Below are 72,089 nucleotides of genomic sequence, written 5' to 3'. Positions count from 1 at the left end.
GATGAAACCTCACTTTTTTTTTAATAATTTTCAAAATTATCAAAATGGAAGATACGATATTGTATGATAATGTTGTTGACACGATTGTAAGAGTCCAGTAGTCAAGCAGGGATTATGATGAAATAGAAGTAGCTATACAACATTATGTTTACTTTCCAAATGTTTTTATTGCGTGCCATTAGTTGTGATTTGAATCGAAAGACTAAGCAGTTTCTGCTACATCAGTCGAAGCTGTCGATTTGTTCATGACGAACCAAGTCAGGTAATAAGTTGCATTTGAAATATTCCAGGAATTTATAATTTTCTAAGCAACTAAAGTGTACCTTGGCTGTATTTGTCAAACCCTTTCGGAATTTTGGGTCCTCGATGCTCTTCAAGTATTTTATTTAGCCTTTTTAACACTTTTGAATCGAGCGTCACTGATGAGTCTTTTGTAGACGAAAAGCTCATCTAGCTAACAAAATATTAATTCTGGACTCTTTGTTGAATTTATTAGTAATGAGTGAAAGGCAGTACATCAATGGACAAGATCAAGATAAAAATAAATGTTAATATCATGAACTTCAAGCGAGACTGGTTCCAATGATAGGATCAGCGTCTTCTACTAGATATACTCTTCATAATAAATTCATTGGAATGCAAATTCAGTCATAGTGTGTAATATTCCAGAAAGGAATTATAGCACCATCGATGAATATACAGACCAAACTAATTTTTTTTTAGTTGCTTTAAAAAAATATATTTGTGTATTTGTCTAATTTACATGCTTCTGCATTTTTATTGCATTGATATCTTTCCCTTATCCATCCAATTTTGATATTCTCTATTATGTAAATTCAAAACTCACCGTTAAAGTTTCTTGTAACAATATGGTACTTGTCATGGTTAGTGATAATCAACCAGATGCATGCTAGAGTCGCTTAACAGACTCAAACACTCAAACATACTTAACCATGATTTCAGCCAATTATATAACTTATTTATGATTTATGATTGTGATCAGGTTTGTTCCGGATTCACCTGGTTTTTTTTTTTATCAAATGTCAAATTCACTTTAACACGATTATTCCTAAACATGCTAATTGATGTCTTTTGATGATTTACGTCACTTAATATTTGTGAAGATGTTGTTTTGTCGATCTGTGGTTTGATTCATATAATTGTAAAGACCTTTGCAAGGGTTTTTTTTCTTTCAAACATCTTTCTACATCAAACGAGTTTAATCTTCTTTTTCATATCTTTTTTTTTCTTTTTTTTTTATAAACATTCCCTTCATTAAAATCTAATAAGGAATTACAGATACTACCATAGTTATGAAATATACCACACAATAAGAAAGGATCACAGGAACGTCAATGTTCAAGAAGTGTAAATGTAATAAAAGGGATTGCAAAGATATATTTTTCTATAATTTTTTTTGGTAGGAGTAAATAACAAAAAATACTGAAATCCAAGAAAAAATAATTATCAACTGGTAAAATATGTTAAATGAATAAAAAATATCTGTAGTTAAGGTATGCAATATATAGTGGACACCATCAAATATTCAGAGGCAACATTTAGTTAAGATGGGTAGAAAAACTGTTATTTATTAAGTGTTTCCCTTTGGCAGTCACGGCCTTAAATGTGAAATAATTCACAAGTTTATTTTAAAGAACCTACGTATAAAGATTACAGCACATCCCAACGACATTTACGGCTGCTTTGCCGTCCGGTACAAATATCAACCTCTTTAAATTTTGTTTTTAAAATATAATTACTTAATATGCGGATTTCTCAGATTAAACAAATATCAATATGTGTATTGCGGGCGTCCGAAGCACTTTTTTTACACAAATCTTAACCAGAAAGTGACGATTTTGATAATACGTATTTCTACCAAGCTTCTACCAAGTATGATGCATAAGAACACACTTCCAGAAAATTTGAAGAAAGAACGTTTGTCTTAAAAAAATGAATAAGATATGCTCCGTAGTATTTTCCTTATTGAAATATTGCTTCGCTCATTCGGTACGTTCTGCTCACAAAAAGTTACGGTCCATGGCACGTTGTTCTTGAATATGTCAAATAGCTACAATAATAGCAAAATGAAAATTATAATCCTGCTGTATCTGTGTACAATCTGGTAACCACACTTTTCATGCTTTATATTTTACAAATCTGTGAACTTTCAATCGGAAAACTGTGCAAAATAAAATTTTGGTAGAAGAAATAGAAAGCGGAATAAAAGAACAAATAATACAAATAAATAAACATCTATTAACTTACCCTATCAACTCCGCTCAATATTTTATGATAACTGTTCATTTTTCCAGTGATATTTTTAATGTATCTCTGTCCTCATATGCATGTTCAAATACTTATGAGGTAACGTATTTTCGTTTAATACCGCTAAACCACGCACAACCTATTGATGTAAGAACAAATTAACACAATGGAAGAGCCCTCCTGTGTAAACAGTAAGAATTTTAGCATACTCTTCATGGGGTTTTATTTACTGAGATTTGACATTTCTAACCAAACCTTCAACGACAAAACACATTTACACAACAAGATTTCAAAACAAGCTTGCGACTTACAAAACAGTTAATTCTGCGAAGTACACATTCATCAGAGAAAGATAATTTAAAATGAGAGAAAAAACGACATAAAGTTAACCGAAAAACAAACATGTAAAGATTTAGTTACAAAATAACATTAAACTCAGATGACAATCAGAGAGAACATTATATATAATTATGTGATATGAAATTAGGAATATTGAAGAAAGTCAAACATTTGTAAAATACTAGTAATACAATTTTTAAACTTTAAAGAAAAAGTAGTTTTATAAAAGTTTCCTACTTATGTTAACAAGAGATGTCAATTGTATAGCAGAAGCCAACTCAATGCCATTTTGTGAAATATATGTATATACTTAGCATTCAACAATGGTTTCTCGCCAAACACTGTTTAAATCGAAACATTTTTGTTCCAAAGACCTTTCTTTACAATTTAGAAAATAAAATGTCAACTTGAATCCACCGAATCAGAAAAAAATGGTGGGTAACTGTTAGATTTGAGTTTTCGTTAATTGATTATTTTTTTCATTGATTTTTTTTTTGTGATAATGTCTTATATCATGCTACTCATAAAATACTTTTGCAAGAAACTAACAGGTCACGTGCCCATGTTTGATAGGGTTTGTATTTATTACAATTTTTGTAAATTTCGTTTATCAAATATCTATAATACATTTTGTACTTTTTTTTTCAAATCTGTATACATAAATAATATTTATACGTTTTATCTTTCGTGTTTGCTTTTAGAAGATATGAAGATTTGTTCACTTACTCACTATTCAAACCCCAAAATTCTTTGAACAGAAAGTTATAATTATTGAATGAAAAAGCACAAAAAAACAACACTAAAAACGACACCAAACGCAACATGTACTGATTGGTACTTTCGTGCGGGAAACATTGTTTATTACCTACACAGCTACTTTTGCATAGGTACTATTTCTGTACTAAAAAATATGTAGTACTGGAAATTTACTGTTAATATTTAGTACTATTTCTTTACTTTAAAATTATTGTAATATTTTGGTACTTGTATTTTACAGTACTTGATTTGTATTAATTATTTTGGTACAGAAACAAAACAATATTCCATGTCTGAAATTCATAATTTTAAGAGATTTGAAATAGAAGTACTTAAATTTCAAGTACAAATTAAGTACTGTAAAATACAGGTACCTAAATATTACAATAACTTTAAAGTAACAAAATAGTACTGAATATTAAAAGTAAATTTCCAGTACTACAGATTTTTAGTACATAAATTGTACCTATGCAAAAGTAGCTGTGTAGAACTAGCTATTAAATTTGAACTAGCTTTTGGTAACTGCGAGTACTCTTAAATTATCAGTTTTGGAGGTGGTTGTGTTGCATTGTCTTAAGTTTTCTATGTTGTGTCTTGTGTACTACTATTTGTCTATTTGTCTTTTTTTCTTTTTTAACCATGGCGGTTTCAGTTAATTTTTGATCTATGAGTTGAAGGTCCCTCTTGTATTTTTTTACCCTCTTATAAAACGGTACTTGTTTTTGCATAATATATGAATATTACAAAAAAGTAGGATAAACAGGAAAAGTAATATGTTACAAAGATAAATAAAAGAACGCTATAACACGTTATCAAGATGATTAGCAACTTTGGTACCTAGAATTTAAACTTCTAGACTATCGCATATTATTTTCCGGTTTATACGGAATATTTATCAACGAGGTCTTTGTATTAAGAACTGAATCGCTTTATGTTACACAAACACACATGAAACTGTATTATTCTGTCAACTTTTCAACCATTTAAGATAAAAGACGACGTATTTAACTAGAATCTATTCCATCGTATGGTGGCCGGTTAAGGCCATTTCGCGTTTTCGCCCAATAGAATATTAAAGGCGAAAACGCGAAAATCGTGATTTATTTGTGAGGTTTATTTGGAATATTTATCAACAAGGTCATGTTATCTTCCGATATTTTGTCATCATTATTCACAATCAAACAGTAACCGATAGATGCTAATATCCACTTTTTCTTTTTAAAAACAACCAATTATTTTCTCAAAATAACCCGATTTACTTATGTATCAGATTTTAACGTTACAGCTTTTTAGTCATTTTGTTCTCTGGTGAAAAAGTAGTTCCATTAGCATTCCTGACACATCTTCTTATTTTCATGTTAAAAAATGTTTGACGGAAATATTTATTCGATCCATTAAACTTACCAATACTGTAATAACTCATGCTGAAAGGTTACTAATTTTACACTTTAGTCCGTTGATTTTGGATGTGAACTGTTTGATATAGAAGTCTAACATACATGATTTTTATATAACTTGTTTAACGCGTTGATACTGTTGTCAGTAATTGCGAGTATTCTCCGTTTTGTACTTAGTATCTTTTTGTTGTAAGGGATATATGAATATCCTGCCTTTCTATGTCTATTGATATATTTTGTTAGTTTTTTATCTGATTTTTATCTTTTTATTTTTGAGTAAAGTTCTTTTCAACTTATTTTTTTTTAATTATGTTGTCCTGTTACACCACTGTACAGGGTTAGTTGGATGATTTGTGCCTTTAAACATTGTACACCCTTAAATGACTGCATGTGTCCATATTCAGGAGCGGCTTATTCGATTCAATTCTCAGTTCAAATGTTTTTTTCTTAATTATTACAAGAACAGCCGACTTTACGGTATGTGTTCTTCTGATTGTGGAAATCCGTACGGTTAGCTAAATCAACTTACATCCACTTCATTTGAACTTTGATAGATAATTGTCTCATTGGCCATCCTATCAGTTACCTTTATTTCTATATTTCAGCGGCTGGTAGTAAGCTCAATATACGTATTATTTTACGACATTAAATTGTGGATAACCATTTAGTTAGTTTTTCTAGCTTTATTTTGTTAAAACATTTACAAAAATTTTCCAATACTAGTACATACTATTAACGTTGACAAACTTAATGTAGCAAAGTTCATTTATATAAAAACTCATATTAACTAAAATCTAAGTTTGGAAAGTTAAAAATGTTTTGATCATGAAGCAGATAATAAAGAGTACCATGATAATAACAGAAATTTTTCCACACATTCCAAATTTTGGAAATAATTTGAACAACCGCGCTGAGTGGATTGATGAAAAAGTGCCAGATCTACTCCTGGTTTCAATATCCATGAAGAAGTCGATGGAGTCTAAAACTGGGCCTGAATGGTTTCCTTCTTCGGCAGAATGTAACGATGCTTGGACCTTTTCTAATTTGTTACTTTGCGAGGGCACGGATCTTTTACTAAATGCAGTTTTCAATGCATTGATATTATGATTGTTAATAGCGGGTAAACTGTTTGATTTACCCCTCTGGTATGTCACGTGACAGCTACATTCAAACATCCGACACGGCTGGTTAGGTTGGTGGTCTTTCTCGTTGTCGTCTGTAAAAAGATGTAAAATGACAACTCCTTGTTAAAAATTGAAAGTAATCACATCAATAAGACAATCATCAAACATACAAAATAATACAAACAATAGGAAGCATTTCTTGTATTGACTTATGTTTTGAGTGTCTTTGGAATGTAGGTTTGATGGTTATATTATACTTTAGAACTGGACACTGTTTAAATTAAACTATTGAAATTAAATTCTAATAATAGTTATTACAATACTCATAATAAATATAAAAAAAAATCGACGAGATATTATTGCTATCAATCAAAATTGCTTTTAAGAAATGTTAAATTCATTGTTGTCGATGACTGTTAATTTGTGTGATCTATTTTTTTGTTTTGCGTCATAAGCTGAAAGACCTTTTTTAAATTGTGCGCATTTGTCAATTATGAATTCTTTTGAGTTTTTGCATAAATGCAGATGTTAACCCTTTTCTTTATTTGCTCTTCCACGTTCGAACCGAATAAGGATAAGACAGAAAATATCGCGATAACCATACGGTTATAAACCGTTTCTATGGATATCAAATAAAACGTAATGACATTTACTAGTCAGTATTGCCCTCACGTATAGCTTATAGAAATTTCACACTTTCATTTTAAAATAAGTCATAAAACAAATTATTACATGAGATTTGAACAAGGGTATATATACTACTGCTGACTATAATTAACGCATTCACATATTATTATAACATTTTGTGCATTATATAGCAATGGAAATAGAAAAAGAAAACTAGTACATACGAAAATTTATTTTATATCAATTGCCTTTAAAATATTTTTCTGTCATAGAATAAAATTGAGAATGGAAATGGGGAATTTGTTTAAGAGACAACAACCGACCATAGAACAAACAACATATTTGCTTATGAAGTCATAACTATTTTCCAAAAAATATATTTATGAAAAAGTGTGTGCTGTATCATGCAGTGGGACAAACGTGTACTCAACATTTCTATATTGTCTCAACTGTGAAATATTAGGCATTCATTTTCTGCCCTTTTTCCTGCAACATTTATATTACAAATTTGTTGTTTTCATTTTATATTTAGTTCGTTTTCGCGTGGCCAATCCTTTGCTTTTTGTTTTTATTTCATTCAACCACTTCGACACATTGCATCTTTGATATAAAAATGACATGAAATTATATAAGTTTCAAGTTGAAGAAATATTCTGTAGTGATGTCTAATATATTCGGTTGGCAATTTTACAGACGCCATCACAGGCATGACGAGTTCAATGACAGTTATGGGATATATATTTCACAGACGATGACGAATATGTTTGAATTGTCTTAGTCACAATCTCCTCAACCTTGTTTTAAACATGACTTACTTAATTAGACTTATCACCTAGTTTGTACTTAAATGGGTATCACAAGTTAAGCATGATCTGTTTATCCTTTCATGCATAGGACATAAAAAGTAAAATTACAAAAATACTGAACTCCGAGGAAATTTTAAAAAGGAAAGTCCCAAATCAAATGGCAAAATCAAAAGTTCAAACACATCAAACGAATGGATAACAATTGCCGTATTCCTGACTTGGTACAGGCATTTTCTTAAGTAGAAAATGGTGGATTGAACCTGATTTTATAGCTAGCTTAACCTCTCACTTATATGACAGTCGCATCAAATTTTAAATCCCATCTACATTTGATGGGAATCGTGTTGATTAGTCTTTTTTATGTTGTTTGTCTTTTTGGTGTTTTTTTTTTTTGTCATGGCATTGTCGGATCGTTTTCCACTTATTAGTTTGACCAGTCATTTGGTATCTTCCGTCTCACAAACCTTAAAACATATTCTAAGATTACCTTGATAAATAAAAATACACCTTTGTCAATGTTATTTAAAAAGTTATTATTCTCAAACTTATATAAGATAATTAACTACTGGTTTTAATTATTAAAAACATTTACAATTAGTTTACCTGAATGTATCTTGCATTCTTTCGTCGAATCTTCATTGCAGTTTCTGGAGTTTTGTCTAGACACCGTTATCTTGCATTTATCGAAAGTACCCTACAAAGCAAAGGAAAATTAAGTAGAAATGGATTCTACAAAAGTTAGATAAATGTACGTATTGCTGTGTGTTTGTTTTTTCTACATAGGCTAGAGGTATAGGTGAAGGAATGAGATCTCGAAAAAACATGTTCAACCCCACCGTATTATTACGCCTGTCCCGAGTCAGGAGCCTCTGGCCTTTGACACAGAACCCATGTGTGTTAAATTAAGACCTTCGGGTGCGGGAATTTCTCGCTGTGTTGAAAACTCATTGGTGGCCTGTGATTGTTTTTGCTCTTTGGTCGGGTTGTTCTCACTTCAACACATTCACCAATTTCCATTCTCAATTTACAATCTTTATACTTTGTTTTTGTACTTATGTGAAAAAGAAATCAAACACAACCTTCTCAAAGACAATTTGATTAATGAATCACTTCATACAGAACACATCTGCCACTTATATAATTCGAACTCACAACCTCTATGTTAATAATTGTTATCAAAGGTACCAGGATTATAATTTTATACCGCAGATGCGCGTTTCGCCTCATAAGACTCATTAGTGACGCTTAGATCAAAATATTTATTAAGCCAAACAAGTACAAAGTTGAATAAACTAGAGATACTGTACAAACATTTCTTATATTTTTTTGTCGCCAAGTCCCTAAAGCAAAAATACCATACTTATTAAAGTTCTTAATTATGTAGGGGTTCTTCTGTCATACAGTTATGTATTTTCATTGAGTGCTTGCATCATCTCATTTATTCTAGTGAACTTGGGATTATAGATTTACCGAAACAAAAATAATGTATGCCTTAGATATAGATCATTTCCTAGTAAAACTTTGGTAACTTCAAACTAGAATGGTTAACAAACTTAATGACAACTTTCCAACAGTCAACTTTTTATTGTCTGCAGCAGCATGTACATATTGAATCGTTATGCCATTGCAGATTCACTCTATACAGGCCTAGTAATTGGATTCCTTAAAATAAGACGAGGAAGACCGATTGAAATTAACCCTACATAAGTTATATAGTCACCAACACAAAGTAGTTGATTAATTTGTCTGTGTCTGAACTCATTGGTGACATATTTTCTATTAATCAGGTACTATATGTTTAATATTATGTCAGTTTAACTTATAGCCGTTCGTTTGCCGGGTACTGCATGCGTAGCATACTATTGTGAACCTGTAAACGTACCCTTGCTTGCTCCGTTTGAAAAATAAGTATGTCTTTGTCAGATTCAATTTCATTCTTAATCGATTAATGTGATTTGGAAATTGGTTAACAAGTGTTTTGTTAATTCCAAAGCGTCTTGCTTCCTGACATCCTAGATGCAACCTCGAAAGCGTCTATGCCTATCTATGTTTTCTACTGAATTATTTATATTTCCCAAGCATCTTAAACAAATATCTTTTTTGACATGTGTAACCACCAGATTCAAATTCACATGATAATGATGATTATGATATGACAAGGAATTTTCTGTTTTATCATTGGCTTAAAGCAAAGGAAATCCTCATTGATGAAATGTTATATTCATCTCACTAAAAATCAAAGAGTTTAATATAAGGGATTAAACAACGTCCATGTTTCTGAATATAGATATTTCAAGGCAACGTCAATGACGAAGTGGTCAGGAATTCAGGTTAATTTCCATTGTTTTTCCTTTTTCTTCATGTCTTCAGAAACAAGGAGCATTTATAGAAAAGTATCTTGAGCAAATAATACAAAAATTAGAGAAAAGTCATATAATAAAACAATAGTTAACTTTTGATACAGTTGATACAATCAGTTATCAACCCCAGAGATATTATATTCACACTCGGCCGTTTGTCTGTGTGAATATCATATCTCTGGGGTTGATAATCATTGTATCAACCTCATCAAGGTCAGTAATTGTATAATAACAACCTTTTGCTTATCAGAGTATCTAACAGGCAAAAACAGATATCCATAGCACAGAAAGTATACCGTGTCGATGCACCTCTATTTGTTTCTTCATGGTATTTTTTTAGATTAAACAACTGACAACTACTGTCGCATCAATTCATTAGACTCAAGAATTCCTTTGCACCAATAAAGATGAATATATATATATACTCATATATCACAACCAAACGTGGCATGGTATTGTGAAAACCATGTTTTACTGAGAGGGGAATCCGTTTGACTATACGGAATGTATAGCACGAGAAAACGATTCTGTTCATATCTATCCCTTAAATTATCATTTCACGAAGCAGTCAACATATTTGTCATCTATCACTTAATGTTAAGCCAAACGCAGTCAATGAAACCTGATCAATCCACTGCAGTAATAAATAAAGGCAACAGTAATATACCGCTGTTCAAAACTCATAAATTCATGGACAAAAAACAAAATCGGAGTAACAATTTAAAACCGAGGGAAACGCATTAAATATAAGAGGAGAACAACGACATAACACTAAAATGTAACACACACAGAAACGGACCGAGCATCAGACAAAATCCCACGAGAATTACAAATATAACATCAAAATTAAATACATGAATTTGGGATAGACAAGAACCATGACATGTCTTATCGCAATAAGAATTTACACTAAAAAATAAGAGAAAACAAACGACGCAACGTTAAAATGTTACACACACAAAAACGAATTATAATATAACAATGGCCATATTCAGAACTTGCCTCTGTTATTTATTACTAATTTGTTCTCGTCTGCAATATACGTGATATATTTTGTACAGAATGCATAAAAACAACAATCAACCAATTTAAAAAAAACATGCTTCTTTTTATGTGAATCATATTATTCACTTTAGTATTGAATTTCCTAAAAATAAGTATAAGTTGACTTTTGGGAACATTTTTTTTTTGTCATACAAACTTTTCCAGATTTATTTTTTTTTACCAGAAAACATCAAACAAATTTCCCGACCGTAAACTTTTTGTAATTTTGCAGGATATTGTATCTCTGGAATAATCATCTTATTTTAAACCACTCACCTAAAATTGTACACGATTTATTTACACACAGACTCAGTTACTTTAGTCATTTTATATAATACCCGTCAGGTTTAGACATTTAATAAATTGGCTGATAAAAATTGAGTCTTTTTACAAAATGCCAGCAACATTTACTTTGGTGAAATATATAAATATGAAGAAAAATTGTACTTTACTTTACTTTTTCTGTAATTAAATGAGCTCTTTTAAAGGTTGTTTTGGGAGGTAATTATTTCGTACTGACAATGGGTTCCATATGATGCAAATAGACTTTTCAAAAAATTCAGATATGAATTCAAATTCTTTTCACAATAGATGTCATTCAAAGTAATATATAATTGTATATATAAAATGTATAATATTTGAATAGATTTGTTTTCTCCTGAATAAACGAAAAAGAAGGCAATTGTTACAGTGTACAAAGATGATACACTCCAAAAACGAAACTACGCAGACAAGTTACAAGACTTTTAACCATTTAAAAAATAAATAAACAAATGATTTGTCGTAATGCAAATAATGTTTACTCACCTTGTCAACCACGCCCAAACGTCGATATTCGTTTTTCATTTCTTTTCAGCTGAAATACTTATTTTAGCTTTGACACATATACATCATTTCTAGTTTATCAACTCTCTGTTGTACGTTTGAATTGGTTATAATGCCTTATAGATATAGAGCGGAACACAATGACAGAATTCCAATGACGCATTCACTTACCCTTTTAGCCTATAATGTAAACGAATCACACGAAGTTAATTTACAAAATCCTGACATTAACATGTGTGACCAAAAGACTTATAAATTTCACACGTGTATTCTTTGTTTTAGGAGAACGTGATAAGGTTTGTATTCAAAGATTGTTTGATATAATAAAAGAATATGTAGTATGATTGCCAATGAGACAACTGTCCACAAGAGACCAAAATGTTATTAAGTTGAGTATGGTTTTCCTTTGTGTTTCAATATCAAAGTGTCTTTTTATGTTTACCCAACACCAATTTGCTCTTTAGTGTCAGTCTATGTATAACTCAGGCAATTCAGAAGAATTACAAGACATGCCCGCAAAGATGACTGTGTTCTAATTTTGTTTCTTGTCATTTTAACAGTCACCAGTTTTCTTCCTTTACGATTAACAAATCGCAATAAAGGAGTGCGTGTTGTAAGAAGCACGTGCATATGTAAAGGTTCTTCTAACAACTAAATGACATTAAACTATTTAACATATTTGGATGCAATTATAAATTCATTAGAGATAAAAGGCTATTAATTATGTACGTTAGTCTCATATTTTCTCTAGAAAAAACTTGGCTGTGACGCTCGAAAAAAATAGGTGCCATAGAAGAGGAAAGGACATTTAGGAACAAACATTCCGAGAGTGTTTTCCAAATACTATGTTGTCAATCTAGGCCTAGGGTGTTGAAGACTTAGTATTTTCGAATACTGTGGATTCATTATTATTCGTTGGATACCAATTTTCGTGGATTTCGTGGGAACAGTTGAACCACGAAATTAAAAGTTCAACGAATGACAAATTTTCAATAGGCTTGCATGCAGACTTTGGCAAAACCACGAAATCAAATATCCACGAACATGCAAGTTTTCCTCAAATTTCTAAACATAAAAAATGGACTGAAACTGAACAGATCGATTGTATTTCATGTAAACATAGAGGCGTTTAGTAATAGTCCACTAGCTGTAGCAACAACCAGGTGTTGTAAATAGTTATCAAAGGTACAAGGCTTATAAATTGACACGAGAAATGTGTGTTTCGTCTACATACAACTCATAAGTGACGCTCCGATCAAAATTTTTCGTAGGCCAAAACTAGTACAAAGTGGTGAATAGCATTATATATTTGAAATAACACGTTGCAGGATGTGATGAATTTCTGTATATTGTGTGAATCATATATCTTAAAACAAGTTAACCCTTTTTGAGAGTTATTGCAGAACAAATTTAAAACGGGAAGACTTTTATTAAATAATAAAGGCAAAAGCTCGAACAATTGAAAACAAGTGAAAAAAACGACCATTCCTGACTTGGAACAGACATATCTATTTGAAGAAAATGACGGATCAACCCTATTATGTAACTTGCTCAACCTCTCACTTGAATGACATTAACATAAAATTGCATTACATTTAGAATAATGTGTTAGCTAAGCACACATATATGAAAAGTAAAAACGTCAAAAAAATGGGGACGAGGACGGGTTTTTTTCTTAGACGGGTAGCGTAAAATTGTGTACAAAAGTCAACATTGTAATATATACTTCATCACTATGAAATCAAAACATTGTATTAACAAAGAAACACAAAATGGAATGAAGACAAAGTATATACGCAAAATGCAAGACAGGAATTCAAAATTTACAACAACACTACTACAAAATGGGATAACGTGTACGTACCGATCCACGTAATAAGAATATTATCGAAAATGGATAAACTTTTTAAAGGTTAAAAATATACAAGGACAATAGAAGAATTGTAATTAGGAAGATTACAACGTCATTACCTATACTCTATATTTGTTTAATGTTTGATTTGTACATTTCATACAGAATGTGTATTGAGAAGGTCTTGGTATCTTTCAATGAACATTTTAGGAACAGTACGCGACGTTGTTTTATATAATATTGGCTCTTTAACCTTCTCCTAAGACGTTAGTGACAATTTATAAAGCTTGAGTAGCAGTAAAAAGCTCGTGAATACACTATGAGTTAACAACAAATATGTATCCGATATGCAGGTGAAGTTGATATATTGCTGCTAAGGCGGGGAAAATTAATATTTTCAATTTCAAAATCGTCTTGCTTATTAAAGATTCTGGTATTGGTATGACCCTTTAGGGAAAACGGTTCTATTTTTTCTGCCATAGGCGACAATACTAACATTTTCTAAATTTACCAGTTTTTATAATCAAAACCTGGATAAAACAGTTATGTGTGGTGTTAGATCTTTATTACTGTATTCTAAAAATAGCAGCCAAATAGTATCATGACCAATATCCAACGGAGCTGGTTTATGTTATCCATGCCCACCGTCATTTTGCACCAAATTTATGAAATTTTGGAAGCCTTTTCGAATAATTCTCTAGAAAATATTTCAATAGGTTTTTAAATTTAAATTATAAATTTACACACTGCAGTTATTCATCGATAAATGAAAAAAATATTTGGTACCCTTACATCCAATCACAGCGCTCCTAGTTTGACTTCCTTCACCTGTCTTGGGTACACAAAAGACCAAACTAATGCTGGGAAAATTAAATACTACCGCTTTCCCTTTATTTCAAATTATAGGTATAAGTAAAAAATTGAGGCAAAGGAATTCGTTTATATTTTTTCTTTAATTTCTAGTTCTGGGAAATATATCAGAGAAGATTGAATGATAAATGAAAAGAACATCAATCATTAAAACATCTTGATGAGAAACTAAAAGATCAAATAAGTTGCATTTGAAGATCAATAAGTAGTCAAAATTCCGATAGTTTTTGTCGAATACAGCTAAGGTTGTCTAATCCTGGTGTAGAAAAAAATACTGCATTTTTAGGAAAGTTAAAACGAAAAGTCCTTTTTCAATGGGAAAATTAAAATTTCAAACACATGAAACGAACGAAAAACAACTGTCATATTTCTGAGTTGGTACTGGCATTTTCTTATGTTATGAATGAAGGATTATGTAAAAATGACATTGAGGCACATATTCAACAAAGGTCAAATGAAGTCGATGTAAACAAATACAGGCAACCGCATATTCTTCAATAAGAAAATCCATACCGTTTGGTCGGCCATAAAAACACCGACATGAAAGGCCAATAAATAGTATAGCTAGCATAACCTCTCAATTGTATGGCATTTGAACTGGATCCAATTAAATATTAACAATGTGGGAACCTAGCTAAGAGACGCCTCCGGGTGCGGGAATTTCTTGCTACATTGAAGACCTGTAGGTGACCTTTAGTGGGAGATATTATGGACATAATTGTGCAAATTGTGATACAAGCATTAAATTTGGTATAAAGGTGGGCTAAATGATAATTAAAAGAAACCAGATGCTGGCCATAAAAAAATTCCATTTTTTTAAGATGGCCACCGATCATTTTGCAAATGGCGTCATATCCAGTTTGCTACATTTCGGAAATCCTTGAAAGCTGTGTTATAGGTATAATCCAATGTAAGTTTTATTAAACGTAAATTATAGTTCCTAAATTACGAAAAAACAACACATAATTGACAAAAAAGAGTGACTTCCGGTTCCAAAATGGCGGCAAACTTTTTGAAAATGTATTTTTTTTTTTAATTTTCATCAAGTGATATCACATTCTTTGTTAAGATTAAATGCCTAGTTTTGTTAGAAAGACAGGTTTGTAATCTTATAATTATCTGATAGTAGCCAATAAAAAAAAAACGTTTAAGGAATGACAGAACGGTAGTATTTACAGTCACTAACACAGCTGGATTTTTCGCCTCCTCATTTCAAAAGTTCCAGACAGGAGGATGCAACTTTAACGGCAGCCGAAGAAGTCCTTTTTTGTTTCCAACTGTCATCGATTTTTTTTCTTTCATCCAACCCCAGTGTTCATGAATTGGTACATAAATGAGGTTGAGCCCAACCTTGTCCTCCTTGATACGCTGCTCTTTGGATGTGCTCCGGAAAAAACTCTTGTAGGCGGAACTACATCACAATGCCGCTGCTTCTTGGGTAAAAATTACATCTTGCCTCGTTTACAGAAAATGGTGATGTTGTTCTGTCATATATGATGCAAACAAATGCTTCTATTATGTCCATATATGTGTCTTTATACTTCAGCAAAGACAAAAATACGTCCCTTACTTGTTGAAATACTTCCCATGTCATCCAAACTGACCTATTCCCTTACCCACGAAAATCCGACAAAGAGTCACATCCACTGAATATATGAATGAAAGAAACAGTAGCTACACGAGGACCAAATACATTTGATATATCACGTACAGGAAGCCATCAAAAGTCTTCATTCTTGCCAAAACCTATTCACAGTTTGTTCTACCAAATTTTTGGAGTGCTGCAATTCTTAACACTACTACATCTGTGTCGGTGCTACCTAAAATAACGGTCTTCAACAATTTTCATAATCATGCCGAAAATGGACAAACATTCGTATATCTGCTTTTCCATGCTTATAAAGGGGTAGCTGGAAAGTATCCTTATTAGTCTCTAAAAAAGCATTTCTGAGACACTTGAAAAATTTCGTTTCGTTGTCATCTTCATAGAGAAAACTACTCCAGAACCAACTTTTGTCTTGTCACATCTAGCCTTTAAATTATTCATTTAGTAAACTTCTAACACAATGTCTACTCTTGAACACTTATCGATGCAAGATTTTATTTAAGGCAGTATGACACATTTGCAAAATCATCCAATATTGTTGCCCAACAAGGTGGCCTGGAATTAATCATTGCTGCCCCATCAACGATAAATGCATCAGAATTTGGATCTGCAAAATGTTTCAAGTTTATCCATGTGCACCGATTTAATACCACTGTTGAAAATGACATCCTAAGACAAAAACACTGGAGCAGTTTGTCTTTATGGATTTAGAAATATTCCAATTCAATTTGTCCACTGCGACAAGAAATAAAAGTCTAGAAAAGATATCGCAATCACTTGTAAGGTTCTCTAGCTTTGTTTTTTTTTGGCAAAAACGTTTACAGTTTTATTTTACTAACATACAAGGTTCGATCTTCCGATGAACATTTTAGAAAAAAAAACTCTTTAAGTAGATAATTTTCGATCTATAAGTTTGACTGTCCCTCTGGTATCTTTCGCCCCTCTTTTTAATGCCTTTTTCTCCTCAATAATATGTTTTGAAGAGAAATGTACATTTGTACCTTAGGTTCTTAATTCAAGTAAACAAAAGAAAATGTTTCTATTTGTAATCTTTAACTTCCTTCTTCCCCTCTAAACTTTGTTTCTACTGTTTAAGACTCCTGCATTCTCACTGTCGATCACTTTCACTTGCTCACAGTTCATCACGCTCACACTCCATTCTCCCTTCCACTCCTTCTCTTCAAACTAACTATCTCAATCTCGCTAATACTCTCAAATCTCTCGCTCGTTGGCACTTTTTCACATTCTCTCCCTCACTAACAGGGTCGCCACTTTGCCTGCACTCTCTCAATCTCTCTCTCGTTCACACTCACTCCTCTCATTCACACACACTCTCGGTCTCACACTATATCTCTCCCTCACTCTCACTCTCTAACACACTCTCTCTCAAATAGACTCAGCCTCTCACACTTTTTTCTCTCTCACACACACTCTAACTCTCATATCTATCTCACATTGTCACTATCTATCTCATTCTCACTCTCTATCTCTCTCTCTCACATTCTGACATTCTCACTCTCTCTCACAGTCTCACATTTTCACTCTTTTCCTCTTTCTCACATTCTCATTTTCTCTCACAATCTCACTCTCTATCTCCCTCTGTCATTCTCACTGTCTATCTCTCTCACATTCTAACCCTTTACCTCTCTCACCTCGCTGTCTCTCACTTTCTCACTTTCTATCTCGCACACACTTACCCTTTTTCGCACTGTCAGGGAAGAGAAAAGATAAGGGACATAGAGAATAATGATTAGGAAGTAGAGAGAGAGAGAGAATGGTTAGGGAGTAGGGAGAGAGAATGGTTAGGGAGTAAGGAGAGAGAGTGGTTAGAGAGAGAATGGTTAGGGAGAAAGAAAATGAGTAGAGAGAGAAAGGGTAGACAGAGAGAAAGGACAGAGAGAAAGGGAAGAGAGGCTAAGAGAAATATGATAAAAAGAAAGTGGGAGAGGGTCTTCCTTACCAAACCCAATTCTTAGAGCTATATACAGCCCATCAGAAAAATGCACTATTGATATAGTGAAAGGGTTAAGCGGTAGTATTGGTTCTACTCCGTCAGGGCTGTGAATTAACACATTCCATCGGGGACAACTATACTGCATACCGATATACCTGGAAAGGTCGGTACCATTACCTTCAGTGACCTTCATTAGGTTATGGTTCAACTTCAGACTATTGAAATAGAAACTCTTTATCTCAATGAAAATAATGTACATATTGGTATTTGAAAATAGTACTTATTACATTTAAATATTTTTCCAAATTTTTTTTCGTTACTTTGCTTTTATTTTATGTTGCGTTTTGTTCATTCTATAGATTTTTACAGTTTAATTGATTTGAAAACATTATTATTTAAAATGTTTTGGAATATTAGAAACGATCATACTAAGGGGTGATAACTTCTATGGTTTTATATGTGTCTAAGAATATCAAATTATTACTAATCTGTTCACGTGTAGCTAGTTTTAAATTAAGGTTTATGATAACAAATGAACAAAATATATACCTGTATTTACAGCCTCAAAACACTACTCCGAGTACAATTTAACACATCGCATTAAAAGATTTAAAGCCGGCCGCTCTTAGATTTTACAAGTTAAATGCATTTTTGTTTTGTTTCAGAAAGATGACTCAGAAAGATGACTTTTTTTTAATTTGATGGGCTTCTTTTTCTGTTACTCTAGATGGTATAACAATACTCTAATTAAGTGGTTTAAATCTTTCAAATGCTCCCTCTCATGTTACAACTGTGTTGTACTGTATTGACAGGGACGGATCCAGCCATTAAAAAAGGGGGGTTCCAATTACATGTCTCCATTCAAATGCATTAATCGTTCAAAAAAAGGGGGGTTCCAATCCCCGACACACCCCTTCTGGATCCGCGCCTGATTGATTGTCCTTGATTGGCATAGACAGTTATAATATTAATAGAAGGACAATTTGTGAGTTAAAAGGTGTAACTGAGTTGACATTATCAAATGTATGTCATGCGGGTTTTTGTTTATGTTCCGGACCATATGAGTATCTGGACCATACGCGTATGGTCATGACCATATGCGTATACTCATATGGTCCGACCATACGCGTATGGTCCGACCGTACGCGTATGGTCGGACCATATGAGTATATACTCGTTTGGTTATAAACGGGCCGGACCATATGAGTATTTGGACCATACAGGTATTTTTTTTCAATAATATGCATTTGAAAACTTTATAAAAAAACAATTATTACTACATGCAATTGTATTATTTACAATTCAGATAATATTAAATATCGATGCTAAAGTTAGTTTTCATGGCTAAGTTGCATTCTTGCATGTATGCGTAGGGTGACATTTACTTCCACACGGTACATGTACCATAGCTTTTCTTGGGGCCTGGGTCATTCCGATGTGTCTACGGTGATTTTAAAAACCTCTAGATCTCCAATATCGTAACATGACTGAAGTACATCATATCACCAGACAAATCAAAAAAATGAACTAGTGTCCTTGCCGTTGACGTCATTAATTATTTTTTTTAAAACAAAACACGTATAAGTATAAAAATTCTGAATTTTGCACTTCTAATGCTTATTATATTAAGTTTCAAAAGTGAGCAAATTATTAGACTCTTTATCCTGTCGACTTTTACGTCAGGTTATAGTGAAACAGTTGACTTCGTGTGTAACAGTTAATTAAAATATTGTTGAAAGTTATCTTCCCAGGTCGACATTTTGCCATTCACTCGTAATATTAAACGTAATTTATTATCGGTAATGAAAAAAAATGTGTTTACTATAGTTTTGACTAGTGATGAAATTTACTGTGTGAAACTGCTTATTTTATTTTGTTAATCTTTTTATTATTAATTTTAATAGATATATGATAAAATGACTTTTGGTAGTGTCTTTTTAATGACGTGACATCTAGAAGGGTTATATGAAGAGTTAAGCATTTAAATGTACCTGTTAATTACCCCGACCATACGCGTACGGTCCGACCATACGCGTATGGTCGGACCATATGAGTATATACCCATATGGTCATGACCATACGCGTATGGTCCAAATACTCATATGGTCCGGAACATTTACACCAACAGCAGAAACGACGATTATCTATTAAAGGCACATCAAAATCTTTTTGTCTTTTTGAGCAGTTTTTGTTATATTAATTGAGTATAATGTGTTAATAATATAACACTTTACAGAAAATATAAGATCTGAACTTCTAGTTTAAAATGTATAGAGCAGTTAACCGGACAAACCATTATATCATATATGCCTTATATATAACCAAAAAGTTCAGCAACAAAAAAAGTGCAAAAGCAAAAATACCGAAATCCAAGGAAAATACAAATAAAAAATATTCGGGTTTTAATACACCTTCATTAATATTCCTCAAGTCGATGTTCAAATCTGACTTCATGATAAAATAATTTAAAAGATTCCATATCTCAACCGATGAAATCTCTCTGATCCTCTCTGAAAGACAAGTCGCTACGAACAATTTTCTTTCTAAGAGTTATCTCCCTATTCACTGTTTATCATCAGAGTGCATCTTCTTTGTAACAAAAAAAGATATCGACAAAATTCTTTTTACAAATTATTCGTTACATCCTCTAAAATTATTGGCTAATTTCACTGTGTCTAAACCACACCGGCAGAATTTGATTGGACTCGATGGTATCTAACGTCCGGCACAATGACGGAACATCAATAGACAGAAGAAAGATAGGTTTCTCCTTATTTTCTTATTTTTTTAATGATATCGAAGAATATATATACATATACAACAATTTTCTATTGTGAGATGCAATATTTTCTACAACCGTTCTATTTTAACGGAGAAATAAGTCAAAATGCATGTCAAAATGACGAATTGAGTGAACCTTGCCTCGAAATTGATTTAATTTCTCTTTAAATTGTTCACATTGTACGGACAGAAAGGTACGGGAAGATAGATACTGACACAGAGATTGCAAAACTAGTCATTATGAGCATCTCAATACTTGTATTTCTGTGTATGGAACGAAAGAAATGGGTCATGTCAAATAAAAATACACCGGTTTCGTCATTGTTGTTTACTACACAACACCCGGTTTCGTCTATATATATCACCCGGTTTTTTTGTTTTTTTAAAACCAACAATTTATGAAAAGCAACGTTAACACGGATCTGAACATTGTCTTTCGAAAGAATTTAAATATATATGTATTATAAAGTAAACTTGGCGTGTTTACATTTATTTACATAGGTAATTATAGTACTACACATTTTCCTAATGAAAGTCGTATCCGTTATTTCACTGATCTTCAAACTAATTTTAAATGGAATATAAATACTCAATAGCAAACACTGATATCTAATTATTTTTTTTACATTAACATTATGATATTTTTTTTATATAGGTTTTGAGATACATCGCAGTATGTGACCCCCCCCCCTTTTTTTTTTACAAAGAAAACCTAATTAACGCTTAAAAAACAAAATTAAAAACATCACCTTAAAGTATGCAGAAGTTAAGATTTATATTACTAAGAAGTGTGTAAAGTTTGATGCAATAATGATTAACCATTTTGAGATATGGCGCGACATGTTAAAAAAAAACACACTCCTGTTTTACTTACAAAGTTCTGTAACTCAAAAAGATTTAATTTGATTTTCACTAAAAGGTTTACAAATCGTTTGACCATTTCAAGAAATAACTTTGTTAAGTTTCATGAAAACTAGATAAGCTGTTCTCAAGTTACGGTGCGACATGTTTACGCTGGAAAGAAAGATAGACGGATAGCTAGACGGACGGACGGACGGACGGAACGAATGACTGATAGATGAAGGAACGGACGGATGGAAGGACGGATGGACAGACGGGTGTATACAATAATACGTCCTGTCAAAATTGGGATGGGCGTGTAAAAACGCAAAGAAACGAAAAAAAAATTGTAATTAAAGGTCAATAAAATTTATGAGGATATCGGCCAAGTCGATTTATTTGTACATTTGTCTGCCTTATCATTTTCCTATATAACTTTTATATATATTTGAGAAAAATGTATAGGAATCGATAAAAAGAACTTGATATTCGGCATTTATTATAATAAACATAATCCAACTCACATAATCCGATTTCCCGGGTGTCCCTGTTTTCTCATTTCTTACAATATTTTAATTCGTTATACACTTTATAAGATAAGTGGCGAATCTAGATACCGTATAGGTTGCACGCCCCGACCCCACCTTCGGTTGCCAAAACTATATTGATTCCTGTATTTAACGATTTTTTAAAGCAAAAAATAATCAAAATATTGTTCGACTCGCTACGCTCGGCGGTATGTACAAGTTGTTCGAAATACGCCCACTTTGAAATCAACTGAATCCGTCTGTCCGTATTGTCAAAATATATTGACCAACGTCAGTGTACGATCATCATAACACAATGGCGACAGTACAGACTCGGTTTTTTTTAATAATGTTAACAAAATAATTATTATTGAATTTTATCGATGACCTGAGACTATTATACTAATTTGTACATAGCAGTATAGTTACAATTAGTGATAAATAAATTTTATTTTAATCATTGCATGGTAGTTGTAATCCTACATTCTATGTCGATTATGCATGCATATACATTTGTCTTATCATCAACGTTTATCCTTAAGAAGATGGTAGAAAAGATTACATAGATGGAATGATTAGATTACTTATAAAGGTGTCCATTCTTTTGTGCGAGAAAATCACATATCAATTGTGTGTTTCGATTTTTAAGACCGTAAACTTTAATTTCAAGTTTAAACATGTTCAACATATTTTCCCATAACTCATATAGAAAACGCATATTTAAAGAGCATTAATCTCAATATGCTGTTAAAAAGTTCGGAATGCAAAGTAAAATTAAAATATTTGAGTTCTATAAGAGTAGGAATTTGCTTATTATTTATTTGAATCTGAGACTCATATAAATAATAAGCCGCTGTCCGGTGAACGAACTTGTTTTAGAACGACCCACAAAACTCCTTTTGAACTCTGAAATTAAATCATCAATTATAATGTAATGCGATTATGATTTTTTTTATTTGACCAAACCGGGTTGTGCATTTTGAAATCTATGACGAAACCGGGTTGTATACATTGACGAAACCGGCCAGTTCCATTTTGACATGACCCATTTCTTTCGTTCCATACACAGAGTTACAATTATTGAGATGCTCATGATAATTAAATTTGCAATCTCCGTGTCAATATCTATCTTCCCGTACCTTTCTTTCCGTACAATGTGAACAATTTAAAGAGAAATTAAACAATTTCGAGGCAAGGTTCACTCAATTCGTCATTTTGACATGCATTTTGACTTATTTCTCCGTTAATATAGAACGGTTGTAGAAAATATTGCATCTCACAATAAAAAATAGTTGTATATGTATATATATTCTTCGATATCATTAAAAAAAATAAGAAAATAAGGAGAAACCTATATTGATGTTCCTTCATTGTGCCGGACGTTAGATACCATCGAGTCCGATCAAATTCTGCCGGTGTGGTTTAGACACAGTGAATTTGGTTAGAAGTGATTCGTCGAAATTTAAAATGAGTTATCTGCCATCAGCAAATAAATTTGAAGTATTATTTTTGAAATACATAAACCGCAAGCCGTATGAAAAATATTGGAGCAAAATGCTAGTCACGACATGATATTAGTGGTAAGTTTTTGTCGAAATGGTACTTGTCCTTGTTTAAGAGGTTTCATGCCGCTGAAACAGCAAAATGAACTTATTTTAGCCTCAAACTTTGCAGCTATCCTGATGTTTACATGCATCTTATTGTGATTTATCAACAAAGGTTCGCCATTCTGTTCAGTCCGTATACGATTTTGTTATATACATGTATGTAATCGTAATCACATGCACTGTCTCTTTTTTGTTTTGCAAGTGCCATTAAATGATGTAGCTCCTAATATTTTGCCTCTCGCACCCCCACACCGGATTATTACAATGTTTTGAGCATGTAACCCTTATTTTCAGTGGGTAACAGCACAACATAAAAGCATAATGCCAATTTATTTTGTATACATATATGTTAATTTTCACTGCATGTTTAAAACTGTAAATTTGTTGAGTCCAAATTATAATACTCTCAAATAGTTGGCTTTTCTTCTTTAATTTGTCAATTGTTAAAGACTGATTGTACCGTCTGTAGTATACATGTATGTCGTTCGGTCCTCATTGACATATACTCACGTCATTTATCAATATGAATAGGATTGAAATTCGTCAACGTAGAACGACTTGAAGGACCTTACAATCAGCATTCTTTTCTTGATCAAAATAAGGATGGAGTTGGGTGGTGTACATTGTACCTTCCCATTTCTCGATTCTACTGTGATAAGAGTTTGGCATATTTTTACACTGTCATTGCTAGGATTCTCACTCCTGGGACTATATCTATTTGTTTTGTAAAATAAAACACTATACAGGGACATCCAGCCATTTTAAAAAGGAGGGGGTCCCAACCCATGACAAAGGGGTGGCTTCTAACAAAAAACCACCTCACATGACGATAAACTTATCTTCTCTGTACAAATCAGGCCATTCCCACTGAATATCCATTACCAAAAGTGGCCGATCTGCCGTTACTATTGATGTTTCTCTCGTTTTTACCACATTTTCCGGGTTATCCATCAAATACCTGATCGTTGCAACTGAATGGGCTTGTTTTTAAACAATGGCATCATAGATTTTACACTTACTGGTACAGCTCTACAAGAGCCTCGCTTTTAAAAGTAATGAGATGACTACGATTTATACCAGTGAGTTTGCCCTTGAAGTGCATACAACTCATGCATTATGTCTATCAATAGTTTGCGCATGCGCAAAATTGTTAAATCATGTGTGTCATAACCTTGAAAAATGTTATCAAACAAAATCATAATATCATTGAAAATCCCAAATCCCTTATTTTATACTAAATAGTTAAAATGTTTTTACATTTTCACGCATGCGCAAACCCTGTATATGTCAAATAATCATGTCTAGTGAATTATTCACATGTAAGGAAGGTAGCTACCAAACCTGACAGCTGTTTTGCACTAAAAGAAGGTAAACGAAAAGTTTTCCAGAAAAAAAAAGTATTTTCAAACTGAAAAAACAGCCATTTTAGAAAACGGCGGTGGCCATCTTGAAAAAAAAATGTTTAATGGCCAGCAGTTGTTTCTTTAAAAGTAAATACTAATGATGCTTTGTGGTAATTTTCATGCTTGTATCATCATTTGCACAATTCCCTCGATTTTGCCTGCTAATATCTTCCACTTCTTCTGCTGTTGTTTTTTCTTCGGTCGGCTTGTTGTCTCTTTGACACATTCCCTATTTCCATTTTCAATTTTATAATAGGTAAAATTGTAAAAAATTGGGGTTAAGCAGTTAACCTTGTGTGTTGATCTAAAGCATTTTAAATACTTAAACAAAGAAAAACCAAATGGCATACAGACACTCTAAAAACAAAGTACAGAAGTAAAATCAAGAATACAGAAAAACAAAACATACAGCACAATAACACAAAATATATAGCTCGATGCATAAATACCAAGTCAAGCCAAAAAGATATTACCAAAAAGTATAACGTCATTGATATTGGAGTTGTATACACAATTTTTAATTATAACCGTACCAATTATAATTCATATCAACACAAGCATGTTGACTACCAAAAGCTACCATTTGTATGACATGGACATTGTAATTGTTTATAATTTTCAAGTTTTGGAATTGAGAAAAAGCACAGTTACCAGCTGGCAGATTATTTGGTACAATTTATATTTCGTATTAACATGTTAGTTCTCGATTTATATGACGTAATCAACAGATAAAATGTTTAAGTATAAAATTCAACAAGATATTTTCTCATTTTGTCATTGACAAAATTTTAAAGTACAAAGACAGATTTGATGCGACTGTCATACAAGTCAGAAGTTTCGCTTGCTTTAAAACAAGGTTCAATCCACCATCTTCTACATAAGAAAAGGCCTTATTAAGTCAGGAATTGTTATACATTCGTTTGATGTGTTTGAGCGTTTTATTTTGCCATTTGAAAAATGCCTTTCCGTTTTGAATTTTTCTCGGTGTTCAGTTTTTAAGTGACTTTACATATTTTTCGGCAGTGTAATTGCAAAGTATGTAGCCATTTGAATACCAACTGTTTATTAAACATTAATCCACTAAACTCACACTAATCTGATGTCAATATAAAATTGCAGCATTTTGTGACATCATCATCTGTGTATTTGTTTACTCGACAAAGAAAACTTCTACAGTATAATTGTTCTAGAATAGTGTTTACCAATTCAATAGCAGGTCATTTGACAATGCTGAACAGATATTAAAACATATTCCAAAGAATGACTTCTATGTTCAAGTATTTATATAAGCGTAAAGAAAAAGTAACCGTACACCTATATATGTCTATATAGTTGGGTACGGTTTTGGTCTTTCAAATGTACATTGAGTTTCGGCTGTTGGTCTATTTAAAATAGAAATGCCTTATTAAGGTGCGACTAAAACAGTGTTTGTTTCTAAACATATCTTTATCAAGAATGCTTAAATCTAAACATTTGAAGCCATTTTATCGTTTCCTTGGAAAATACCTTCATAAACATTCAGCAAAGCATTTTCAGCTGGATAAAAAGTACCAAACATATGATCTCGATATTCATTAGGTATCTTTAGACACTCAGTTTCACTTGAGGTTCGCGTTGCTAGTTTTCTGCTTAATGTGTTTAGACGGTTGTGTTATTTCTTGTTAGTCTGTAGTTTGTGACATATCCTCGCCAAATAATGAAATTTGATTTTTTTTTGTATCTATTTTTTTTGTATTCTGTTAAATTGGCCCTTTTTTGATTTTTATATGATAATGACTAATGAACCCATATTTTGACTGTTTTATTTATTGTGTCTGTTTATTGAACGCATCAATGGAATTTGATGAAACTGTCATTAAAGTGAGAGGGTTAGCGCTCTAGAACCAGGTTTAATCCACTATTTTCTACATTTGAAAATGCCTGTACCAAGTCAGGAATATGATAGTTCTTGTCCATTCGCTTTTGATGCATTTTGTTATTTGTTTTTGCCATGTGATTATGGACCTTCGGAATTGATTTTCCTCTATGTTCAGTATTTTTGTGATTTTACTTTTGACTCTCGTTTCTTCTAAGTTTCTACGTATCTTTGGATTTTGGATGCAATTCGGAAAGTATAAAACAATGTTTAAACGACATTTTGCGTAGTTTCTGATTTTACATGACGTTTTTCACTACGATGTTCAGAGTTCCCAATATATTTAAGAGCAAAATAATAGCAGTCTGAATCATGGCATTCCTTCTTATGATAGCTGCCATGGGAGGGTAACATTGCTTGAAAACCCCAATATTGTATTTAGTTATTTTATTTATTGAAAAATGGTAAAAAGTAGTGAACTTTGGTAAATAGAAAAAAAATAGATACATGTAAAATAGTGCAAATAACATATGTAACAGGCATTTAAATTAAAATATGTACATTTTATATACAACGATTTTATAATACTAGCAATTGGGAAAAAAATAAAACTGTTACCAAGAAGACAAATGGAATACACAAAATGTTGTAGGATAAGAGTAAATATGAAAAAAAATCTCAAACAAATCTATACTCAAGACGTCAGTATAATTTTGACCAAGTTACGAAATATTGTAAATTCAATGCCTATGAATTTAATGATCTTTCATTAAAGAAATTAACAAGAGGAAAGTTTACTCAGATGGATGGTAAAGTAATGATTCGTAATTTAATGCCCCTTATTTCATCATTGAAAGTGGTAAATTCTTGATTTTTAAAAGCGTTTTTGCAAACACTTATTAGAAAGGGGGAGCACGACAATCTTCAATCAATTAAAAACAACACAACTATTAGGTCACAAAAGAAGCCGCATTTTCTTCGTTAACGGTAACCTCCCCAAATTGCTCAACATTTGCAATACGACCTATTTTATATGAAAAACTGTCATTTTAAATGGGTGTTTTTATATTTTGTAAAATTCAATTTACAATTTGCAAATCTTTCCCATTTTTTTTTATAATCCGTAATTATACCTGGCTACTTTTATGTTGAGCAATCCATACTTTTACATTACTGTATGCATATAAGTATATCAAATAGCTAACATTTCAAAAGGCATTGATACATGTGTACATTGATTTGCGTCATTTGGTTTTGAGAATTGGTTAGCACATAAGCATATAAAAACCTACACAAATTATTAACCGTTTATGTCAATTAGCAAAATGACAAATATCTCCTGATACGTAACGGGGAGTTTTTATAATTGGAAACTTGTGAACTTAATTGAGCATTTAGATTTGCATTCGAAATATAAACAAAATTTGAGCAAGACACTGTGACAACATAGAATATTTACAAAAAGGTAGTCGATGTTTTAAAATGAAACAGAGAAAAGTGAAATACAAAGAAACCGTACTTCCAACAAGTATTTCATAAATAAGTTAGTGATGTCAGCAATATGCCGTCTCTGAGAAAATGAAAGGGCTCTTTTTTTGGAATAACGATTAAGAAACAGTACTGTGTAAATGCATCGTATTTCGTTCTGGTTCTTTCTTTACACTCCAGGTTTCGGACTTGCATGCATATAATCAAAACTGTATTCAAAATCAAAATTGAATCAGTTATCCTTTTTCGGAATTCATCCTTGTTTGCCATGATAAAAACAGAAAAACTATTTCTTCCCGGAACTTAGTTGTACCAGGATTTTAATCATCGTCTGATTGCGACTGGTTCATCTATTTCTAAATCATCGAATTCGTCGTTCAAATTGTCAGCTTTCCTTTTATGAGACGAAAATAGAAACACACATCCAGCTCCCAGGAAAATGACAAAACATATCCAAGATAAAACGAAGGAGTAGCCGTATGAGTGATCTGCTTCTTTTGGGAGTCGCAGGGGAAGCTTTGTCTTTGCATACTCTGTTCTTCTGATAAAGACCTCGTTTTCAACCAACACACAGGCAGCTACAAAAAGAAAGAAAAATGAAGAGTTATTGCTCTTCTACTTCAATATCAAGTTCAAAGTATGTTGGAATCTGTTCATTTGATAAATAAACATGCTTTACTTTCACTTTTCTTAGTTGTTTGTAAAATAAAAGTTTTGTTTCAAGTTCGTTTGAGAGGGTAGACTTGGAGAATCTTTAAAATAGTAATGTGTTTGTTTAAATCCTAGTTATTCGGCCACTGGTGGATTGATTTTTAAATGGCAATCAAACTATATTTTATTTTTATAAACGAAATCAAACAAACAAATTAGATTTTAAAATGACATTTCACCTTAATCTTTATTCAATGTCACTTGGCAGAGAACTTATAACAAAGGGTAAAAGATTTTCTAAGACTAACCTCAAGGAGAAAATTAAAAAAAAAAATAACAAGTCTACTTATTTAAAAAAGGTTAGACCATGTGAATTTTTCTAATAAAACAGATGAAAATATTTTGTCATATACAAGTGTTTCTGGTATTTACATTTTCATTAAATATGTAGATTGTTTTTTTGAACAGGCATGTTCAATGATGATGGGAAAAGCCAGGTAATATTTAACGAAAAAATAAATCTCTCACATGAACGATGTTAATGTTTTACAACATAAATCGCACTGTTAATTGCATGAATAAAATTAAAGAAGACTTTCGGTATGCGTTAATAATGCGTAAATATTTCCACACAATAATCATCAGAAACAAAACAAAATCTACCCATATAGATGTCAGTATACGGTTTTTAACGAATTTTGTAAAAAAGAAAAAAGTTTATTTATGAAAGAATCTACGTAATGTCATGCAGTTTTATACATGAACCATTATACGGAGGTCTATACCATACGAGGGAATTTGTGTACTGCTTGTCTGCGCCTTTTATCATCCTTCATATGGAAGTATATACCACCGAGCTAATCATGCTATTTAATGCTAACAATCATCATGAGTTAAAAATAATTGGTCTTTCGTTTGTGTGTGTCTGGTAATATTAAATAACGTGGTTAGACAATTGGTTAAAATGATAACAAATTACAGAGTTATCTCCCCTTATTGGTTAATTTCTAGTGCATTTCAACCAAATTGTATCTTCTATTACCAGAATAGAAAACGGAAATGAATGTTATTTTTGTGCAATTTTATAAACTGAAATGAATGTCAAATTGAGTGGGTTTTTTTGGTCATGTTTTCACCACTGCCTGATTCTTAGGCAGACTGGCACTTAATGAATAAAATTGTCATAAAGTACAAATTTAACAAAGATTAATAGGGGAAATCGATGGTGGTACTAAAGCTTTAGTTCTCTATGTTGAGTTTTGTATACTGTTGTTTGTCTGTTTGACGTTTCTTTTTTAGTAATGATGTTGTCAGTTTATTTTCTTCTTATGAGTATGAATCACTCTTTTAATGTGCAGATTTAGGTTCAAGGATACCTCTCAGGGTTTTGGTAAATCATAGATACACTAGCTTCCAAGATTAGCATTCATCTGATTGAATGACTTGCTCTTTTGAGGAAATTGGATATAAAATAATAAAATATTATTCTGTAACTTCTTGTCTGTGTTATCGGCCCTTAAATGTAAAAAGTATAACTCTGTAATAAAACAGTTATATTGATATCATGTTGAAAAGACACGCTCTTTTGAACTTATATCAGTATTTGCAAGATAATCCGCTTTACGGCAAATGAAATGTTTGAAAATGATTGTTTTTACGTACTAGGGTCACTGTGTTACAGAAGTCAATAGTCTGATCATGTGAGCATTCAACGCGTTTAGTTCTATAGAAACATCATAGAGTTTATTGGTGACCAGCTCATTGCTACTTGAAATAGGAATAAATGGAGATGTAACCCAACGAAAAAAAAAAAATACATCTTGTCTAGTCTAGGCAACATGCGGTCTCATCAATACTCATGCGTATATATACTTTCTCAAGCCAATATTGAAACCATTTTCTTATAAAAATTTGGAAGACATTAAAACGAAACTATCAAAGTCTTAACATCAACCTTAAATTATAAAATTCATTAAAACGTTGAAATAGGAAATAGGAAAACGCCAATCGAGCACAAGCACAGCACATGAATATTTAGCGAAATTGAGCGAGCGACGTTTGCTTGCTCGATTTTAACTGCCATTTTTTTCTTTAAATGTCATGTACCAAGTCAGGAAAATGGCAGTTCTTATCAAATAGTTCGTTTATATGTTTGTTGCATTGGTGGGGGTTTTTTTTAACTTCAGTATTTCTGTTTTTTCATAGTTTTTCTCTAATAGTTGATGTGTTTTGCTCGGTGTAAGTTAGTAACCCGGATTTGTATTCTCTCAATTGATTTATGATTTTGGAATAACGGTAATCTACTTTTGTCCTTATTTTTCGCAGATAATAACGGTACCAATTTTCCTGCACCAGATGCGCATTTCAAAAATACATGTCTCTTCAGTGGTGCTCGTTGCCAAAATATTTGAAATCCAAAGCTTATATACAAGATGAAGAGCTACTGTCCAAAAAGTAAAGCCAAATCCGCGAAAGGAACCAAAGCTTTGCACGAGGGAGATACATTCCTTAATCTATAATAACATTTTGTAACAGCAAATTTTAATAACACACACAAATCCGTATTTTCATGCCAGTACCGAAGTACTGGCTACTGGGCATTGAAATATTAGATAGTCCTTAAATATCAATTAATAAATGTTACTTTACTTTAAGCCTGAAAATACTTATTCCCTAAAATAAGGTATTTATAATTCAAGCTTTATTCCTCAATATATAATGAACAGTAAGTTGCAAAAGGAATGAGGTTATGAGTTACAAAAAGGAAACACTATATTCTACGACTTGCTTATTGTATAATTCTAGCATAATATAACAGAACACCCGTTTGAGGCTAGTTACAAATATGGTATTAAATATCAATACTTGCTCCTAGACATCTTAACTAGTATATTTGTTCATTTATAGTCTTTCTGTCAGATAAATAATGCGAGTTTAGAAAGGATTTTTCCTCTACGTGTCATTATAAAATCTATTATTCCCAAAAGCTGATTTGCTTTGCGATTTATAAGTCTGCTATCATGATATATTGTATTAGATGCGAGTAATCTGTCCGAGATTCAGGAATTTATATAGATTTATAATGTCGCAGATGTACTTATTTCATGTAATCTGTTTGAAGATTGATGTGTATTGTTTTCAATTCGCGTTTAAACATGACTTATACAACAGTCATATTTGTAAAGCTATTTTTGATAAGAACTTTCCTTGAATTGACTTGCGCTAGATTTAATTAATAGTGTATATGACTTTGCATACTACTGTTGCCTTTATTAACCTTTAATCTTAATTCTATGGCAATTTGTCCGTTTACGATTTTTGTTGTTTGTCAATATAACGCTTGTGTTTTATGTTGTTGGTTTTTTTTCGTTCTTTTCATGAACTTTTACGGTGTTGATTCCCTTAACGTTTGATACATGCATAACAGTGGATATTTGTTTTTTAAACAAACACTATCTAGATCCTTTAACATTTAATGCGATTTGCTTATGTGTATGTAATGAATAGATTTATATAATTTGAACATCTGCAAACAACTGCTGCCTCCAAATTATTCTTTAAAAAAATCGGATAGTTCTTTACCTAATTACTGTTACTTTTACCTTTTATGTGCATGTGTATCTTTAGAATTCAATACCATCATATAGAATATTTTGAGGTCAATTTTCGTGTTAACCAACTTGTTCTCACTGTCTTCATATCATGGTTATTAAAATCTTTCTTTGTTGATTGTTATATAACGTTTTACCTGTCATAAAATGAATTAAAGCTGTCAGTCTCTTAACTATGTATCTAGGTCTTCTGAGGGCATAAAATGCAAACATGTGACCAATCACCATAACAGTTACGGCGATAATTCCGAAAGCTGTCCCTGTGCGCATATAATCTACAAAAAGAAAAGACAAACATTTTACAAAAAGTTATACATGCAGTGGGCTTAATAGTGTTAGTCGTTAGACAAATAACTGATTTAACCAACTCGGGAATATCGTGGTGGCGTGCAGGCCTCTGGCACCGTGGATGTTGTGGGTTTTATCCACTACTTTCTTGATATTTTTTGTTTGTTTTATCCCTCAAATTTATTGGTTATTAGCTGGTCAACTTTAATAATTAAAAACAAAAAAAAACAGTTTCATGTCTCAAAGTGCAAAGTCATCATATCTTATTATATATATGCGATTTTATTAAAAAAAATAATGTGCAAAAATCAGTAATTAGCTCTGATCTCAAGAGGAATAATAGAATATTCTATTAAAATGTCGGAAGTTCACCAGAGGGGTTCTGGTCTAATTAAGTCAACGTAATTAATAACAACATGATCAATATGGAATCTAGTGTAATTATAGCACGAATATCTGTATTCCCACTGTAATTTAATTAATTAAGGGAACAGTATTTATGTGGTTTGGTTTGTTATTAAATTGCAGATATTTTTAGATTAATCCACCCACATGCTGTTTTCCTGCTGTTAAGTGCATTTTATTTTCTTGTTTTCTAAGCATGTTATAAGCATATTTTTGTAGATCAACGACAATTTCATTAGGGAATGCTTCGGAATTTTGGATCCTGACTGCCCTTGAACTCCGTACTTTATTTTGCCGTTTTACCTTATTTTATTATAACGATTGTCTACCCCATGAATATAATACATTCGCTGTATTATGCAAAAACGTTAGGAATTTAGATCCGTAATACTGTCGTTTCAAAAGGATACAGACTGTGACATCTTATTTAGTTGATAAACTTATCACATATAGTGGGCTAACCAATTTGTACATAAAACGCGCATTTCGTTTACAAAAGACGCAGAAACAAAACAAGTGAAAAGCCAATTAAGTATGAAATTAAAGAGCATTGTGGACCAAACATTCAGATAGCTGTTGTCAAATACAGCTAAGTTAATCTATTGAGGGGGAAAACATGCTCAGTTTTTCGAAAAATTCATAATTCATGTCAACAAAGTAGTGCTGAATATTTGGCTTATGCAGATCATTGGAGAGGAAACCTCTATCAGGACTGTCATTGAACCTATGGGTGTGAACTAGGCTCAAACCTCAATATTCTACCAAATTGTTTTGCTAAATTCACTCGATGGCAAGATGTCTTGCAAAACACAAGTTCAAGAGAGATTTAACTTACCCTTCCGGAGCACCTGGGATCACCCCCAGTTTTTGGTGGGGTCGTGTTGTTTATTCTTTAGTTTTCTATGTCGTGTCATGTGTACTATTGTTTGTTTGTCTTTTTTTCATTTTTAGCCATGGCGTTGTCAGTTTATTTTCGATTAATGAGTTTGACTGTCCCTTAGGTATCTTTCGTCTCTCTTTTAAAGTCACGTTTGATTCCATCTTAAGTAAGCAGGCACCTCTCTGTCGTTGTATATACTTCGAGGGTATTATATTTGTATATCTTGTGGTTACATATTCTATACAAACATAACGGTTAATGAATTGGCTCAGTAACAAATCCAAGGATTTACAATGCAACCTCTGCAATGTGCGACATATAAATGCTGTATAAACAATTAGTACGTTACGAATCCACAGAAAATTGATTAAGTCTTTTAGATACCAATGTTAATGAGTAAATATATAGAGAAGAAAATAAAGTTTATGATGTTTACATTTTTGCAATGAAGATAACATTGTGGGTGATCAAGTGAGCACGTACTTTAGATAGCATAAACAACTTCATTGAAAAAACGAACCATTTATGATGTTAATGACCTCTGTTTGTATCGATTTGATGCATGAGTTTAGTCCTTTTTTAATTGATTTTCATAAATTGTTCTTATATTGTACTATTACACCACAGTCACATGTTAGAGGAAGGGTCGGGGCCTTCAAAAGTAAACTTGTTTAACACCATCACATTCTATATGTGCCTGTCTCAAGCCAAGAGCCTGTATTTTGGTGGTAGCCGTCGGCTCATGTCTGTCATTTTTGACTTTTTAGGCTGTTAGTATTCGGATTTCTATTCTATTTTTTGTATCGTTATGAATACAAACTTGTGGTTTCCAGATATTAGTACTGACTCCAACTTAATATTGCATCTGTGACCTTGAAAAACAAAAGTGGTGAGCTTTTTAATTGAGTAAACATTTCTTTTAAAAGGAATTATAATCAGGGTTTCATTCCAATGGTTTAGTAAACCATCTACTATTGGCTTTGATAGTCAAAAGACGTCATATGCGTGATATTATCTTTTATTCGAAGTTATATAAATTTTACAGTCTTTAATGAATATAAACTAAGTTCGTTGGTATGTCTGATACTTGGTTTCTGCTACAATATTCCAAGAAGCCACTAAAAAACTACATTTCGAAGAGAGAAAGATATCCCCATGGCCACAAACAAAATGAAAAGAAAAACAACAGTCCAAAATTACACTGTACGATGAAGAACACTTAAAGGAGTTAGCACTTCTGTATGATTGATACAAACACATTTATAAATTTTATAAAAATTTCAAATATTCGACACCACTAGCTTATTAGCAGTCAAACAGACTGATTGAAGAGCAGATGTGACATGTATACACAAGTGAAAGTGTACTTTTCGCGAGGAATGGCAATTCTAAAAAAGTCGGTCAAACACGAGAAATCTGCTTAGTCGTTAATTTGATTTGTGATTTCGTAATATTCAGAACGGATATATATGTAAACAAAATTATCAACAAAGAAAAAAAGATCTGATGCTGAAGCAGCTGTAATGTAGATGATAATATAAGACAGTTCTTTGATATTCTAATTCATTTACAACTTTTTCAGTCTCGGGTCAATTTATAGGTTGATATATTGTCTAGGCAGCTTAGGAGTGGTGGGCGTAAAGAAGTAACATAGAAGTTTTGATTACCTCTCTCTTTCAATTCTTAGAAACAAGGTGAATTGCCTTTTTCAATTGTAATTGCAGTCGATCGAGGTAAAAATAGGTACCGTTGTAGGGTTATAATATGTGATAAAACTTTCACCTCGATACATGTCTATGTACCTGTCCAAAGGCATTAAACAAGCAAGTAAAACATAGCCTCGTTCAAAACGTTTGCCACTGATTTGAATTACAAGCAATACTTAATTTAAAAAGAAAATAAATCTTTTAAATCCAATTTGATCTAATGAATGCCCAAATGTTTTCTATTAATCTCTAAGGGAAAAAATTATTGTCTAAAAATTTCTTGCTGCTGCTGTTTCGTTGCCTTATGATAATTTTCCATACCTTTTAAAATTTCGAATTGAAATTTACAAATCATGAACCTATCGTATATTTTGTACCTACACCCTTAAACATCCATCACAAGTAAAAGTAATTGAACAAAAAATAAAAAAAACACAAATTATGTTTATTGATTTATGCATTTAGTTTTTATTTGAATTCACAGAATCTTGTTAGCACAAGATTTAAGCAGACATAACAATTAAGCATCTTATAATTGTACATATCCAATAAGATTATACATGAGACATTAAATATGTCAGATATTGACAAGAACTTGGCAGTATTTAAGCTTGAAGTTCTACAGTCTTATGTTGGATTACTAAGTACAGTCATAAGATCCATCTTATCTGTCTTAATGAAAATGAAGATATAGCTTGCGCATTGTTTTTTTTTAAAGAATACAAGATTGATGTTAAATTCTTAATCAATAAAAAATAAATCTTTAAGCATGAAACATCTACTAAAAACGTGGATAATTTTGTAAATAAAATGTTAAACATCGATTTTTCTGTTTTAAAATATAAACTTTTGTATTTTTTAGTTAATTACTTTCACGAAAAGTCTTGTATACTATCGAAAACATTGTTATAGCAATTCCTTTCTACAGTCACAGCAATGGTCTATAAAGACCAAATAAAAGTTCCTTTTGTCTCGTGTTTTAGTAAGGACTCAATAATACAAGATCAGTGATGTATGGTTTGAAAGCCTTTCGCACATTTTTGAGTATGAACAAATTAACCCGAAATCTTTTTTATTACCAATACTAATTTTAATACTAATAATAAAAAAAAATATTTTATACAGTATATGTTTTGCCATTTATGTTCAAATTAATGCATTTAAGAAGTGTATTAGATAATACTACTTATCTTGCATTTCATAAACTTGTATTCTCCAACTAATTAATACGTGCTTACGTGAGACTAAGTATAATTGAAAAAGATAGTTTCATAAAAAAGGGATTTTTTTCTATGAACAAAATGCAATTTGTCTTTCATTATAAACATTCAAGAATGATACCAGACTCATAATAGTGTCCGACAAACGCACGTGTCTGCCTTGGTGTAGAACAAAATTACAGACAAAAATGAAACTATTCAGACAAAATTATGCTATTCAAAGGTTTCAGCTGATCCTTACACAATCTGGAAATGTCTGTACAGATCCGACACTCTATACGCTAACATTAAACATTCATACGCTAAAGAACTGAGATTAACAATACAATTTACTGCCTTTTATGTCCCTTCAAATCAAATATATCAAAAAATGAAGTGACAAAAATTAATTTTATAATCGTCTTAATGCATGTCGTTATCATAATTTAAAGAGATCAGATATACATAAATTTCAAGTTTACAAATTATTTTCATAATCATATTTACTAGTCAGTTTTCCTATACTGTATCTATCGCAAGTTTCGATTTTTCTTTTTATAATTTTGCCTTTTTTTCGATTCAAGATGAGCGACTTTTGTTAACTTATTTTGTATCCACAATAACCTGCCATTAGCACTCTCTCAACAAAACATCTGGTTTAGCATGAAGTTTTTCAATCATCTCAGTGTTAGGTGAGCGAAAGTGTTAATTGCGCAAAACGATGTCCTTTTAGGCCTGGAAACCTATTATCAAATTTTGATGTTTTGTAAAGATCAAAATATGCGAAATTTAAAATAATTCATTGACTATTTTGTTGGTCTACAATGTCCTTTAATACCTTAAATACTATTTGTCCGACATTTTTTGTCTGCCATTAAGAAATAACAATCATATCATGCTCTCTTTTTCTACATTTGTTTCTTCAACTGTTTTGGATCTTGTACATCGTTTTTATTCAAACGTTTAGTATTGAGCTATCCTAATGCGGGTAAATCAAGAAAGAGCTGTAGACGCAGAAGATTTATAAAGTGTGTTTTCATTATTTGATAAATCATAAGAGCTGTAGACGCAGAAGATTTATAAAGTGTGTTTTCATTATTTGATAAATCATACGCGCGTTATGTCTACGATTGACTCATCATGTAAATGTGTAGAACTCGTATTTCTTACCATCTCACATTTTCATCAACAGTGAGTATATCAGGACAAAACTCTAATCAAAAATATTTACAAGGTTAAATCAATCTCGAAATGACATTTACCATTACTTATATTCATAAAGTATATAGTTTTTATATGGGCCAATATTGTATATGTAGATACTTTCAACATAAGTAAATTGGTGTCATATTTTAGAAGTATCTGGACGAGTCGAAGATTCTTAAAAATTATTCATGAATGGTTGTTTGATTGTTACAGTGTTAGCTGTTAGAATGTTCATTAAATAATAGATAAGTTTTTGTGTACTTTAGAATAAACTTTCAATTGGCATTCATTATTTCAGTCCGAATCTTATATCATATACTGTATACCTATATATCTTTTGTTTTATAAGCTGTGTAAAAAACAGAGAAATGTGTTCTTATTGAGACTTTGACATGATCTATACTGTTTCCAAATACAATGTTGAATTGGTTTTTTGTCACCCAAGTTCAAGTCTGAATATTATTCAAACGAATGGTATGAGATTGTTAATGCAGATTGCTTAAATTTGATTGCTTAAAAGTCTGAAGAAAATTCAAAAAGCAAAGTCTCTAATCAAAGTGATTTGTGTGCACGCTAAACCCTTTCGTCACGTTAGATAAGTGACATTCGTTGGTCTATAGACAGAAGTGGTATAATGTTTTATACTTCGACATTGTCTCACAGAATTTTATGCCATTACAATGCAGGTATTTCCTCAAAGCCACATAACTAACCGTAGTGTTTTGGTTAACTGGATCATTTGTTTGACTGTTTTATTATGCAGACACAGTTTTGTTTCTAAATTTGTACATTAACACTGACGGTATCCATATAACTGTATTTGCTACAATCTTTCTCTTTTTCTATAGATATATAGACGCTTTATGTCGTATTTATTACTGACAATGCTATTATTTCAAGTGAAATTTTTACAAAATTAATTCAGTCTCAAACTGTCGCACTAGCAGGTTTTCATTTGCTCATTGGAAGTCCTTGTCGTTAAACTTGTACTTTTTCCTGTTTAAGATTCAAGATTACTACTTTTGTTATTGGGTTTTGTTTTACAAGTATTATAATATAATTCTTAACAAAACATCTGGCATAGCGTGAAATTTATTCCGTCAGCTTAATGTTAGGTAAAAGAAGGTGTAAATTAAGCAAAAAGTATTCTAATAATTCTGGTTTCTTAAATGCCATTTTCGATAGACAATATCATGCTGATAATCACGTGTTTCATGTACATGCGACTCATTCTGCCTATGAGTCAAAGTCATCGTGTGTAATTAATAGCCATATACCAGAAAAATTTAATCAAAACATGTACAAAACCAAATCATATACAAAAATTATAATTAACCATTACTTATACTCATATCAAAATATCGTTTGCATGTGGATATAAATACATCATAAACAATAATATTGATTTAAAAATATTTGAATGATCCATGTTGGGTCATGTGTACTATTGTTTGTCTGTTTGTCTTTTTCATTTTTAGCAATGGCATTGTCAGTTTGTTTTAGATTTATGAGTTTGACTGTCCCTTTGGTATCTTTCGTCCCTCTTTTTTAATTATTAGCATGTTTACTGAATTAATGGATATGTGTTGTGTACTTAAAATCATAAAATTTGCATTCATTATAATGTCATTCTGAATCTTGTATTAATTAGTTACATATATTTTCTTCTGTGAGTGTAAACAACAAGACGTCTTATTTAGACATCTACATTGTCTACATGAACTGTTACCTATTTCTCTTTGGTACTGATTGAAAGCCATATTATAGGCCAATGTCTGATTATTTTAAATTAATGGATTTTGGGATCCCTTGTAGCTTGTGGTGTGAGCCAAGGCTCCGCGTTGAAGACCTTACTCTGACCTATAATGGTTTACTTTTACCAATTATGTCTTGGATGGAGAGTTGTCTCATTGGCACTCGTACCATATCTTCTTGTATCTATTTCATCTTGTCTACGATTTTTTACGTAGATATCCTATTATTGCTTAATGAAATTTGTGTGACCCGACACTGTTCATTGCTATCAATTAGCAACAACGTTTAAACATACATTACCTAATATTTTCATATCTAAAGTATGATCATGGTAAAGCTCCATCTCTGTTGGGAATAAATTATGATCTCTGCATGTTTCTTCTGAAAAAAGAAAGAAAACAAACATTTTAATATCCGAATAGAAGCTCGTAGCACTAATCATGTTAATATGTTTTATTTCCTCTTGTTTTCCTCCTTATTGTATTTTATATAACATGATAAGTTATTCTCTCTGCAATTCAATTGAAACAGAATAGAAAATGTTGATATTTTTCAAACAATCAATCTGGAAGGATGATATCAAAAGTAATATGGAATAAGATTGAACACATCCGATCGGATTTATTATCAATTATCTTTTATCACGCAGATGCTAATCAACATCCTCTTTGTTTACGTTAAAAATGAATTTACAAGCACAGCACAATAGTATATCGTATAATCTCCATTATTGTGTTTACTTCTTTATGTATCACGGACACTCTATATTGCTTTCTTTTTATTGACCTTAATGCTATAATGTAATGGATCACCACCATTATCACAACAATAATCAGTGAAAGAGACAAAGTTTGTATTGAAACCTGACATCTAATCCATTTTGGTAAGAGAGAAAACAGCTACGAGAGACTAAATAAACTTACGATTTGCTTACATTAGCGAAAGACTACACTCAACCAATTCGATTGAACAAAAACGATGTATTTCTAACCTAAAGTTGAACTGAACTATGGTTTGATAAACTTCACTTGTCATTAATACGAAAGTTAATGTTGAAGCTGAAGCAAATTTTCTGTTAGAAGCTACTTGATACAAATCGCATTGCAAACCAAATAATTTGACCTTGGATTCGGATTTCATCAAGTCCAGCCCTTATTGTCCAGTTGAGATCAGCAGTACGAATTGTCAATGATTTTGTTTTCTATTTAACTAAATATTGAACATGCTCCTTCAGTAAGATTTTCATTAATAAAAAAAAATAATTTATTTTATCTCATTGACTGAGATTTTTCTTACGGGGCGTTATGTTCGATTAGAGCTTATATTTTTTGCATCACATATTTTTAAAAGCGGAATATTGAAATAATATATATATCTATTAGATTCAAGCGTCACTGATGTGTCTTTTGTAGAGGAAACGCGCGTCGGGCGTATATGGGCTAAAATCATCACCTCAGAATTTTTGGCTTCCAAGTCCTTAATCAAATCAGTTTTTAATCAGTATTCATGCATCCTTTTACTTGAAACAAAAAAATGTGATATAATTGCCAATGAGACAACTCTCCACAAAGGCTATGCATGTTCATTTAATACAAAGAAAATTATTTCAAAATGGAAAGTTCAACAAGGGAGCCACCAAGGTTAATCATTTCATTGGCTTATTCGAACTACACAAAAATCATTCACAAACGAGTAAAACATGATTTATATTTTTCCATCTAACACACCTATAACCGTCATTTTACTATGTATACGATTGTACGTGCATGGTAGTCTGTCCTATCATATTTATCTTAATAAAATTGAGAATGAAAATGTGTCAAATAGGCAAACATAGAATAGACAACAGCAGAAGGTCACCAACAGGTCTTTATATTGTTTATTTTGGGTCCTATTACCATTGCTTTGGCAATCTTTGAAGGTCATCTCGATGGTTATAATGATGCTGTTATGGTCACAAGAAACGTGCGAAATGACGATACATTGTATAAACGAGTCACTACATTGGTAATTGTTTCTTTTGGACTTTTTTTTTTTAATTTTTGAATATTTGTTATAAATCAAATCGGTGATCATAATTTCCAAGGTAATGTCCCTTTCACAAATCATGAGAACTTCATTGCTGAAGGTCGTACAGTGCCCTTTACTTTCAGTAGTTTTTTGTAGTTTAGTTTCAAATTGTTTATCAAACCACATTTCTTTATTCTTCTATGATTAAATGATGTCATTTTGTAAAATCATTTATGTAATAAAAAATGTCTACATATTTTCTTCAGTTTGAAATTATTTCTTTTCAATCTTTAGTACTTAGTATTCACTTATCCTTTTACTTAATTACAATACATATTATTCAAAAGTTCCTTTTATATTTTCTCAAACACTTATAACAAATATATAGCTGTAGGTTGCCCCTAACAATTCTTGTTTTTATGTGGACAACTATATCATAACAGAACTTGAAGTTTGTTTTTGAATACATACAAACGTGATTGAGGAGACGAAACAACATGAAGGAATGCGCACTTTGAGACGATCATCATGACACTGTATAAAAGTACATCCCCATTTGTGCATTGCCAGACGCTATGCAAATTGATGAAACAGCCAAACTATCAACGTCCATTATTATTGAGTATGATACATGTAACCTAATCATACATATACCAGGATTAAAACGTTTTTCGCAAGACATAAGTCTCGTCTACAAAAGACTCACCCGTGACCTTAGATTTTTTTAAAAGGCAAAATAAAGTACGAAGTTCATGAGCATAAACAACTTTTCAAAAATACAGAAATGAAAGCTATATATGTACCTGGAATATGAATCCTTAATAAAATTGAAAATTTTTCAACAGTTTATTTATTTATATGGCCATAGATTGGCACTCATACCACATCTTCCTATATCTATATTAATAATAACCCATGTCAATACAGAAGAGATGAATGTACTTCTGTATACATTATTTTGTCACATTGATAACTTAACTGTTTACAAAACTTTTGATTTTTTGAAATACTAAGGCTTTTCTACCTCAGGAATAGATATAGTTAGCTGTATTGGCAAAACTTTTAGAAATTTTGGTCCTCAATGCTCTTCAACTTCGTACCGTGCTTTTTTAACTTTTTTATATTCGAGCGTCACTGGACAGTCTTTTGTAGACGAAACGCGCGTCTGGCGTAAATACAAAATGCAATCCTGGTATCTATGAAAAGTTTATTTACAAGTACGCAGAATGTATTATAAAGTCGTTATCAAGACCTTGATCAATCGTATATAACTAATCAAGTTAGCTTAGTTGTTTAAAGACTTGCTACGACGTGATGACGCTTCATCCTAACACTTACTAGGTTCCGAATTTAGTCATAGGTGCAATATTATTTTTAATATTTAAAAAATAAAGTGTAGTCTCATTTTAATTTCCCTGAGTGCTTTAATATTTTATTTCAATTATTAGCTAAGATTTTACCTAACAATCATTTACATTAATCATGTTAATTTCTAGAATGGCAAAAAAATAGCTTTAATTTACCATTTTTGTATTCCTGCTCATTAATTCAAACTGGCCTAAAATAAAAAAAAAAATTAAAAAAAGCACCCAGGTGCATTGGTTGATAATTGTATAATAATACTGATGATGTGAGAGGCTATATGGGTAGTACTTTTCGAAAACACCGGTTTTATCCATCATAAAAGGACAATTTGAACATGAAAAAAGTGTTGAAAGTGACTTTAAAAAAAGAACACTCCATCTATTCAATCAATGTCGAGTCAGAACCTTAGCCTTGCTTTTGTAGACGAATCGAACCCCTTTAAATAATATATGCTCATTCTATCTACAGTTTAAAGATATGTAATACACCTGGAACAACAAAAGCAAAGAGCCTTTGTTTGATTGGTACAGGTGAAAACTTTCCATCATGATAATGAATACCGACAGAATAAAAAAAGCAATGAACATAATTATATCTATACATAAACTGCAAGTGTGTGGCCGATATGTTTCTTGCATACTTAAGATATGTTTGTCCTTGAGCTTGCGTGTAGTGATAGTTATTATTGATTCTAAGATATGCAGAATGTAACAGCATATATTAATTAACAATAGATTGACCCATCAATCAGTCGTCACGTTATAAAATGAACAAAGAAATGAACAAACTCTTCACCTTTATGAACGTGCAGAGATGAAGTATTATTTGTATGATAACCTACTTCTAAAAGCAATAATAGTTTCCCAAAATAACCTTTAAGCGGCTTAAGCATTTATATTTTATGCTTTATGTACACAGACATATACTAATAATTGCAATATTCTTCAGTAAAATGGACATATTAATTTGGACACCAGAGGATTCAACACGGGAAGGATCATTAGATTACAATTTAAATTGATTATTCACTCAAATGTACATCAGTATGTGAATTGCACTTGATTGTGTGCTAAATGACGACAGTCAGATTTTTTGCCCATTTTAGTCTACAAATTGATGGTATTACGTTACAGTCCATACAATTCTTTGAATATTTCATAGAAATTACCATTTTAATATATTATTTGATTTCCTCTGGACAATGAACAATAAACTAAGAAAAAAAAGAAAAAAAGCTACATGTTAACCCCGCGACAAAACTGCATCTAACGAAGCCTCGAACATACAGTCGTTTCCAGCCTAGTTAGCTACACATGGTCTGCCAACAGTAACAAGTTTTTTAAACATTTGTTCAAACTTTTGGTACGGCTATCTATGCAATGTGGAAGAAAAACCTCAGTATTTATTAATAAAGTCAACATTGTATGAACCGGTAATTCACAAAAAAAGCGCAAATATTCTGAAAGTCCTCAACTTCCCCAATTTGAATACTGACCAGTGAAAAAACAAACAAAAATAACAGAGATATATACATACAATATAATCGGATCAAAACACAAACATCATTCTATAAATTCTTCATTACAGACGACAAAAAGGATTCAAATAGTAGCGTCAAACATTTCTAAATTGTTTCCATTGTTCACTTCTATTACGTTCATATGGGGAACATAAGCTGGTCTCCCCATGCCGTTACAATTCTATTGCTTCAAACCAACAAAGACACATTCCTGGCATTTAGCATCATAATGAAAAGAGACATAAGATCTGTTTTTGATAATCTTTTCTTTCTTTAAAACCGTTGTTTTGCTCTTTTCATTCTAGCGTATATACATTATATATATCATATTCTGCTTAATATATCGATCAGACGTTTAAATGTTCATTGCATACTGTGCATGAGTGTATAACTAACAAATGTTCTATGGAATTGTTAAAACGGTTCCGATATAACTAGATGACAATAATTATTTGTTTCCGCATTTGACAATCCAGCTCTTATCCTGACAAAAATACCCTTTTCACTTCAAATGGGTCTTATATACGATAGCCAAAACCGCTAACATCCCTGACGGGATGCCAATATTAGTTTAAATTAAATTAATTATTTTTTAGAACTGAATTTACAAACAAGATGCATTATTCAAGTCATTCCATCATAGAAGCACTTGTTTAACTATGTAAAACATTACCATTTTTAGTATAATCAATAAATGCGAGTTCAAAGCCAAGCTTTAAAAATAAAGTTCTTTGCATTTTATATAAATCAGTGAACAAGACATTTTTGTGAACTCGAGATGAACATAATGAAGTTTTATTGATTTATTAGTGCGACTTGCATAATAATTTCCAATTGAACCACAGTACATATAACATGTATAATTTAACCACAAGCAAAAAAATCGGTAAAAGATCATTACAAATGCTGCGTAATCTTCAAAGAAATGTTGTCGAAAGATCTTGCTGGAGTTAAGTGTACCTGTAAAACGTCATGTTATTGCAAAGGTCTTTCATCTCCAGATAATAATTAGGTGTAATAGACATTACATAATGTTTATATAGATAATGTAAAGTGTAGGAATCAAATTCAAAAGATAAACTTTACGTTCATTACTGTGATAAATCAATGGAATTATATCATAGCAGTATGCATTGCAGGCTATGAGACACAATATATACATAAACTGACATGTCCTTGAAAAGTTAAAAGAAAACAAACTGCAAAACGTCAGCTCAAAAGTTCCTTTGACAGATTGAAAAGAAAGTCATGGAGATAAAAACGTTTCCTAATTACGAATTATAAACGTTAAGTAGAAATACTAAAGAAAAGAGATGTGGTATAGTTTCCAATAAGACAACGTGTTACCAAAGTTAAAATAAGTAAAGATATTCATTTGTAGATCACCTAACGGCCTTTGACATTAAGACATAATGTATCAGATATTTGGCTATAAAAGGCCCGAATTAATTTTAATATGTGCTTAATATAATAGTTTTTATGATAATCATTGAATGAGTGTCCAAAGATAAACTATAAAAGTAAAGTTCTTTTGCATATAGATAAATCGGCGAATAAACCATAATTATTTATCAAATATGAATATAATGAAGTTTTATCAGTGATGAACATAATGCAATTTTATCAGTAATGCAAAACAAAGCGTCTCACAGAATTCCTAATTGAACCATGGTACATATAATTCAAACAAACATTGGACATCATAACATCACAAATGCTGAGTAATCTTCAAAGAAATGCTGCCGCAAGATCTTGTTGTAGTTACGTGTACCTGTAGAACGTCATGCTATTGCAAAGGTCTTTCATCTCCAGATAGTAATTAGGTGTAATAGACACTACCCAATGTTTATATAGATTATATAAAGTGTATATGAAACAGTTTAAAAACATAAACTCAACGTTCGTTAATGTGTTTTCCAACCCTATTCATGTAACAAACTAATGGTATTATATCATGGCGGTATGCTTGATGAGTTTACGTGTATGCTATTATACATAGTATTCATAGATATATGCCTTTGACAAGTGAAGGGACAGTATACCGCGATAGTCAGCTAAATATATTTATTCCAATATAGACGAAAACACAGTGACGTCTTATTCATCGACCCTCTTCAGAATATTCATTCCTTATGTTGTCAAAAGGTTATGGGTTTCAAAGAAAAACGCACTACAATATAGTGCAAAATTTACTATACAAATGATTTTAAAACAAGAGACACGTTAACAATATTAGTTTTGACAGATTTTCTATTTATCTTAGCTCAATTTACCAGCTTTGCATAACATTGCACAATACATTTTGGCATCTTAATTCAACGTTGTATAATACAGTGTAAATGATAGACTATAAACGATTCTAGACACTATGGTTCAAATTGTGTCCGTCGACATACTGTTGACTGCTATAAATGGAATATTACACGTGACAAATTAAAAGATGGTGTACATTGCATTACGGGATGTCCTTAGTTTTGACAATAACCAATGGCTCCAATCTGTCGGTGTTTTTCATCCCTGAAAGTGACAGTTGGGTGATGTAATTTATGGCATCTTCATTCCACAAGTACTATTTGTATATGATGTATCATAATATTACTTGTTTTACACTGGGTTGATGCATCTGCTGGTGGACGTTTCGTCCCCGAGGGTATCACCAGCCTAGTGGTCAACACTTCGGTGTTGACATGAATATCAATAATGTGGTAATTTTTATATATTTCCTGTTTACCAAACTTAGAATTTTTGAAAAACTAAGGATTTTCTTATCCAAGGCATAGATTAAATAAGCCGTATTTGGCACAACTTTTTGGAATTTTGGATCCTCAATGCTCTTCAATTTTGTACTTGTTTTGGCTTTATAAATATTTTGATATGAGCGTCACTGATGAGTCTTATGTAGACGAAACGCGCGTCTGGCGTACTAAATTGTAATCCTGGTACCTTTGATAACTATTTACATCATTATTTTTGTCCTTATTTTAACAAACAAACTATGCAAATAAGCTCATAAAAAAATACCAGAATTGTATTACCGCCGGATGCGCGCTTCGTTTACAAAACACCCATGAGAGACACTCCAATCTCAAAAAAGTTTAAAAGGCCAACTAAAGTACGAAGTTGAAGAGCACAGAGGACCTAATTTTCCTAAAATGTGTTTCCAAAAACATTTTGTACTGCGAAAATAGTTGTTACGAGATTTTGAAAAAAGCTAGTTCGCATCTTACTGTCTATGGGTTGATAAGAAACAGAATTGGTTTAAGTAAAGGATGTTTGGCAATCATTTCAAACTGATGTGATAGTGAATTAACAAAGAAAAAATATCAATATAGTCAACGGATGTCATTGGTATGTGATTGGACCCTGGTACAAATATATATATGGCATATCAATAATCTCAATCCGTCCGGAAAGCGTATAATGAAGGAAGATACAAAGAAGTAAGATATCGATTGTAACATTATGCGGGCAAAACAATGCTATGAATTCAATCCTTGTAACGTTGCATATGTTAATTTCAGTATCACTGTGTATCATAACAATCGGATGTAAGTACCCTTGGCCTGGTTCTCTGTTCATTGAAGAAAAACTACATCACAGTGCTTAACACATTGCTCTATCGTCAGTCTTTTGTCCTTACTGTGGAATAATTTTCAAACTACATCACTGTACATATTAGTATAGCAATATATAGGTACCAGGTTTTACGCAGGTATTTGTACTGTGATGGGTTTTGTTATACAATGAACAGAGAACCAGGCTAAGTATATCTGGTGGTGATAATACACATTGAGTATCAATGGTTTCAAAGATTCAATTTGAATAAGAAAAATAATTGAAGAAGATTTTAACGTAAGCCTTAAACAAAAGCCTTACTGCAATCTATCTAAGATGCTTCTGATTTGCAGAGATCAAACAATCACTTTTAATGTAATTTTACAGTGAAACGTATTTTTAAGTTGGTAGCTGTAAAAATCAACAGAACCTACAAACATTTGACAAACGCAAATTATAGTTTCAGATTTTGCTTTCAGCTGACAGACAGATTCAGACCAAATAACCGATTTTTTTTAAATAGACGTTGCTACTAGTTTTTAAAATGGAATTCTATGAAATAAGAGACCCTGCATGTATCAAGCTGGTCAATCGCGGAAGGAATCAAAAATTATCTACATGCATGTAAATAAAAGCACATATGCATCAAGACAATACTGGTCATAAACCATGGGAATCGCCATTTGACAATAACCTCACTCATTATGAATTAACTTCCAGATACAGTTGGTCGTAACCTGCTGGTAACTAATTTCAAAGAAACAGTAACAAGCGCATAGTTTATAGTTCTCCTGATAAGTTTTATACACCAAATATATAAATACTCATCAAAGGCTGACATGCAACCAATAACATCTACATGCAATTGAATGTGCACTCATATAATATATGCTTGTTAAGTTTCTTGTAGAGGGTTGGTAATTGAATGCTTAATCACAATAATTGTATTAACATGTTTCGTACTTAATAATCTTGCAATAACCAGAGCTCCTGCAAGACTTCCCACAGTGTGGTAGAATTATAAATCAAACATAAAATACACAAATATATAATGCAATTTATGCACATATGTATAACTAGTAAAAACTCAGTATTTTGAGTTTAAACACTACAACTATAGCTTCTGATAAACTGTTATTATATATATAAATCTCACATGATGTCATTCACAAGGTAGTCGATGATTAACTTACATTGTAATGTTATTGTATAGGAAATGTCCAAAGTGACAAATCAAACCAGACAAACCCATGACTAAAGAGAAACAACGAAAAACCAAAGCTTTTCGAAGAAAATTAAATTTTGAGTTCAATGAACTTGATCCAAAACTGGCATGGAATTCATGTGCATCGGAAGGTACATGCAGCTTCTGTTCTTTATATAACACAATCGATGGAATGTGGTCATGATAAAAAAAAAAGTGTGGTAAATAAACTCATTATGGACAATTTGTCACACAAATATTCAGTAACGAACATTACGAATTTTACAATTGGAACAAATGGTGGTGTCAGCAATACCACTTTTTCAAGGAATCCATTTTATGATGTGAACTGAAAGCCCTGCTATATCTTATCAAGTTATGCTGTCTGTTGTTTGATCCGTTTTTTGTCTCTTTGACACATTCCCCATTTCCATTTTCAATTTTACTTCAAATGTAGCTAATCATGGTAATGCTGGAATGTTGCTTCGCATATAAATGGGAAGTTTACGATAAAAAATTAAATCATCTCCTTTGTTAAAACATCTTATCTTGTTAACGCCATTTTTTGTTGTAATACCCTTAAATGCTTTAAGCATTTTTGATGATAAAATTTCTGATTTTCTCTTAAATTATTGATATCAACTCATTAAGAGAAAGTGTTACCTCATCTGCTATGTATCCATTCTACAAGATTTATGGATGTCGACATCGGTAAAACAATTATCTATTACATCGATGTCAATTAGATAGATTGTTCTCTAATCTATTCTCGGTTATTGAGAATGGAGGTGATAAACACAGCATAGATTGAAATCACTGATACCAGTTTTGTTTCGAAATCAGGGCACATCATTTCATGTAGTTTTGTTTTATTATTGTCTCTACATGTTTTATCCCAGTAATCGAGATTAAGAGAAAGGTTGTAGATCTCAAAACATGAAAAGACTAGTTTAAATGCGGTAATTTTCATTTGCCTCTTCTGCGTCATTTCAAGTGGCTGTTTTCGTCATATCTTTATAAGTTTTTTTCCCTTTAAGATCTTAGTTAAACTTTGTTTAATTTATGCACTGCCGTCTCGGATATAAGGCGATTAATAGTTGGACAAACTTTTACTATCTCTAATTCAAATTCGTCTTTTATTCTTATTACATTTAGTATGAGCATGATAAGTGCATTTTCCTCGTGCACTCAAACTGCATTTTAATATCTCTATATTAAAATACGCGTTATCCTCTTTATGCAGGCGTATGAAACTATGCCATTATGGAAATTATCAAGTTAATTATAATGTGCATTAAACATAGTTTTTATTTATTAAAACATAAATGCTATTCAGTATGAACATAATTTTACGTAGGTGGTATAATATTATTACAACATGTGTCTGCCTATCTCACAACTATGATTTCATTTAAACGTAGTATGATAACATGCATTTACATCACTGGTCGATACCTCTGCTGGTGGACTATCAGTTTCCGAGTGTATCATCAGCTCAGTAGGTAGTGCTTCGGTACTGCAATGATTTGACAAACTTTACTAAAATTGTCCGTTTATAAATTTAAAAATTATTATGAAACTAAGGTTACAACTCCCTCAGGCACAATTGGCTTTAGATGAATTTGGCTACTTATTTGAGGTATATTTGACATATAGCTCTTTACCTATTTTAGGTACTTATACATCTTCGGATTTCAAATGTTTGGCTTTGAGCGTTCCTGATGAAGGTAAATCCAGAAGATGGCTTCGGACACAATAAATTATTAAACGTGTTGTTTTCCATTTTTTTTATCATGAAATAATCTCCAATTTCTGAAAAACACCAATTAAATTATTGGAAACACTTTGCATAAACCAAAATATTATGGGATCAATAAGATGAACATAATCGGACTACATCCTCATGGGTGTATCCGATAGGTTTATGAGTTCCTTTTTATCATATTATGACAATATGTCTAATAAAATAGTCTTAAATATCGGATAGTGTCTAACTTTTATCAACTGGGTTTTTTATGGCCCCGCAACGAAGTTGTCGGTGCCATATAGTTTAACCCTTGTCCGAAATTCCGAAATTCTGATTTTCTGTCTTTCCGTAATTCCGTCATTTCGTCATATCACAACAAACCATTATACGGAGTTTTTTTTCTAAACGCTCTCAAATATTGGGCTGATTTTTGGTATGTGAGTTAACTATGATGAGTTACAGATCCAGTTTAAATTTTGTTCTGCTCCGCTAATTTTTGCCGAAATTACAGGCTTTTGACTTTGAGAAATTGTTAAAAATCACAGTTATACAGACTTTTTTTCAAAACGCCTTCAGGTATTGGGCTGATTTTTGGTATGTGAGTTAACCAGGATGAGTTATAGGTCAAGCTAAAGTTTCCTTCCACTCCGCTTATTTTCGCTAAAAATTACGGGCTTTGGACTTGTGTCCACATCTGTTTATATTGAAATTGCAGATATTTCAATCTTTGGGACAGTGCCATTCGTGTCGCTTTGACACATCTAGTTTATATATATTTTGTGATTCGTATACAATTGACCTTGTAATCATATAATTGTTATAAAGGACATATATAACTCAATCTTATAAAACATATCTAAAAAGACATTTCTTATTTCCGTTATATATATATATGAATATATTTGTTTGATATAAATTAAATGCAATTGTAAGCTATTACGCATTTAAACAGACCGCTTTGTAATGTTCCCTTTTATCTTGATAATTAGTGTAATGTGTTTACAACATTAGTAATAAAAGGTTTTTTCGTAACGATTAAGGTAATTTTTACAAGTGGTAGGTTTATCTAGCTAGATATAACACCAGGTTTAATTCACCATTGTCTACATAAGAAAATGTATGTACCAAGTTTGGAATATGGCAGTTGTTATCCATTCGTTTATTGTGTTTGACCTTTTGATTTTGTCATTTTCTTAGGCATATTCCGTTCAGAATTTTCCTCGGAGTTCGGTATTTTGTTATTTTAAATTTGTTTGTGTACACATTCTTTTCCGTTATAACAATAGTATTACGAACAAACTCATGATAAGCCGGCATCAAACTACAAATAAATATCCCTAGATCATTATCCAAGAAAGCCTCACTATTGTTAAACCAACAATCTGAAATATTATTGCTTTTTCTCTTTACTGTAGGCTAACATATGTTTTGATAAATATTACATAATATTTTCAACGACATTCCGCCTTCAGAAATCAGACCGTTATCTCGATAGAGTATCAAAATGACAGAAATTAAAAGGAAAGTCTGGAATGTTAATAGAAAAAAAGCAGCCAGCTGATAGCGTATGACATTCACAAATATCTCTGGCGACGTTATTTAGACCTAAACCCTCTATAAATAATATTCCAGATAAATAGGTTTAATGGAAATAAATGTTCTTTATAGTTTTATACAAGCGTTTTTTTTATTGTATCAGATAAAACAACCATTTTCAGTTCAAATTTCATATTTTAGTGATAAAGACCCAAGTGTTAAATCCGTTATCAATTGATGATATTTATCGGGTTTTTTTTCGGACCGATTGATTCATATATAAAAATGTTTGATAACAGACTGTTTATGAAACTACCTCATTTTCACACGTACTTGCGTAAAGTCATGAAACTCATCGACGTTTGTACAGATTTTAGTATAAGATATTTCTGTTTTGACAATTATGTCTTGACGGCAGATCTTTGTTTTATATTCAGCTCAGGAGTTAGTATTTCAATACTGACACGATTTACAACATATCTTTCAAAACAATTTAGAAATTATTTAGAAACTATGGTTCCAACTCGCTCACACAGGGTTCACCTTTGACGAAATTGGCTATCATTTTAGGTCACCTCTTGTTTATTTAATTCTTTTACTATTTCGATACTTATACACCATTTGTTTTTAAATAAAGGTATTCCCGTAACTGTGTGAACAACTATGAATACGTTTATGTTGCAAGGGTTTATTTACAAGTATAGTAGTTACCAGAAAAGTTCCAGTTTGCGATATATACACCAAACTTCACAAAAAATATAATTCGCGGTTCTATTTCTTCATTTCATTGATCTTTTTCGATATTGATGACCTCATTCTTAAATCTATGACAACTGTGATGATTTTAACTTTCTGAATGTCAAATTTCCATTTCTAATCGGTAGATTATATGTCCTATTGTATGACGTTAACATTTTTACAGTCATTCGTTGAGCGAATTCATGTTCACACTATTCATTATTACGTCATTGCCTCTTTCACTTAAACTGTTTCAACAAATTTCAGAGGAATAATGGCTGAAATCGATACCTCCATCGCACTAGCAACATGTTTCCGAAGTCTTATATCTATAAAATAGTCGTTTGATCTATAATACTACCGATTGTTTCCTATTTTTTAATACTCTACTTTATTTGGATTTTTTAATATTTTTTTATTCGAGCGTCACTGATGAGTTTTTTGTAAACGAAACGCGCGTCTAGCGTATATACAAAATTTAGTCCTGGTATCTATGATGAGTTTATTAACTACATAGTACAAATTAGTAATACTATGGTATCATTAATAAAATAATAATAATTTCTAACAGAGGGCAAAACTCGTATATGTTAATGCATGTAAGGATCATGGGTCTGTTTGATTTGATTAATGACATATTCGCCAATGTGTATATTCGCCTATACAAACTGGTAAATTTAATTAGTCCACATTATAATGAACCAAAAATCCAGACACGGTTTAAAAAAATATGAGACAACTTTGTATTACTCTACTTTCACAAAAGTGTTAATGGAACATATTTTACAGTTTTGTGCTTGTGCAAATTATTCAAATTAGATTTAGATAGTTTTTCATTAAGAAAACTATATGACTTTTTTTCAATAAATGTGCTATATATGTCTTTGACGTATGTTAGCTGATTTGACTATTTAGTTGGCTTTTAAAGATCACAATTTATGCCCATGTGTATCGTATGCCATGTGAAAGGCGCAAAACAGTTGACGCAGCTGCAGAACTGTCATGTAGATCGACACGTGTACGTGTACTGTTTTGATTAGTGCGTCTTCACGTTCCTTACAATTAGAGGCAACAGTTCCTTACAATTAGAGGCAACAGTTTTGCTACTGATGTTTCATGCATACAGCTACACAAAATGACATTCTTTCAACTGTATTATCATGATTAATACATATTTATCATGCTGATAACTTGTTTCTTTTTCAAAATAAAAATCAAACGTTATTCTCTTTAGTACAATTACGTATACCAATTAGTTCAAGTTTTAAATCATCTATGATCATGATGGTATAAAAAGATGTAAAATATATTCCTAAGTAATTTCTTGGTTATATTTCTGAGATTAATTGCAATTAACGGGGAACATTTTGCAAGAGATGTCAATGTGTCAGTTTTTTTTCTACTATATAATGTTCATTTTTCTGATATTTTCTTATTTTTGCTAATAGTCCTATAATACTTGGTTTCTTTTCATTCAATCTACTTTTGTATATATATTCTGTGCAATAATAATGATCAAATTCAACAGTAAAGTCTTTTTTTAAAGACCAAGAAAAATATGCTTCTCATGAGATAATGTCAAAATTCACAAAATATCGTTTCAAGTTTTGTGAAAAGGATTGCCATAAAAAAAAGTGTGTTATTGGACATTAATAGAATAAATGCTCCAGGGTTTCATCAAAAACCTTACAAAAAGTTCAAATCTTTGAGTTTAACTTCATACAAGAAAGTATTAGTTGCAATTATTCTATGTACAAATTTGTATTGAAAAGTTCTTAAATAAGTGTCTTTACATGATTTTCTTAAAATAATATAATATTCTGCCAAACTACAATTTCAATACCTAGTAATTCCTCCCATTGTAAGAACTTTTCTGTTGGCAGTTGCACATTTCTGTCAACAAGATATACAAACTTTCCTTTTTGTTACACAATAATATTTCCAAAAAATTATCAATATAGTTAAAAATTTCAAAATTTACATGCTATTACAATTTATGCAAATTAAACATCATGAAATTGTCTGCAGGTACACATCTTGCAAATTTAACTTTAAATCATCCTTCACAATTAATCCATTGATACAATTGGTATTCCAGAATAGAATGTTTTCCTTAGAGACCATCTTGTTAGAACGTCCATTTATCAAATAGAACAGTGAACTTAAAAATTTAGGACAGGGAATATCTTTATATCAATAAGATGAGTAAGCAATGAAGTTATTACTTGATTTTTCACAAAAGACTTCCTTGTTAAACAAGGTTAAAATCGCCATTTTCTACGTAAGAAAATGTCTCTACCAAGTCAAAAATATGACAGTTGTTATCTATTCGTTTGACTGTTTGGGCTTTTTATTTTGCCGTTTGATTACGGACTTTACGTTTTTGAATTTTCCTCGGAGTTCGGTTTCCACTGAATCCAAAAAACTATGTCTGTTAATATCGAAACTATAAACTCATGATTCATGAAATCTTCAATCCTTAACTTTGACAAAAACTCAGAAAAAAAATCCATTTTCGCCGAAATGTCATAAATAAACTTTCTTGCAGAAAAAAGTGATATGCAATTTTTGTCCTATTAATTTTTCTCAAATTTTACTTTTACTAAGGATTCTCTACCTACGGAATAGATTATCTTAGCTGTGTTTGACAGAACCTTTTGACTTTTCGATCCTTATCTTTTTAACTTTGTATACTTTATTTTGTCTTTTTAAAAAAAATATTGAGGTCTCAGTGCCTAGTGTGTCTTATGTAGAAAAAGTCATGTATAACGTATAAAATAGTAATCCTGGTATCTATGATGAGTTTGTTTAGATGCCTTTAAGGCTTAATTTATTCTGATCGCCTACCGAATTTTTCAATTATACCACTTCTCATCTAATTTATATCAATTATGCATGTAACATATACATTTCTGTCAAGAAAATGTAGAAATTGTCCTCTCAATTGATTTTTCATAAAACGTTATATTCTTTATATACAATTAGTAAATTGACTCCTGAATGTATCGAAACGTCAGAATAGTAGATCCATCCAGCATTTTAACCAGTAATAGCTTTTGAATTAATCGAATACTGCCGTCATTTAGACTGTTTTATCCATTCAAAAGCAATTAGATCGGAATCTAAACTTCTGTTCTATAGAGACTACAAAATCATCATCTTTCTATGAATAATCTTATTTGTTGTATATCTTGCTTTTTACATTATATCTTGATAGTCATTCAAAATCAATGAATATATTTCTTCAAGTAGATTAATTCGTTTCTAGTTAACAAAACCTTGCAAATGAATATATGCCTGAATTCAAAGTAACAAAACCCCTTACATCATAAACATAAAAGGCAAGGTAGTTAGTTCACTGTTCCAAACACTGCTATGTTGAGAAAGATGTTGACTAATTGTTTACACCAAAGAATATTCGAATAACCTATGTATTTTCAAAAATGTGATATTATAGTTTGTAAATTTTTGAAGTATAATAGAAAGACAAAGAATATGGGGTATCAATCCATGACACAAAATCAGTAAATTCGAAAAACCTAATGCAAAGGAACAGCGCTTTAATAGCTTTGATATGGATTAACAGTCGGATTTATTCGGTAGCCCTTGAAGAAACATTGGTATGTTTGATTAGGTTGATGGAATACAATGTAATTGATGGTATATAATGTAATTGATGGGATACAATGTAATTGATGGTATATAATGTAATTGATGGTATATAATGTAATTGATGGGATACAATGTAATTGATAGGATACAATGTAATTGATAGGATACAATGTAATTGATAGCATACAATGTAATTGATGGTATATAATGTAATTGATGGGGTACAATGTAATTGATGGAATATAATGTAATTGATGTGATACAATGTATTTGTACAAATATTTAAAAAAAAATAAGATTAAGTTGTAAGACCTTATGTGTAACGATTGATTGGGTGATTAGTTGTTATATTCCAAACTATGAACGTCTAATGACAATAATACCATGTATATTAAATGAGATATAAAATTTTAAGCAAGGATTTGTTTAGCACAGGGTCGACCGGAATAAAGGACCAGATTTCGGACCGACACTGGACAATTATGGTATATTCGATTGCGGCAGACGTTTTCCTTGCAACAGTCTCAAAGATCCTCAAAGTTTCATCGTGTCTGGCTAATTAGCCTTTAGAGGTCATGACATTTCAGTACACGCGTCATCGGATTTTAAGTTTTCATTTCGGCCGGCCGTTGAATCGAAATTATTTATCTCTTTCGTTTAAACGGCCGCACTCCATTATCATAAAATTTTCATGTCATTCAGGTACGCTAAATTTTAATACCGGAGTCGACCCAGTGGAATTTATGTTCAAGGAAGTGAGAGTTAGTTACCAAACCAAACATGCGACAACGTCATATATCTACAAGCGTCACAAATTGTAACAGTAACGTCTTTAACAGGTACAATGTTATGTGGGTGTGAAGTAATTTCACTAATGTGCCATAAATGTCTTTGACGTATATCATTGTCGTATATCCATTTAACATTTAAAGGTCCGAATTTAATGAATATTCATTTACGTAACGGACAAATCACCCTCACATGATTCCAGTGGTCACGTGCTGCTGAGTTGTGAATTGTGCGTCAATACATTAGAGAAGATCCTTATGAGCTACATTTCTTTAGGTAATATTATTGCTGCAAAATTCGGACAAGGGCAAAACGTTGCATGAAGTAAAATACATCCAATGGCTCTATTATAACCATGGTACCTTTGATAACTATTTACATCACTGGGTTGATGCCATTGATGGTGGACGTTTTGTTCCCGACTGTATCACCAGACAAGCAGCCACCACTTCGGTGGTGACATGAATATCAATTATATTGTCATTTTTATTTTACTGTTTGTAAAAGCATAAATTATAAGAAATAATAAGGAGTTTCTCATCCCATGCAAGCCGTATTTGGCACAACTTTTTGCAATTTTGGATCCTCAATGCTCTTCAACTTCATACTGTTTGGCTTTCTGACTTATTTGATCTGTGCGTCACTGGCGAGTTTTATGTAGACGAAACGCTCGTATGGCGTATTTTATTATAAGTCTGGTATATTTGATAACTATCTAGTTCTTAAGCACAAATTCAAATCCCTACCCGAACCGAAACCCAAAGTTTTGTTACCAATGAGACATATTATACGTAAGACACGAAGGATCGGAATGTAAGTTTAAAACAAAAATGTGTCTACATTTCAGTTTATCTGATGTGACCTTGACCTTTAACATATATAGTCCAAAATAAATGCCATTCTTCCTAACCATGTTTGGCATTACCGAACAAGCTTTGAAAAACAGTTGGATTCGGATGCTGTCCGAACTTTAGTCTATTAATATGGTTCAAGAAAATAGATTTGGAAACTACAGTTTTTGTCAAATATGTACAAAATGTAGTTTTTCGATTTCTACAGTGGCCTGGACCTTTGGGTTATTGAATAAACAGGACATTATAAAAAATAAATGTAAAATATTTTTTATAAATAATGTATTTTTTTGTTATTTTCTTTTAACTACACTTCAGTAGTTTCCACAACTCGTAGATTGGCAATTGTGTTTTTGACTTTATGCAAGTTCAAAAGTTATGTATGTTCTTGTTGAATAAAGCCATTTCAAACTGATTTTGACAATTGTTCGTCCGTTACACCACATTTTATATTCAGGGGATGTCGTTGCATAATGTTCATCATGCCTTGTAATTGTTTTTATCATTTATTAATTTGGCCGGACGTTGTTGTTCGTTTGAATTGTTTCACATTTTGAATGAGGGGAGAGTTGAAAGCTGACTATACGGAATTTTTGTTTTGAAAGGCCGTGTTCTACAGTTGCTTATTCTATATTTCAACTTGAAGTAAAAATTAAAACATCTTTAAAAGTATCATACCGATTTCAGTATTACTACAATATTGTAATTATTTACTTCCAAGATTCCTTTAGAAAAAATGATGCCAAAGTCGAACATATGTACTCGCAACCACTGGAATTTTAAATATTGATAATTTCGTTCAAAGCCATGCATAGTCACTCATTGTAATGGGTATTACATGTTTATCATTTCAGTAGTGACACTTCTAAAGAAAGTAGAGTTAATGTAAAGTCGACAACTAAGAAAATTTCTTAAGCAGACGCAATTGCATATATATAAGAGGTTTCGATTGATCACTTCTGTACCTGATTATACATATTATGCTTTCTCATCAAAAGTTATCTTACTTATAGTATTATGATAAATGAAATCATGTTATGATCACTAGTAATAACACTTTGGCGTCTATACAACCCAAGTCTTGTCGTTAACCTAATGAGAACGCCACGTTTGAAAAAAAAATCAATTGAAATTTAGTTTCGAATCAAAGACCAAAACAAAACTAAATTATATGCTCATAAGTATGACCAAAAAATTCTTATATATTTGCCTTAGTTTTTCACACTCCTTTCATTCTAAAAAAAAAACCTGCTTAATTGCCCTTTAAAGAAGAACATGTCATGTACTCGTCACAAAGGTTAAATTCGCCATTTCAGAATCTAAAGAACTATGGGTAATCTCATTATTCGTAAACCAAAATGAAAAATGCACGTCATTGGATGCATTTCCATTGTTAAGAACGTTTTAAACCAATCACAACGTGTTGGTGAACGCTTTTGAAAATGTTACCAGAATGCATTAAATTCTGAAACAGCAAATTGCAATGTTATATCAAAGATGAATATCTTTTGGATAAGGCTAGTTGTTGTTCTTATTCAATTCAACAAACATATCTGTAAAATGGCATCTTTTGGTAAAAGTGGTTATATTTATAAATTAACTGTTTAGAACAAACTTTTATTTTTTTTTAAATACTAAGGCTTTTCTACCTCAGGCATAGAAGAGGGACGAAAGACACCAAAGGGACAGTCAAACTCGTAAATCTAAAACAAACTGACAACGCCATGGCTAAAAATGAAAAAGACAAACAGAAAAACAATAGTACACATGACACAACATAGAAAACTAAAGAATAAACAACACGAACCCCACCAAAAACTAGGGCATAGATTACCTTAGCTGTATTTGGCAAAACTTTTAAATATTTTGGTCCTCAATGATCTTCAACTTCATAATTCTTTTGGCCTTTTTAACTTTTTTGGATTCGAGCGTCACTGATGAGTCTTTTGTAGACGAAACGCGCGTCTGGCGTATATACAAAATTTAGTCCTATAGTATCTATGATGAGTTTATTTTCAACTATGGCGTGAATTTTTCTATAGAAGTAACGTTTATTCGTTTGAGTGTTTCATTTTGAATTATCTCATTATCGTTGTATCCTATCTACAACAGCTTCGATTTGTTTGAAGAATAAGTATAGCTATATTAGTATGTAGACACTTAACTTGATTGGAACCTCTAAAGAAGCATGGCTGTTTGATTTGTAATTACGCGACTTAATGGATATTCGTAATAAACATATTCTTAATAGAGGTATCAGTTATGTCAAGGATTTTAGTTTTTTCACTATAAACAAGCTTTGAGATGGATTTATTTTGAGACATTCATGGCCTGTACGCTGCAAGAACTTTAAGATGTAAAATTATGATTGAGTAAATGTAAACATTTAACGGATTAGCTAACTGCAAGGGAGCCATGAGTTCGTATAATACGCAAATTGTTGCTATACTATAGGTTCATTTATCATATATTTAGTACAAAATACAGCTATTTTTTATATCTAATAAAGGTTCTTTTTTCCAGTCTGTATCACCTACCCTGTATCGCATACACCGTATCGCATGGCTAAACCCGTATCGCATACCCCGTATCGCATGGTAAAACCCGTATCGCATACCTTTTTTTTTTTTTTTTTTTTTTTTTTAACTAAAGTCAGATTTTTAGGGTTTGTTTTGCTTAAGATTTTTTTTTCTAAAAATAGGTAATTTTTTGGAATGACGTCATTGTTTGGTATGTAACGTCACGTACATCAAGTTTTCATATTGTATGTGACGTCACGAACATCAAGTTTTTACAACATATTTTTTGGCACACTCAATGCAACTATAAAAAATACAAAACACTTAAATATATACAATAATAAACAAAATATTTTCAAAACAACAGATTGTAAGGTAACCTATGTGCTTCGTATAAATAATTGAGCAGTTATTTTAAAGCTTTGAAACAAGACAAAAGCAGAACTGAAGGTAACCCAGTGCTATGGATCAGAAAACAGTTCATATACTATAATACTCTTCTGTTGAAATATATGATAAAGCGTATAATACATGGCAAAATCCGTATCACACGCCGTATCACCCTCGACCAATATCATCCCTCGGGCCTAAAGGCCCGCGGGCTGATATTGATTTCTCGGGATGATACGACATATGATACGGATTTTGCCATGTATTATTCTCTATTTATCATATATTTAGTACAAAATACAGCTATTTTGTATATCTAATAAAGGTTCTGTTTTCCAGTCTGTATCACCTACCCTGTATCGCCTACCCCGTATCGCATGGCTAAACCCGTATCGCATGGCTAAACCCGTATCGCATACCCCGTATCGCATGGTAAAACCCGTATCGCATACCTTTTTTTTTTTTTTTTTTTTTTTAACTAGTCAGTTGCTTTTGGGTTTTTTTTGCTAAAGATTTTTTTTCTAAAAATAGGCCTTTTTTTGAATGACGTCATTGTTTGGTATGTAACTTCACGAACATCAAGTTTTCATATTGTATGTGACGTCACGAACATCAAGTTTTTAAAACATATTTTTTGGCACACTAAATGCAACTATAAAAAATACAAAACACTCAAATATATACAATAGTAAACAAAATATTTTCAAAACAACAGACTGTAAGGTAACCTAAGTGCTTCGTATAAATAATTGAGCAGTTATTGCTTTGAAACAAGACAAAAGCAGAACTGAAGGTAACCCAGTGCTATGGATCAGAAAACAGTTCATAAAATATAAGACTTTTCTGTAGAAATATATGATAAAGCGTATAATACATGGCAAAATCCGTATAACAGGCCGTATCACCCTCGACCAATATCATCCCTCGGGCCTAAAGGCCCTCGGGCTGATATTGATGTCTCGGGATGATACGACATATGATACGGATTTTGCCATGTATTATTCTCTATATAATACGATATGGGTTTTTGTAATGTTGAAGGCTGTATTGTTTCCTATAATTGCCTACATCCACTATAGTTGAAACTCTTGTGGATAGTTGTCTCATTGCCAATCAGACCACATCTCTTAAATATTTTTTTATGAAAAGGAATGTATGTTGATTTTAAACAATAATCTGGTTCAGTAAAATTTGTTTTTATGTTATTACTACCAATGGTTCTGCAGATGGGTATCACCAGCGTCTTTTAATTCAGCTTATCAAGAATAAAATGATTCGCTGAGCGCAGCCTATAACGATCTTAGAGGTTGAACCATAAACAGTTGGGGTACATTTTGACACAATATTCAAGATTGATACCGTCTCAATTTGCATTGTGATGAAATTTTTTACATGATATAGGTTTCTGACACAGAATAAATGTGGTCAATGATCTTAATAATCTATTGCGCAATGTTGTGCATTTGGAGATTTCTTCTTGCAACTTTTAATTACAAAAGTAACTTTCACAATTAAAACATAAAGCTAAAACATCAATCTTCTTATCGTATCGAGTAAATCACAGTGTTAAAAAGGAACATTTCTCATCATCGAAAATTGGTAAAGGGAAAACAATAGATTGCATATGATTAAGCCATGAAATATTATTTCAAGATGATAGTTGAACGTATTACGAATACTTAACATTATTTTACAAGTACTGTGATTATGTAGTTATATGAAATATACTGATAATAATAAACATCATATCTCGGCGTGAGAGCTGTTAATTATGTATAAAAAGTCATACTATCGCTGCAAAAATGCTTAGTGAAAAAAGCTGCTGCGAATAGTTTTTGAAGTGAGAAATACATTCAATACTCCTTGTTCAAGTTTTATTAGTTACGTAGCATGGGGGTTAAGGGTAAAACTGGTAATTTATACAAGTGTATCGAACGCACATTTATACTGACGGCTGTCCAAACTTTCTGATTGGAACTTCCCTAGTGTTATTCGTTAATTTAAACTTTTGTATAAAACATAATAATTATTGTATATATATACATGATATATGAGTCGCGTGGAGGGGGTTCTACGAAATAGAAAATAATGGACAACAAATGTAAAGAATAGAAAAAATTGACCTTCAAAATTAAGAATTCGGAAATGAAGGAACACATCTAAACTGTGATATGTAAAGATACGCAAAACGTTCAGCTTTAAGCAAGACATACAAATTGATACAATGGATTACACATACACAATTGGATCGTGAAATGAGTAGCATACGATCATATAGAGTAGGAAAGTGCATAATATATTGACATTGATAAATGTAGATGTAAATGTGTAGAACAATTCATCCACACAATAAAATATTAGATTTATTATATGGTCAGTATAAGGAATTTATAGAAAGAAACACCTTTTCCGAGTGTCTCAACAATTTGTTCCACAATTTAATGTAATACCTTCAACTATAAATCCACACCTTTTACCTTGAAGACGCATTGTATGGTTATATTTATAAATTAACTGCTTACAAAATTTGGAATTGTTGAAATACTAAGGCTTTTCTACCTCAGGCATATATTACCTTAGCTGTATTTGGCAAACTGTTAGGAATGTTGGTCCTTAATTCTCTACAACTTCGTACTTTATTTGGCCTTTTTAATTTTTTGGTGGATTCGAGTGTCACTGATGAGTCTTTTGTAGACGAAACGCGCGTCTGGCGTGTATACAAAATTTAGTCCTGGTATCTATGATGAGTTTATTTAACCAATCACAGCGTTTTCGTATAAGCTGTTGGAAAAATATTCGTCCGTGCTAGGGCTTTGCAGCCAATCACAGTTTTTTAAATAAAGCATAAGTAAGAATACTTTTGATACTAAAAGGCAATATATCCCTTGTCAAAATACTAAATTTCGACTAGAACTATGTTGATATGTCAATAAGAAAAACAGTATCTCAAAACAGTCGTGCAGTAAATATTATTAATTGGTAAGCAATTGAATCATAGTCAAAGTGATGGAAAATAAATGTAATTGCCATTTATTGACATAAAAGGGAAACATTAAACGTTCTGATTCATAAAATAACATGTTATATTTGAAGTAAAAAGGAAATATTGACATATTCTCTATCAAGTGGCCAATGATTAAACTGTCGTTGTGTTCTACATCCATTGTTTGTCGTACTCCGAAACCTCGGTTCACTTCACATACCACTTATCTTCAAGCAAACATTATGTTCTCTATCTATATTTACCATGGGGTGATACTGTGTATTAGCAGTCCAACGTGGTTAAGTCTAGATCTGTTATATTATTTATTGCATTGCATGCAATATTATGTGAACAGACATATGTAAGTCTGTAATATACAATGAAGACGTACTAATTTGATAGTGTTTTCGTCGGATGAATACACGGTTACTTAACGTTTATGAATCAGAAAACATGCGATCATATAATATACATATTCAAAAAAGGAAAACGCTGCTCAATGTGAGCTTTTATATACTAACACGAACTAAAGTAATTAAAGACATGTCACTGCACCCGCCACCTGACCTTTATTCTGACAGCTAATCTGCCAGTCTTTGCTCTAACTACTTAGAAATAGGAACCATTTTCCAAATTCGTTAGTCTGTGGATGAACATATGATATAACCCTCATAAAACAACAAGAGTTTCATTATGAGTATGTGTAAACTTTCATTAATTAATATAATTCGAAACTCTTATAAAATAAGTGAGATGTAGTATGCTTGCCAGTGAGACAAACCAGCAAAGTGAGCTAACTTAACGAAGTGGTTGTAAGTGAGAAAACCCATATCGTCAGGTCGGCTATAACAAGCTCCGTCATGCAAACATATTTAACAATTCAAACGAGAAAACAAAGGGGGCATAACTTGTAACAAAACAATTACCGATAATGAAATATGAAATATGAGAGACATGAACCAACGCCAACCACTATACTACAAGCTCCGGAGCGGAAAAGACACATCCAGAATATGATGGGGATAAACTTGGTCAGTGGTGTAACAGCACAACATCAAAACTATTTAAAATTCAGTCGCATATAAAACTATAAACTCAAAACGGCATATGGTACGAGGCACAATGACCACAAACATAAATATAAAAGACACAAAACACCGAAATAAGAGTACTCGCACTTACAGCAATGATAGAAGTTAGCTCAAAGCTAGTTAAAAATATATAATATTCTCCCAGACTCAAGTATCTACCAGCACACATCGAACGGATTTCGTGTAATGACATCCGTTTGTTTAACAGAAAGTAGCGCTAAACTAAATATGCGTGCACTTTTCAAAAAATATGCATTCCTTTAATTGGAATCTAATAAATATTGTCAATATATTTGCATTTTGGTATGGATGTACCGGTTTTTCTCGAGAGAACACGAATAAGGTCGAATATATGTTCTAAACTACATGTATTAATTGTTTTAAAAGAGGGACGAAAGATACCAAAGGGACAGTCAAACTCGTAAATCCAAAACAAACTGACAACGCCATGGCTAGAAATGAAAAAGACAAACTATGCTATTCTAATGAAAGTGTTAGGTAAAAAAAATACATTTATGCAAAATCATTGCTTAACTTTCAATCAACATAAACACTTGTTCCTGTTCTAATTTGTTCTTCTAATTTTTTAAAATCACTTATGACAGAACAATGCACAAAAATATATATTTGTTGCAAATGGGACCAAGAAAAATATGTTTACTAGTCACAGGGTGAAAAAAATTATGTAATTTTTCCCATCTGAAAAGATTCGATATAAAATAAATGAATTTTGGTATAAAAGAAAGGATATCGGCTAAATATTCCATTTGTGACAAGATAATTTATGAGATTGAATACCCTACACCTAATGTGGTTGCTGTACGTTGCTCCAATTCCATTTCCGTTTTCATATAACCACTTAATTTGTTTTACAGTCCCGGAGTAAATGATCTTCATGGAAAACAGATTCGAAGTGAATAAAGCAAATATAGAAAATAAACGTCATTGTTTTTCATTTATATTGATGACACAGACCATAAGCCCAAACTCATTTTTAATAGTGAAAAATAGTACGTTTAATGATGAGACGTTCCTCTTATTAAATTTTCAAAACAATGATAAAATTATTTTTCGTCAAGCAAAGCAATTATTTTTTCAATTCAGAGAGACTCAAGTGTTATGGTTTTCGGATCGTCTAGGTAGCACCTAGTTACTCCATATATATTTCAATTGATTTACTGATTGATTGATTGTATATTGCTATACGGGGAAATTTGAACTGACATTGCAAAATGGTGGTTTAATGGATAGGGACAACATTTTTGCCTTGCAACAGACCACCTTTATGTGTACGTATATATGCCTGGACTCCCTAAATTAAAAAGTTGTTGCAAATGTTGTTAACATGTAGAGAGTGCAACTCATCAACAAGTCAAGGGATATTTTGTTTATTTCTGATATATTGCATTTCAATTCCATCCATAAAGCAATATCTTTGGTGCCCACTGTTTTAATGATTTCAATTATCAGTCGTAATCTAAAAAATTGCAATTGTTAGATTCTGATTCGCCATGATGTTTCGAGTTTCCCTTATTTGTTTCAGTTTTTAAATTTCTGGTACCTAACGATGGTCCTTCGGTAACACTTATCGTCCTCTTCGGTAACACTTATCGTCCTCTTCGGTAACACTTATCGTCCTCTTCGGTAACACTTATCGTCCTCTTCGGTAACACTTATCGTCCTCTTCGGTAACACTTATCGTCCTCTTCGGTTGAAAGTTTGATTTTTTCTAGTATTGACCTATATTCCGTGTGTATACTTAATTTAACAACTCGTTCAACAATTACCAATATATCGATGACTTGTGTATGAACAAGTTAATTCGGTTATAGTAACACATTAGAAACAACCAAGAGAAATCCGATGAAAAACTCTTAAAAACAATATATGATAATGTAATATTAATGGCGATGTCATTTTAATACAACCTTCTCTAAAAATATAATCAAAATGAATTTAAATGGTAAATATTGGAAATTAACTACTATATTCAATTTCCTGCGTAAACTAACGAATTGATTTACACATTGTAAATATGGGTTTTCTCTTACGATATGGTATCGTTCAAATTACTATGTTTCACCCACGTGTTTTTCGCAATTTTTGTATTTTATTCGCATATGGAGCGAGACTTTTGTTTGTCCGACAACTTGTCAAAGCTGACATTGACAGAACGTGAAAGGGAGAGATTTTTAAATGCTTGATATTCAAACTGACACTTTTGAATATTTTATTAAACAGGCTACCAACTACCAACCTACGTAATGAACTAGAGGCGATATCAAGTGGTTTTCATAATAATGCTTTTTCTTTTAGCAATAGATATAACAGAAGATGTGGTTGTGAGTGCCAATGAGACAACTCTCTATCCAAATCATAATTTATAAAAGTAAATCAACTATAGGTCAAAGTAACATTTAAGGTAGAGAAAAATAAAGAGAGGAATGAAATAGTTATAGATATTTCTCGCGTCATACAGAGTGTATAAAAACACGGAAAAAGTTATACGAAGTTTATTGCGCTCTCATTCTTTAAGGATGTACTTGGGTGAGGTTTTGGAATTTGTGTCAAATGTTCAGACTCCTTGGTGTTTTTTCCATACAATGCAATGTAAAATATTTTTGCCCCATAACACCCATTTATTTTTTCATATAAGACTTAATAGCTCATGAAAGGTGATTTACCAAAATTTGAAGATTCTTGATTTTCTTTCTTTTGTTTTTAGACCCAAATAATATTAATGCAATATAAGGTTAAAGTCCGAGTCAGCCTTTTCCCGCCATATTTTAAATCTCAAATATCTAGAAAAGGAGGTCCATGACCTATTAATATTTTTAGCTTATTTTTATCCTTAATTGATGCTCTACCAGCTTATAGTATCAATTTTAATTTCCTAATTTCTTAATTTTTACCTAACCTCACCTAAGTACATCATTAAGTACCATGTTTGAATATTTCCATGACAAGAAATACATACAAGATTAATAAATTACGGGGGTTAACATGTTTGCAGGAAACGAAAACAATGTTCAACATAAAATAATTCTCACAAATTAATTTCCGAATCCGTCCCGCTAATAGCCAAGACTACCGTTATATCAATTGCGTTTCCCGTAGATAATCACCTAATTACCTAACCTGATCCTAACCGGATATGATTGCCGATACGCGATATGTTCCAGGATATCGACACACGGTCACATGAAGAAAGAATTAGAGCATCGCAGATACAATCTTCGTATGAATCAAATCCTAAATAAATATCGGCTTTATGAGATTAATCAAGAGGATGAACAGAGCGAGCTTTGAACTATAATTGATGAAAGATTAACCTTTGGTAGAATCAGCATAATTTACTTATGAACGAAAGACGATAAAATTGAATTATCAATTGTATATCAAGCAATCATAGTGAACTTCCATGTTTTTATTATACTTATATCTCGTTATAAATTCATTTATTTATCTGATTGTTTTAATCGTCTTTCTTTCTTCTGGTTTCGAGATTATATTCAAAATTACACTGTTGTGGGTCAAGGTAAAATACAAGTGTGTGCATTATACAACGAACTCATAACATAAAATGCAAAACCTTTTAGTGAGTCTTATAATGTTGTTAGTGTATTTTGATTAACTAATATTGGCAAATATTTCATTCATTGAGCATGTTGAGAGGGTAAGAATAAGTGTAAACAAAACAGAAGATATTTAGGCAAATGGTCGTTAAGAACACACGAAGAACAAAAACGGGAATTTGTACTTCCATTGGGATAGGCTTCGCTGGGTTCGGATCCTACTCGACTAGTTACTGTTTTATAAAGTTACAAACAGTTGGTCCAAGTTCAAAATGCTTAGACAAGACATGACAAGAAACATATGCATTATAAAAAATAAATTGTGCCAAACTTCATAATAAATTATTGCTTACCTGTCTATGAGAATTGAAATAAAACAAGTAATGACATTCATCTTCTTACAATAATTGAATTATATGTGTCCCCCAAGGACCCACAGCCCCTTCGGGCTAGAAAACTTTCTATATATTCTTTATACAGCTGTGTGTTATTTTTTTATTCTCCATATGCATGTAGTTCTAAACTTATCTCAGTCACACTTGAACTGCGTGTTATAAAACATTATGATGGTGGTACCAAACACCTTGACTAAAATCAATTTTGCTTGTTTAAAATGTTTAATTTTCAACAAACATTTTCATTGGCAAAAAATTTTAATGTAAAAATTTCAAAAAAAACAGAACTAACACTCTATCGAAAACAATTCTTGAATTCTTGAATATACATGTAAAGCTGTTTGACAAACACTAATTTTGATCATTGAGAAGCTTAATACTTTTTGTTCCACCCTAAGCTGCTTAAATCTTTTTTTTTAGAAAGTTGTATATCATTTGTTTGTCTATGTTCTTTTCTAAAACGGTCAATATAAACTGGTGACAATAGACTCTAGATTATCAAATTAGTTGTATATATGTTGTAATCTGTATATACATTTGAAACAAGCTTTATTTTATATGCGTTGACCGTTGTGTACGACAATAAAGATTTATTTATTATAATTCAATTTCAATTGATAATTTTATTGTCGCCTCAAATCTCAAGGCCCTTCGGTGTCTTAAATTGGACTGAATAAAATATTCTTCCATCTTTATAATTCTTTAAAAAGTTACAGTCTAATCATATGTCATGTATGTGAGGAGAAAAAAAACCTTAAAGATGTCCTAGAAAACGATTTACGTTGTGCAGTAAAACGTATTGTTACGAAAGTCAGTTTTGAGTTAAGGTCATATTGTGGCGCGGTAAGATTAAGATAGACTGATTTTTCCATGACTACGAGAAAAGTCAGAGATCAACTAAGTGCCTTTCGTTCTAAAACAATAGCAAGCTAATTATTAATTTATAACGAGGTAATTAATTGTTGGCATTATAGATATAGTGAATCTTTTAAGTTGCACTTTTATACTTCGTATCGCCTAGTGATCAGTATTCATAGTTCTTTGTTTATTTATTTCTCACCTTTGCTGAGCCAAAAAATAAGATCATTTAACATGATTAAGAGTGCAGAATATCTATATCTTTCAAACTCCCACGCAATCTTTCATCTTTTAATGATTAAACGTGAACAACCCATGCGATAATACTTACGATAAATTCTTTCCCCTTTGTTATTTTTTGTGAATTCAGTTATGCATATTCTCCAAAGTCCGCTGTATGATTCATATAAGTATTTGCCAGTTTTATTCACATATAGTCCATTTGGAATCTCGAATGTAAGCCAATGATTTGTTCCTAAAGCCACAACTTGAATCAAAAAAGCAAATACTGTTCCTGCGGTAGTCCCAAGTAAAAGTTTCTTTTCCCATTCTAATTGAACGGCCATGATTTTTTGTGAGGAATCCTTGACGTCGCGAACTGATTTGTGACTGTGTTGCAGAAATGATATGCACGTGAAATGTAAATTGAATGCACGTGTGTGTTTGTCTATAGCGAGTAACACTACATAGCTAGCTGTGTCTATACACAATACAATTATTCACACACACCACCCATAATTAACACATGCACTGTCTATTTTCATTAATTATTCAGTTACTGGTATGACGATTAATAAGCACAATTAATCCTCTGGGATTTTATTTTTTAACATTGTATTTGTAGAAAATAAGCACTATAATACATTCTGATTGAATAGTTACACGTGTTAAATTATACACTGATAGTGGAATAATTTATCTCAGAATTATCACACGGTTCACTAAGATTTCTCCTACTACCAAGTCTGCCTATTGTTTTCTAAATCATCGAAAGTTTTTGCAGCGCTATTCTCCTCGATTCGATAAGCTATTATCTTCGCATGTTTTTGGATAGTAGTTACAATAGTTTACAATACTACATTAGTATCGAGAGGTTTGATTGAAAACAAACATTGCTTGGCTTTATTTCAAATTCAGTGTACATTTCACAGCAGCTGATTTTTATCAATGCAAACAAAGTAATCTTACGGTATGTTGATTTCCAACTATCTAATGATGAGTTGCTGTAATAAATTCTGTTTTAAGCCCGTCATCAGATCATGATTATTAAATAGCAGAAATTAAGCCATCAATTTATATGTTATCCAATGATAAAAGTTACA

General features: G+C 31.8%; 2 protein-coding genes across 2 annotated transcripts in view; both read right to left on the bottom strand.

The window, feature by feature from the left end:
• The window catches only part of LOC134726878 (uncharacterized), a 6,155-nt gene extending 3,749 nt beyond the window's left edge, over positions 1-2,406 (bottom strand). Inside the window, exon 1 of the mRNA XM_063591284.1 lies at positions 2,269-2,406. Within this exon, the coding sequence (XP_063447354.1) occupies positions 2,269-2,307 (39 nt within the window). The 5' untranslated portion in view covers positions 2,308-2,406. The remainder of the gene's footprint in view (positions 1-2,268) is intronic.
• A 24,901-nt stretch (positions 2,407-27,307) lies between these two features.
• Positions 27,308-71,826, bottom strand: LOC134724764 (voltage-dependent calcium channel gamma-7 subunit-like). Its single transcript, XM_063587995.1, has 4 exons — positions 71,099-71,826; positions 40,331-40,411; positions 32,729-32,866; positions 27,308-28,907 (listed from the first exon to the last, which is right to left on the bottom strand). The coding sequence occupies exons 1-4, from the start codon at positions 71,331-71,333 to the stop codon at positions 28,654-28,656; spliced, it is 708 nt and encodes a 235-aa protein (XP_063444065.1). The 5' UTR covers positions 71,334-71,826; the 3' UTR covers positions 27,308-28,653.
• Between the last annotated feature and the right edge of the window lie 263 nt (positions 71,827-72,089).

This window comes from Mytilus trossulus, chromosome 7, assembly GCF_036588685.1.
Source record: "Mytilus trossulus isolate FHL-02 chromosome 7, PNRI_Mtr1.1.1.hap1, whole genome shotgun sequence".
NCBI lineage: Eukaryota > Metazoa > Mollusca > Bivalvia > Mytilida > Mytilidae > Mytilus > Mytilus trossulus.
This window is presented reverse-complemented; position numbering and strand designations above follow the sequence as displayed.

Excerpts from the sequence above, each read along its gene's own strand:
- LOC134724764 (XM_063587995.1), bottom strand. The coding sequence starts at position 71,333 with ATGGCCGTTCAATTAGAATGGGAAAAGAAACTTTTACTTGGGACTACC. Across the intron at positions 40,412-71,098 it reads CAAAGGGGAAAGAATTTATC|AAGAAACATGCAGAGATCAT; the intron begins GTAAGTATTATC and ends TTCTTTTTTCAG. Across the intron at positions 32,867-40,330 it reads TTTAGATATGAAAATATTAG|ATTATATGCGCACAGGGACA; the intron begins GTAATGTATGTT and ends TTCTTTTTGTAG.